This window comes from Aptenodytes patagonicus, chromosome 3 (assembly GCF_965638725.1).
Source record: "Aptenodytes patagonicus chromosome 3, bAptPat1.pri.cur, whole genome shotgun sequence".
Lineage (NCBI taxonomy): Eukaryota > Metazoa > Chordata > Aves > Sphenisciformes > Spheniscidae > Aptenodytes > Aptenodytes patagonicus.
The window spans coordinates 99,236,442-99,297,389 of record NC_134951.1 but is presented as its reverse complement, the minus strand read 5'-3'; the positions used below and the strand labels follow the sequence as shown (position 1 = coordinate 99,297,389).

General features: G+C 43.8%; 2 protein-coding genes across 4 annotated transcripts; one reads left to right on the top strand and one right to left on the bottom strand.

The window, feature by feature from the left end:
• Window positions 1-4,690: 4,690 nt before the first annotated feature.
• Window positions 4,691-21,853, bottom strand: SLC4A1AP (solute carrier family 4 member 1 adaptor protein). The gene is made up of 14 exons (XM_076334390.1): window positions 21,329-21,853; window positions 20,258-20,441; window positions 19,420-19,542; window positions 18,483-18,543; window positions 17,445-17,584; window positions 17,148-17,308; window positions 16,323-16,392; window positions 12,420-12,609; window positions 11,479-11,590; window positions 10,648-10,888; window positions 9,775-9,849; window positions 8,635-8,705; window positions 6,326-6,398; window positions 4,691-5,131 (listed from the first exon to the last, which is right to left on the bottom strand). The coding sequence occupies exons 1-14, from the start codon at window positions 21,851-21,853 to the stop codon at window positions 5,082-5,084; spliced, it is 2,076 nt and encodes a 691-aa protein (XP_076190505.1). The 3' UTR covers window positions 4,691-5,081.
• Window positions 21,854-21,882: 29 nt separating this feature from the next.
• On the top strand, window positions 21,883-41,400 carry SUPT7L (SPT7 like, STAGA complex subunit gamma). Of its 3 annotated transcripts, none has more exons than XM_076334389.1 (5): window positions 21,883-21,968; window positions 22,485-23,150; window positions 30,154-30,478; window positions 32,393-32,630; window positions 36,164-41,400. In XM_076334389.1, exons 2-5 carry the CDS (start codon window positions 22,738-22,740, stop codon window positions 36,424-36,426), a joined length of 1,239 nt encoding a protein of 412 aa, XP_076190504.1. In that variant the 5' UTR covers window positions 21,883-21,968; window positions 22,485-22,737; the 3' UTR covers window positions 36,427-41,400. The 3 variants fall into 3 exon arrangements, with proteins under 3 accessions (XP_076190504.1, XP_076190502.1, XP_076190503.1); XM_076334387.1 differs by lacking the exon at window positions 21,883-21,968 and adding an exon at window positions 22,113-22,148; XM_076334388.1 differs by lacking the exon at window positions 21,883-21,968 and having other exon boundaries at window positions 22,335-23,150.
• The last annotated feature ends 19,548 nt before the right edge of the window (window positions 41,401-60,948 follow it).

The following is a 60,948-nucleotide window of genomic DNA, read 5'->3' as shown; positions in this document are numbered from 1 at the left end:
CTGTGGTTTTGAAAGAAGTGGAGAGAAAATGCAACAGTGCTGGGTCAAAATCACCAAGCCCCAGGGGCATCTGTAAAAAAAATGACCTTGCAAACCAGAAGAGCTGGCTGATGTGGAGGTGTCACGCAGAGAATGGCAGGTGGTGGGATGACCTCCATTTGCCCACGGCAGTGGGGGAACGTTACAGCTACGCCTGAGACACAGCCTTTGCTGTATGTTTTCTTATCTATTGGTCAATGCAGCAAAGAAGAGGCAGAAAACCCAGCACACAGTCAAGATTGTCCTGTTAGACCACTTATGGTGGAAGCAGCTGCCCTCCCAAGGCCCCGGGGTGTGTATTTGAAAGTCTGTCTTGCTCCCACCCTCAAATGTAAGGGGGGCGGTGGAGGGGACGTCAGCCCAACCCGTGGCTTCCACAGAGCATGCACAGCAGTGGGAATGGCCATTCCAGAGGTTCAGGGCTAGGCAGTACTGTGGAAAAGTACAGGTTTGTTAATTTGAATGAGGTATTGCTGCATGAAGCTCACAAAGTGCTTGTTTGGGATGTAGAGCAAGCTTCTGATGACTTATGCCAGATGTTCGATCCTGGTGATTTTGCTCAGCTCTGTCTCGAAGCTGTCTGCATGCACAGCTTCTACTAGAGTCTTCCTCTGTTAATTTAAGCACGACGAATTCAGAAAAAAATTTCAGACTGGGTGAGTATACTCGTACGAAGTCAGAGAGAGCTGAGATGTGATCAGACTTTCTGCCCGGCTACTCTTACTCTAAAAGCTGTTGGGAGTGAGGTACGCAGGACCCTGCAGCCTATCTCCGTTCTAATGTTACAGACAAAAAGTGGTGCTGTATGATTGAGCTAAAACGCACCAGTGATGGTTTTCTCTGTTTTGCTGGAGGTTTCACAGCGCTTACAGCAGCGAGGGGTCTGACTGATGCAGAGCTGTTGAGCAGAGCAAGAGAGCTCCATGAAAAACCAGAGTGGTCTGTGCACAGGAAGGTCGTGCTGAGCGGGATCCCCTTGTTCAAGGACCTGCTGCGTGTTAATATACTCATCGTTCTCCTATCAGAGTGGAAAAAAAATGCTGGGGGATTCTTAAGCCAAGCAACAGTCCTACATATGCCAAGACCCCTTTCTTCCTCTGACACAGTGAACATCATTATGGCGTTAGGAAGGTCAGGAAAGGTATTTGGGGTGAGAAACCTTTGTAAGCTTTGCTGTAGACGCTATAATCACACCCATAGCTGTAAATATTATTGCTGGCTCTGCTTGTTGCGTGACTGTGCACTTAACACCCCCACGAGAAGAAGGTGCCCCAGCTGCAGAATGCTGCGCGGGTCTGGGGAACTCAGATTGTTTGGCTCTGATTTTATGTGAAAAAGTGCAAGATCTATGTGGAAGAGCATCTCAAACGTAGAGGCTGGAAGCGCGGTCTGTGCCATGAACAGACCTGTAACGTAAGCCAGCAGCAGCACTCCATGCCTGTGATCAAAACCCCAGATGCGGGGCAGGGCTCTCTTCTCGACGAGACGGGACGCATGGAGGAAACTGGGAGCACGGCCCAAATTACATTTTTGCTGTGGAGTTAGCGCCAGATGCCCCGTGGGATGAAAAAGGAGTGGAAAGGAAAACTGAAGGAGAATGGGAGCTTAAGGGGACACGTGGACTTTACCTGCTTAATGACACAGATTCAGGGCTACGCTTCTCTAATGCCAAAGGCTGCGATGGCTGCTCAGTTGTCAGCCAGCTTCTGAAAGAAAAAATGGGTGTGTAATCAATCAATCACCCAGGGTGCTAAACTGATATGCAACTAGAGTTTTTGTTTTCATAGACTCTTTAAATTTTTCAACCATGAAACTAAGCAGTCTTTCCTAAGTGCTGGGTATCAAGGGCTGCAAAAGTTATTTCCTCCATTTTTTCAACGCTGCTGAAAATCAAAGTTATGTAGGCCCTCTTCCACAACGGGATTATGACAGGGTGCACAGTATGGTGCTTAAGGAAAAAAAATAAATTCTTGACATGAATTCATGACCATCAGGAAATCTTTGACTTGCAATAAGAACTGAGTTACCATTGCCAGCAAGATGTAAGAATTTTGAGGGAGGCCTGCAGATCATAGAGAAATAAGATTATGGTGATGGCCCGTCACATGGTGGGTGAGAAAGAGTGATGAAAAGGTGAAGGTTTATCACTGTGTAGATCCCTTTCTGTACAATATGGTGCCCTCTACTTGCATGTCCACCTACTGGTTTATGGCTATCATTGGAGGAAAAAGAGATATTTGACCAATGACATATATACCTGGCCAAAAAGGAAAAGATTAAAACCTGTCATGTGTTACATGGCTGTGAGTATCAAGTGGGAACCCGCTTCTGGGATGGCTAAGTGATCATTGATGGGATGACAACAACTTTCAATTATAATGGGTGCTTTTTCCACGGTTGTATTGAATGCTACCCTGAAAATGACTGGAACCATCCGGTGGGGACCACCTTTGGGTATTCGTATTACACAATTCAACAAAAGATGGACTGCCTAAAGAGAGCAGGTTTTACCATCAGATCTGTACGGGAGCACAAGTGAGCCGCTATGAAAAGAAACAGATGGGGAGCTCGTGGGCTTAGCCAGGACCAAACTGCCCAGTCCCTGATCCCCAGAGATGTGCTTTTTGGCAGCAGGACAAATACCATTTGTCTGTACTACAAAGCAGCCCCCGATGAAAAGATACACCACTATGATTTTGCTAGCCTCTATCCTTTCATCAGCAGAACTAAAAAATACCCTCTTGGGAACCCAGAAGCCCTTTTTTTTGAGAATTTCAACACACCGACCACCTACTTTGGGATGGTCAAAGTAAAAGTGTACTCACCTCGTGGGCTCTTTTTCCCTGTGCTTCTCATGAGCGTAAATGGCAAACTATTGTTTCCCTCATGCTGCACTTTGAAACCTGCCAGGCGATCAACAGAAGTCCCTTGCGGACACCTGGTGCACCCTGGAACTGAACAAGGCTCTGGAGAAGGGCTACAGAGTCTGTGAAACCCATGAGGTCTGGCATTTTGAATGGAGGGGCAACAGCCTTTCCTTGGATTACGTAAAGATACGCCTCTGCCAGAAGCAGGAAGCTTCAGGCTGCCCAGCCTGGTGCACAGATGCTGACAAAAAAAAGCTAAATACGTTGAAGATTACAGGCAGAAAGAAGATGCTGTTCTGCAGCTTGAGCATATTAAGTAAAACCCTACAAAATGCCAAGCTGCCAAACTCTTCTACCTCCTCTGCGGGGTAAAATTGGAGTGAGCTCCATTGCTCCAACACTACCATTGTGAGAACCAGGAGTGGTACGGTTATCCCTTCTCCCCAGCTTCTGACGTGCCCTCCTGCGATTTATCCATGAGGATGCGGCCGCTGTCCGGTGGAAGCACGCCAAAGGATGTGTGACCCTGTAGTGCAGCTTTCCTCGCCACTGTATGCTTGTGCCTTGAGCTTTACAATCCCTCAGATGCCCTGCATGACCCTTGCCTTTACCACAACACAAGCTCTGGGACACGTGTGAGTCATCCAGGGGACCGGATCCCCCCAGGCGGTGACTGTTTAGGTGAGCTGATGAGTGATGACCATGTTACCGAGTTGGGGGTCTTCAAGTCCCAAATCCTACCATTACTTGCAGTTTGGAGGAAAGCACCGCTTAAAAGTTAAAGGCTTGACTCCAAGTGCAACAAACAGAAAAGATCCGTTTTTCTCCGAGAGCCCAGAGGGGCCGGGCAGGGACAGGCAGGCCTGGCAGTGCCCCCAGGGCCCCGGCAGCCCCTTGGCGGCCTCCTCGGAGGGCTCCATAGCCCTGGGGTAGGCTCCAGCTTGCTCACACCCCCCTGCCTTCTGTAACTCCCCCCACACCCCAAACAGGGCTTGATCTGCAGCCTCGGAAAGTGGGGGGCATGAGCCTGCCCTTTGCTTTTGTTTGATTACTTCCATTCGCGTTTAAACTTCCACTATTCATTTCTTTACCTCTTATTACAGAGTGTTTATCCAATTTATACCCGCACTTTTATGGACGTGTGTTTAAATTATAAACTTTTTAACATATATAGCACATACACACTAAATAGGCACATATATAAATACATATAGGAAGTGGATCCACAAATAAATAACACAAATATTTACAGAAATTTGTATTCTCCTTCAGATATATATATTCGTATACTTGAGCACTTCCTGGTCCAAAGGAAAGGGGCAGCCAATCAGAGGGTGCGCCGAGATCACCTGAGTGGGACAGTCTCAGAAATAAAATGGCGAGCAGCCAATCACAGAGCGGTACGAAAAGAGGCGGGGCCTGGCGGTGTGCTCTGCGGGGGCTGCCCCCTTGCCCTAGGGGGAGGGGGCTCCCTGCGCTGCTGCACCGCGGGGCGCAGGACGTGGTCCTCCCCATAAACGCTTGCAGCACAAACTGTCACCTCTTTATAAAAAGATGCCTGTTCGCTCTTTGAAACTTACTTTATTCGTAGCACGCTCACCCCTTCCAGTCCACTCCATGACAAGTATTCCACCCGCTGCATGAGGGGGGAGTGAAAACAGTTTTCTTTTCAAAATAGAGTTGTTTTTTCTTTTTTTCCATAGGAAAGAAAAAAAAACCCCTCAAGATTTAGGTTGTGTTTACGATGACAGTATTTTCAAACCACAGCCACAGAAGCAAACCAGTAGTGTTTCTCATTTTAATTGCATAAAACCAACATGAAAAAAATTTTATCAAGCCTGTAAGTATACAGAGGTGTATTTTTTTTTTTTAATACTATCTGTATATTTTTATTTACAAAAGGAAAAATGAGCCTACAGTTTTAAGCCAAATAAAAAGGACAAGGCTAAAAGTGGAAGAAGAGAAAGAAGAGTATGTGGGCTTTTACTTTTAAAAAAGTATCTGGAAGACAGAGCACACACAGGGAGAGCTAACAGCCAGAGTCGCTGCTGATGCCCTTGAATTTGGAACAGCGTCTGAAAAAGCAACTCCTTTATCCCTCACTTAACGTGTGGTGAAAGAGTCCAAAATAGAGCAGTCCTTCAAACCTCAGATGTACTCTGGGGCGCTTGAAGCTTAGTAGCCATATTTTTCATTGAGATGAGTCTTGCCATCACCGCTTTGACCTAATGGACAAAGAGGAAGACTGGCATTATTTTTTTTCCCCCATCATCCAAGGTAAATTTGTATCCAAGTATGAAATAGTCTCTAGGCAACACCAGTCACACAGGCATAAAGAGGATGTCAGACTGGATATTACAATTCAAATAGTCTTTTGATTTATACTTATAAATCCTCTTAACCTTACTAACAGTGTCAAGATTACATCATATATTCCTGGTTCTGATGTCCTCATTATGCCAGCTTAGACAGAAGATAAGTCTGATTATTAGCAGGCAGAGACAGAAAAAGGAGCTCCCTCTTATGGACACAGCTCGCTTGGCTATCCCACATCAGACCTCTGAGTTACTGAATCGGGCATTTTGTTCCAGTGGATCCATGTGCCAGAGAAGTGCAGTCTTTTCACTGAACGATGATTCACCAGATTATAGTTTTCTTCAGTGAAGTTTATTCTCATTTTTCTTATTCCCTTTGGAGCCTATCTATATTATAAGCCTGCAACAGCCTTATAAAAGTTATAGTAATGAATCTACCAAATGAAAGCTAAGCTTTGAACTTACTATGAAAACCTCAGTGCATGAAAATGAATTTTCCATTTTAGAGAAACTGAAAATTCATTACACTGTTTAAGAATAACCTCACTTAGCTAAAACCACTCTGGAACTAAAGTAAAAAATTTGTTCGACTTTAACATATATTGGATGCATGCATCAATTATTCAGTGCCTTCACCAAAGCGTTACCAAGACTTCTCTCTAAAACACATGACCCAAAGTTTGTATTCCAATGGTTTTTGCAAAAATCTGCAAAGAAGATTTTCAGATTTCACAGACTTCTATGAAAACTGAGAATACTAAGATTGCTGGAGCATTTATCCCTAGTGAAGGCTTGAGCTTGTCTTTCAACTCGATCGTCGTATCACTATGTGTGAATGGAGTTAGCGCTCTCAGGTGTTACAAAACCGAAAAACAAACTTGAGGTGTATCTGCCCATTGCGATGAAGCTACTACCGATATGGTCTGTATTTCCCTGCCAGACTTGCATGGCCATATGCCAAATATGGGGCATAAACATGCCAGAAAACATCAGGTTCTGGGTAAAGTATTCCTGAATTACTTTTTTCTCAAGAGGACACCCTGACTACTTATTAGGTAGATTTTTGAGTTGTAAGACTAAAAACGGTAAGGAAATGGTTGATACCTGCAGGAGGAATCCATATGCAGTAGTCTGGGTCATCATCTGGGTACTGTGAGGAAAAAAAAGGTTGTTGGACCTGCAAAAGGAGAAAAGATTTTTAAGGTGCTGCACCCCTCCAGCAATGTGTCACAGCCACTAAATCTCTCATTAATTCAGAGACAAATACTGAAAGGTGAGGGTTATTTCTACAAGAGTCAGGGATGAAAACAGTAATACAGAGGAAAGAAGAAATATCGAACCCTCAAATAGATCCCGTTTATTCCCAGTAGAGTCACAGAATAATAGAAATGCTGGTTAGATGGGACCTCTGGAGGTCATCCAGTCCTACCTCCCCCTCAAAACAGAACCATTGCCAACTGTCCACTTCTCAACAGTTTAATCTGGTCATCCTAATGCTTGGTAGTATCATTCAACACAGAATTTCTTTACGCAGGGAAAAGCTTTAGAGTAGGATTTTCAAGAAGTGCTTTACTGATTTCAACGCGCAATCCCACTGAAAACTTCAGGTTTAAGGTGACTTTCAAACTAGAGTATATAAAAGTTCAGCTGTTATAGAAGGATAACTTAGTTTTTCAAAAGAAAAGAAAACCCAATTTTTTCAGGTCTCGCTGGCATCACTGAAATGTTTAAAGCAAACCAAAACAGGTCACTTGCAATTCAAATGTTGACACAGCAATGTCTTTTTGTCCCTAGACTTTTAAGTTTTGCCACATCAGCATCATTTTCTCAACAACTTTTGTTTTCAACAACTGCAGGTAGCTATCAAAAAAAAATTCATAGAACTGTAGAGCGCAAGACTTAAGAGCTCAAAATGTAGCCAAGTTACTCAGCACTGATTTGCATTACTCTGTAGTATCATGACACAGTCTTAAGTTATGCAGTTGAAGCAATTTTTCATTCCCTCAGAAACTTTCCTTCCCCAAATTAACCTCTAAAACAGTTCTTTTGGAAGACTAATGTTTTCCAAAACATTAGACTGCAGAGTTGAACAGTTTTTAAATATGGCTTGTGAACAGTCACTTTAAAATTGTTTTTGCAGTTTTACAGGATTCAAAGTTATTCCTCAAATATTAAAAGAGAAAACAAAAAAACCCAGCGGACTTCTGGTTGATATTTTCCACGCAAGATCCGAGCCCAAAGGCAGAGACAGCATGTGGAAGAAGTGATTTGTGATGGGAGAGAGAATACAGCTAAGCCATATGGCATTTGGAGAATGCTCGGCGTTAGAGTGAACTCCGCGCTGATGAGAGCTGCTGACTTGACTGCCTCAGCATGAGAAGCTGCCTTGTTCTCCCATATTCATAGAAATGGTATAACTTGGGCTTTAACAGTATAAATTTACTCTTGCTTTCTTTATTGACATGCTTTATAGGCCAGCCACAAAGGACAATTCTAAAGGCTGTGCCTACCCAATCCTTGGGTCCTTTGCCAGGACTAACAAGGCAGCAGTTGGCACACACAGGCTGCTGGGAGTCAAGTTTCTTTAAGTAAGTGGTGCAGGGCTAAAATTATATGGCCACCACAAAGAAATTGTCATAACGGTCAGAACTCATGGCCCACCAAGTACTGTAATCTTCTTTGATGGCAGTCAGCAGAAAGGTGGGATGCGCTCTAAAGGGAAGAACCTCACAATAATCATTAGGCTAAGAGCACGCTGTCAGAGAAGTTCCTTCCCAGCTCCAGGAAGGCAACAATGCACGCGTCCCAAAATGTGCAAGGCTCATATACTTTACATTTTAATACAAATCTTATGCACGGGAGGAACATTATCTGGTACATCCGCTCAAATTTAGTAATAATTTGGTTGCAAAAGACAATAATCTCTTAGACTCATCTCTGTCCACATCTTACAGAGAAGGATGAGGTTTGATAATGGCAATACAGACTAGCTACAGCTTTAGCACAGCATGTTCTGTGTCAGCCAATACGTGCTTCCCAAGCTGTTCTCCAAGGAAAGTTTTGCAATGCCATTCCAAAGCCCAGAGAGCACCTATGTTCTACAACACTTGTGATACAGGAGAAGCAGCAATTAGCAGAGGCTAACTGCCAAGTAAAAAGGTGAAAAAAATAAATTTGTGATTGAATTGAGAGCCTCTATCATGCTGAAATGCTGTGCTTTACCTCTTCGTTGGAGACTCCAAAATCTGTGTCCAATGGCAGTGTGTAGTTCCACATTTGGGTCTTAGTCAGCAGAAAAGCACTACTATCACCAAGTCATACTCAATCACATTGTTACTATTTCACTAAAAAAGAGCCTACAAAATGATTTCCTGAAACTCTTAAGCTGCAGGAGTCATGGTATCGTAACTGACCTTGCTTGAGCTATTGATTTTCTTAACTTTCTCAGATGTCTCTTCAGGTTCCTTATATACTGCCTCAGATGCTGGGAAGAAAGATTTGTTTTATGACACATCACAAATGACCAATTCTATCAGAAATAAGCTTATAGGAAGTTCACATAAAAATAGATACATCCAAAAGGAAATCCAAGACAGCTCACTGCAACAAAATTCATACTTAAGACTGCTGAACATCTTTTTGTTTTTCATAGATTTATTAACTTATGTTTAATACACTGTCTGTCACCTACCTGAATGCAGTTTAATAAGGTCCTATATTTGGGATTCTGTAACACACTTTAGTTAATGGCAGATGTTTATTTTCTAAAAGATATTCTCTATCTGTAATCACTGCAGTGATTGATTTAGAAGGGAACAGTAGGGAATGCGCAGGACCAACATGCTTTGTTTTTTTAAAAAAAAACAAGACCTTTACAGTAACATAGGTGAGAGGAATACAGAAGAGATAGAAGTATGCCTTGTTTTTCTGCCACTTAATCTGTGAAATATTGAGATTCTTGTGGCTGAAGTCTATGGATGAGATGATGAGGACGGGATGACATTCTTAACAGTCTGAGTTATGAAAAAATAGAAAATTCATACAGCTCTCCTCCGTGTTCAGTACACTGAAGAGTCTTCATTCTGAGGATCTGATTTTTTTTTTTTTTGGTGTACATGTAGAGGGGTCATCTGGGTCATTAACAGATTATTAGCTAACATTATGTAGTATTTGTCACTTTATAAAAGAAAGTTCTGTCCTTCTGTAGTGTTAAGAGCTACTGCAAGAGAATAAGGGGGGGGAAAAGCATTATGTTTATGCTCCTAAATTAAAATAATTTTTCTTCTCTTCTCATGCTATGTTTTTAAAACAAAGTATCTCAAAGCAGTTAATGACTATGAAAAGCAAGGAGCACTGAAACATAGTTGAAGTGACCTGTCTTCACCATACACTTACCACTTCCCAAGCAAAACACAATCCTTCATTTCAGTTCTAGATTCTTTAGGCTCTAGATTAAGCTTAGTTTCCTTCTACTGACAGAAGACGATAAGTCCTTTAGACAGTTTCTAAACCCACATGCTACTGTACAATAGAGTCTAAATTGTACTGCTCACCCTGAGATTTCTCTTGTGAGGGTCCCATCTGAGATTTATTCCTTAGTATCTTCGGCTCAGGCAGAAAATGAACGCCTGTAAAAGAAAAAAGAAAGAGCTAGGTGAGCACTCTGCAGTAACGCTGATGAGGAGGGCGCTAGCATCCCTGAGACAAAGTACAAAAGGGAACTCTTAGCTACATTTGTCTCAGGAAGAACTCTTCTCCCAAAAGTCCTCCAAATTATTTCATCCACCAAGTCCATTGCAATACAATATTAAAGAAAAACTTGTGACCAGTTAAAATAGACTTTTCAAAAGCAACCTGTCCAGCGTTAAGAAAAAAAGTTAGAATTAGGTTTCTGTCAAACACATCATTTACTGAGAAACATCATTACTGAGTTTTCAAATGCATCAAGCTGATACAGAAAAGGAGTGATTGGAGATAAACCACACAGATACAAGGAGGATACCTCTCCATTACCACTTTAAAAATTATTCTTCCTCCTTACAAACGGATCTGAAGCTTTACACAGACATTTGTTTTCTTATTAAGTCACTCTCCCTGAGTGACTCCCAAACACATTGTAGTTGTTTTCATATGGACACTCAATCTAATGAAAGCAGGGCTTATCAAAATGGAACCTTTCTGGAGTCCAGGAAATTTCTTCTATTTCACCAAAAACATGAAAAACTGACTGCCAAGCAGAGTTTCAATTGGAACCACGTGAAACTCAGCTGTTGGCACACAGACTCTGGACTCATGGCAAAAATCTATGGAAAAGAAATCTGCTGGAGAATCTGTGGCTCAAGTCTTAAGAGATTCACGTATCTCTGAAAAATTCAGCAGTAACAGACTCGGCTTCATTATTGGAAGAATCAAAACCAATGGTTTACCATCTTGAAGGGATTCTAGATTCTTGTTATTGCAAGGAGAACCATTGGGAGCATTAGTTTCTTTTCCCGTTTCTTCCTCTGTTGTCATTTTCATTTCCAGGTTTGATGCTCTGCTGTTTATTGCATCTACTTCTTGCTCCTCCTCCATTTCTTCTTCTTCTTCCTCTTCCTCCTCCTCCGGTCCATCATCTTTCATTCTTAACAAGCTTTCAGGGATATCTGGACGCTTAACAGGCATCTTCTGCAGGAGAAAGAATTGCGCATCAGTGCTAAGATAAATGGAGGTAGATGTCACAGATATTCATTACAGGAGAAAGCACACATATTCCTGTCATAGAGACAGCTAGTAAGGAAACACTCTCAGGATGAGTAATAGTTAGGTTTTAAGGAAAAGTTGTTGTTAGAGATGGAAGATGAAAAAATATGTCCAGTCCATAGACAAGGAGTGCAGTCTTTTCTTAAGAGACACTGGAAACTGAATCAATCTTGGATGTGATCTTAGCTGTAAGATCAAGAAAAACAAAAGAAAGGACCAGCTGCTGAGATATAGCAGTGGTTCAGCCTGATGTCCCCAGACTGCCTCTACTTGATCCACTGCCTTTTGACCGCAGGAGACTGGCTGTACAAGGGCGCAGAACGGCAACTGCTGGCAGCAAACAACATCCAACAGCCACTGCTTGCTGCTCTGTGCACCTTCCACTGCCGCAGGCTTGTGCCTCCATGTTGTTTCCATGCATGTGAGAAGACATGGTTGCCACCTACAGTCTCCATAGCCTGAGAAGGTGTCTGAGAAATAGCCTCTGACGCACAGCACTTACGAGTCCAACTTACCCCTAGGCTTCCAGTTTTCAGCTTGAATTTGCTCCCCCCTTTCATTGCACCAAAGAGAGGCAGGGTAATCTTTTTAGGCTTGCTCTCTGCTTCCAGACTGTAACTCCCACTCCTAATGAAAATTAGATACAAAGGAAAACAGTGTAACAAGTCTTATATTTACAAATGCAAAAAAATCTGCAAGTTAGAAGTGTATATATAAAAATCCTTTTATTTCTCTCTCACTTGCAGCATCCAAGGGGGAAGCTGCAGATGACTCCTCCATCCTACATACATGTTGTAGGATTCAGACACTTGCCATAACAGGAAGCAAAAAATAAATAAATAAGGAAAAAAAAATCTGTATCGCACAGACTCCCTCAAATTCAATTGCACACACATACTTACATATGTATATAATATATATGTATATAAAAAAACCACACTCAGAGGCCAAACCTCAATTTAAGTGAATTAATTAAGTAATTAAATCTCTAATCAAGCTGCCACTAGCAAATTATGAATGCAGCACGCGCCCTCTTGAATTCCAGTAGTGCTGCTAGGCAGTAGTTGAACAGCCACTACACTTTACTTCCAGGTACATTTCACAGAGTGAAAGTGGTTTTCGTGTTGTACATTAATACCTGTAAAATCCTTCAGTTCCTTTTGGATGCAGGTTGGGGAAAAAAAAAATTAAATAAGCTGACACGCTTCCAATCCCTTCCCCCTCTCATCTTCCCAGCGTGGGCTTATCTTACTCCAGTGTTGTGGTGCATCTGCCTCAACCATAGATGCTGCAACAGCCAAAAGGCACAGCGGCTCTTTAAAGAGACGAGCCAGGCAGCTTGGAAGGCCATCCTGCTTTTGTGTTTGGAAAGCTGTCTATTTACTGGGCTTCCACAACTGCCCATGGATAACAACAACGGTAAAAGTAATTGTTTTACACTCTAGCCAAGACTTACTGGGGCTTCAGCTCAGGCAGTTCTGCAGGCTTGACAAGCTTTATTAACCCTTTCAGTCTCTGTTGCTCTTTCTTCAGCTCAAACGACCGCAAGTGAAGCTTCTTTCGTGCCACACTGTCTAAGGTGCATCCTGATTTTATTTCAGTCATGAATTCATCCAAGGAATCTTGAGCTGCTGGCTGGGACTGGACTAGGCAAGATAAAGGGAAGATACGTCTTGTTACGGGTGGGGAGATGAGAGCTGTACTCATCAAGTCCTACCTTTAGAGAGTAAGGTATATAGGAACAACTATCCTCTCTGCAAGTTTCTGTTGAATGGTGAAATAATGGAGGTCGTTAGCCCTGGAAAGATGAAAGCATTTCTCCTAACAAAAGCCTGACAGTAAACTTTAATCCACTTACATAACAAAGCCTCTCTTAAAATTGAATGTTTCTTTATGAGTAAGTGTCTCTATTCTAGGTTGTTCATCTCACTTCAAGATCTGCTGTCCCTAAAAAAGCGGCTTACGGGGTTTTTTTTTTAGTCACAGACTAAAATAAACACAGCTACAAAGAATCCCACACCACTGCATGGGGAATCCCATTTTGGCTTTCCTGGAACGTTTATGTAATAACATTTGCAAAGCTCGAAATGAATCAAGACATGATGCTGCCTCCTACCCCTGGATGACTGAGTGCATACAAGAATACTTTCATGTTAGGCCAGTCACACAAAATCTACCTTTGTTTTGACTGGATTTTCTAACAAGAAAACACTGCTCTGTACTTGAAAAAGAGTAACAACAGTCTTTCTACTCCACCTGATTTCAAATATTAATAATTCTAAGCATATTTGACTAACTAAAATAAAACTCAGGAGGAAAAACTAAAGCTGTAATGGCTAAGAAAAATAAATACAGAATTCTAACACATGGATTTCAAATAAACAAACCCCTCCCCCCCCCTCCCCCCCCGAAAACTCCTTTCTTGGGCTTGAACAATGCTTCAGAAGTTTTTATATGGTGTTCAAAGAATAACTTGGAGGCAAACAAAGAAAAATGTTGTTGCTAGAATTTAACAAGCCTTTTGACAGGCAGTCTTCTGCCTTTTAATATTATATGAAAAGTGGCAAATCCAGTATTTTTTTGCTGCTTTATAAGCATTTAGGTATATATGCACAAGCATAATTATGTGACCAATGAGTTATTTTCAGTTCAGCTTGAGCTAATTAAGTAGCACTTGAAATTTTAAATGTGTATAAAGGAAATAGTGTAAATTATTGTTAAGAGTGCATATTCAAGCAGTTTTACATGACTGAAATATTTAGAGAAAAGTCTAATAAGACTCATGCTTACAAATGGACTCAATTGAAAAGGATATTTCTGATCTAGAACAAAACACAGTTCACAATTTGCAAGTATATGAAAGCCACAACAGTAACTGTTCAAAGATATACAGAATTAAGAGGCTTCAAAAGATAAGAAACAGTCATAGCATCCAACTCCACACAAATATAAATGATGACAAAACATGTCATAGAAGAAATTCAGATAGAAATACTCTTCTTTTTCCTCATAACAATTTATATGAACCAAGACAAAAACCATCAATGAAAAGGTATTGTTAACAAACAGTCTGAAACTCCTAGCAGGCAGGAGCTGAGCAGAATGATCATTTAATTTAAACACCAAATTTCAAAGATACAGTTTAGCGTCTAGTCAGGTAATTCAGAACAATTAAAGGTATAGTTCCACAGCTTGCTTCTTTAGCTGCAGAACAGTGTCAGAGCTTCAGTCAGCGAGTGATCTTCAGTGGGTCAGATAACCCTTTCTTGCAAATAGGATTCTCTGCTTGATTCCACCAACAGTGCCTAAGATCAGGTAGTTCAGCTCACAGGGTTACTGTTAGCATTTGGTATCTGTTGCGGCAGTTTTCTACACTATTGAAATGAAATTTGACATTGATTCACCTCCTAGCAATCATGGCTATTATACTTTATATTCCAGTGAAAAAAGCTATAGGGCTATTTACTGCACCATCAACTTATCAATGATTTTCTTCTGAACAGGCAACCAAAGATGAGACTGAAGAGCTCTATGTATTTGATTTTCATTCAGCTGCATCAGTGAATGAGATACCAAGTCAGTCCATCAGTAATTAGTTCTGAAGAACTCGAGAGAACAATTTGTGAACTTCTACTGTGATGTTTCAGACAACCACTTAATTTCTCCAAGTGCTTGGTAAGAGGTGGTATCGCAATTTAGCCCGTCATTCACTCATTGGTCTCTCTACACTCTTGCCCTTAAGCTACAAATAATCATTTAGAGCAAGCAAAAGTGTGGTTTCAGAACTCTATGTAATGCAGCAGCTTTGCCAGACAGCTCATGACAGTTGTAAGAATCACCCATGATCAATATGCGTGCTCCTGGCTTACACTTGTACTCAACATCTGTGATTAACCTGAAGCATCCAAAGAAATAAGAGAAAACACAAGTATCTAGAACAGACACACACATAGTAACTGATGATGTAATATTTGCTATGTTTTATCCTGGCCTAGTTCTAGGAAATTCCCATCCAATACTGAATTACTCTGTATTGCAATAAGTGCTGAGACTGCAATTTTTCCAAGGCTCTAAATGAGCTGCGTAACCAGTTACAATTTACCAAACCATGATAATATATATCAGAATTATATGGTGTTAGTATAAGTCTATAAATGAACTGATTCCTCCTTCTCCCAGCCTCTACTACAATATGATCTAACAGTCTTGTTGAGAAACAGTATCAGCAGAAACAAAGGCATCGTAACATATGAAAGCTTGGAATCACATGTCTCAGACAATATAAAGCATTAGCTTCTCTTGCTAGTATATTGTTAACTACTCATCAGAACAGTCATGCTGAAAACAATTCCTTTAAACACACTGAACCGACCCATCAGTTAGAATGCTCAGTGGAACAGTACTGTTTTCTGAACAGTGATCTGGTATAATCAATCACCAACAAAAATGTTGATACAAATCAGTTTTGGTGTGGAGCTGAATTACTAGAAAGAAACTTACCTGTATAATGCACAAAAGACAGCCCCGCTGTCAGACTGCTGCTAGGCTTCTTGGAGAGAAACTCTTCTGACAAACTGACATTGCAACCTTTATTAATGCCAACTCTATTAAAAAGGTATTTGTATGAAGAACCAGCCTAAACACATTTCCTTCATGCCTTCCTTTTATTCCACAAGACATCATCGGTAACAGAAAGCAAAATGCAGCTACTTGTATAGTATGTTTTTAAATCTAACTCGCTACCAGATACAATCACCACTTTGGAAAGGCGCTGCCTTCGTACACAAAGGCATAATCCTAGAACCTGAGCGGCACCCTCATAAGCTAGCAAGTTCACTGAACATACGGGCTAAGCGTCAACTGCTTTGACTCCACATTTCTTTTTTGCCACCTTTCCTTTTTAAAGTGCATTTACAAAGAGAGAAGTGAAATAAAAGGTACTGTCTTTTCTGTCAGTTGTTTGCTCTTTGCTTATAAATGATTTTGGAGGGAGTGGAAAAGGTGTTCCTCAAATTGGGTTGGTGTCACTAATATGGGCAGATAAACAGTAATAATGCTCACCCTCTTAAGCTCCAGGAGCTTGTACACTCACCTCCTTACCTTAACTTAGATGTTGCTTGCTTTGGAAAAAGCTGCATTCATTACCAAGTGACTATACACACAGAGTACATAAACTATTGGATGAAAAGCGTAAGTATCCTCTCCAGCTAACTCAGTGACCTGCAAATCTTCCTACCCCTTTGTGAAAAGCGGACGCTAAAAAAAAAAAGCACTTAAGACAGAAATCCATAAGATACATTTTCATCTCTTTGTTGTTCTTTATGGAAAGCACTACGATCAAATAAGCTTCATGCCTTACCTTTCCCTGAAGCCTTCAGCTTCTCTGTTATCTCAGAAAGCTCATTTTCAGCTTCATTTAGTTTTGTGACCTATGAAAGAACAACATGCTTAGAAGATCTTTTTATCTTCTTAAAATCCTCTTTCAAGAGGTACTCAAATATCCTACCAAATTACCTCCATTTTTCTACTTCTGATCTTTGACCAGGAGTTTCTGGGCTGAAAAAATTACAGTCTAGGTCGTTCCTAAACAACTTATCAGTCCTTTCACATACTGTACAAATAATATTCTTTCTGAAACGCAAAAATATGTATAATGCTTCTGCAGCAATGTTATACCACCACTGTGATCCTCCAACCCTCCCTATCCCTGCTCCCCCACACCCTATTGTCTGTGCAGGACTTCTAGTTGTCACATGTCTGTCAGTCCAGGCTGCTTATTCTTTGAAGCAGAATGAGATCCCTCTTTGGGATGTGCCCTGTCCACTTGAAAGCTTGCAAGTATTTTCTGATGCTTTAAAACTATTTAAAAGTATCCTGTTCTGGTATTTCGTTCACCCACTGCTGTGATCCACCAAGTAGAAGGCAATACTACACAGGCAAAAGCAAGGTAGTATGCTTCCACTAGAATAAAGTAAGCATTAATTTCAGGTATTTATAGATACTGTCCACAAATCAAAAAAACCACTATTTTATTCTAACTTGGCCAATTGAGAGCTAAAGGTCTGAAATGATATCAGAGTTCAAGCTAACAGAGAAAGATCAGGAAATATTTTTTGATTTTCCTTCTTAGTAATAATACATGCGTGAGAGAATAAGCCTGGCATGTCATAATAATTCTTCTTACCAGGGAGTCATAAGTCTCTGGTTTTTCTTCTATTTTACCAGCTTTTTTCATTCTGCTCAGTCGTTTCTTTTCCACGGCACCAGTTCGATCAAGGAAGGTGTCATCATCACTGTCATAAAAATCCTCATCTTCCCAGTTCTTTGATTTCCTTTTACGGGATACTGGGAAAGGTAAGGGAGAAGGCAAGAAACAAAATGATGTGCATGCCACTGAGCAATAAAACAAATTCAAGATAGCAATCTCAAATCCCTAATTTAGGGCTTTTAGAACAATCACAGCACTTGACTAGTTATTCACCTGCTTCTTGCCTCAGTACTCCCCGAGCGTCGAGTAGCCTGCAAGCTTCCAGCGCGCACTGTATCATTGCTTCCTTCTTCTTTCCTGAATGGAGAACCTCTGCCACCAGCTGCTTCCCTGATGCATCATCCACAGGCAACCTGTTTAGTTTGAAGATCAGAGAACAGCTCAGATACAAACAGCTTTTCACGGATGCTACTCAGGTATTTTATTTATCATTTTGGCATTGTTCTTTCCATTTCACTCTAGCCTTTTTTTTGTGGGTTAAATATTTTCACTTTTCATTTCATACAGTACCAATCAAAACACAAGCATGGATTTCCTAAAGCATGCAAGTAAATTTTTATTTCATTAGTCCAAACAATATATTCATATTCCTATATCCATTCCACTGGGAATATAAGAAGTTAAAAGGTTAAATGTCAATCCCTGAATCATTTTAAGCACCAGTATCTTGCATCCCTCCAACACCAGTAACAAGTATTTTCCATGCTGAAGCAAAGGTTTCTTAAGCAGTACAATCACTGCAATGTTTTACCTATCCATTTGAAACCTATTCTGTCGATTTAATTTCCACCTCACCTTCTCCTGTCTTATAAAAGAATGACGTTGGTGACCTCTTGCAGGAACCCATCAAAAACTGCCTTATAACATAAAAGAACTGAAATTGGGTACACAGTAGAACGAATGATTTTTTTTTTTCTCTCTCCCATTAGGAATTGAAAGATACCGTTTCCTAGTTTCTTTGCTCGTATTTCAATTTCACATATTTCTCAAAACAAGGGGAACCAAAAGAACCTAGACTCTTGCTTTCCTGATTTTCATCTCTAAGGAAAACCAAATGCTGCCAGACCAGAAAGGAGCGCAGACACTGAACAAGGCACTGATCGTTGAACTTCTGTCTCAGTGTCAGGGCTTATGTCTAATTCCAGCTGGCCTCCTTGCCAAGCGTGACAAGACAAGTAACTCCTTCAGCTTCTGTTTGGGAATTCAGTGAAGTCAGCTTCTGTGTACAAAAGTGAATGGAGATATACATACTTGATCCTGCATAGCCAGCTATTGTGCCCACGATCATCATACTCGTATTCTAACTCTTCTCCTAGAGAGGAAAAGAAAGTTGATATAGCAACCAAAATTGAAATAAGCATGAATAATCCTTACAGCAGAGAAGAATGTCATGGTTAAACAAAAAAGATAAAACGCCCTTGTTACGTATCAAGGGACTGAATTTGACCTTTTTTTTAAGCCATGGAATCTTCAGTTGGTATTATGCTCATTTGGTTGTTTTTCACAATCAAGGCTTTTTCAGATCAAAAAAAAAAAAACAAATCTCTAAGTGGCCTGTTCAAGAATATGTAGTTCAAAGAAAAAACAATCTTGCCTCTATGCATTAAAGTAAATGACATTGAAGTAACGACAGTTTGCAATCTGGATTCAGATATTGTTTACCTTGGAGATAAATTTTTCACTTTAGCAAATAAGTGAGTCATGCGTAAGTTTTGCTAGCAAACATCGAAAGTTTAGACCAATTCATTATTGCCTTTTGTCTTTTTATACTTTCCAATTCTATCTCACAGTCATAGCCATCTCCAAACAGAACAGTCTGGAATTTGACGGGTTTGGATTTTTCAGCATAGCTTCAAAGCATGGGTGTGGTTTGAGTGTCACTCCAGAGGAATACAAGGTGCTCTCTGCAACTCCCAGTTGAGGAATTAGTAACTAAGTCTCGGATATACAATGGTGAGCTAAGTTTTAACAAAAACCCAAACACACACAATAAAAAAACCAAAAAAACCCAAACCACACCACCACCCACCCCCACCAAAACTTGACCAAATGAAAAACCTTACCCACAACGTACCAGAAAAGTTTAGCTCCCACACTTTAATTCCCAAAGAAAAACACGAGTACAAATGTCGCACTTTGCTAAATAGAAAAAATTACATTTAATTAATAAAGAAAAAAAAACCCCAACCTTCTCTGTCAAAAAAGCCCTGTAAGGCCTTCCTAGGATCTTTCATATAGAAGGCATCTTGTACATCCTGAAAATCAATTGCAATAGGGTTTTCTTCAACCTCATCCTCCTCAGCATCATCCCCTAGAAGACAACATACAAAGTGCAAAAAAAAAAAAAAAGGTGAAATGTTAGAACACCAGTATATTTCAGCTTCCGTTAGTTTGAAAGTAGCAGCTACATCATCCTAAAATTATTTCCCTTAACTTGAATATTATTTCTGCATCCAATCAAAAAAAAAAACCCAACCCCTGCTTCTTTTTTGCTATTAGTTATTCCATCGTAAGATAACAGTTTTGCAGGTGAACGTCACTGCAGTTTCAGCGCTTTCAAGGGTTTATGTGCTTATGTTTCCGTTCAAAAAACCAATTCAGTTGTACTGAAAAGCTCATTAATTACAATTTATCCAGCTTTAAGATGTGGACTTCCTGTTTAAATTTAAAGACAGCTATACTGCATAGAAGTCTCAAGCAATTAAATTTCACCTCTCAGGCAAAAGTGTGGACATCATCACAGGAACAAAACACATAGCATTAACATAAACTCTCAGTTTCATGACCTTTTATAGGCAAATTACCTCCTCCCTTTTAAAAGGAGCTCTAGCATACTTCTCACCAGATAGAAGCTTGCCTTGTCACAGGACTCTTCTTTTTAAAAGGAAAAGGATTAATTTGTACTCAAGAACTTACACTGGATTGGGACATTTAGCATCCAGCTGGAATTTCAAACCTAGTATTCACTGAAAACTGGCTTAAAGACCTTCCAAGGTGTATCAGCCAATTTATACATCATCACTTACCCATTCCCCACGAGCAGCTCATATAGCTGTTCTGACTCCTCTCACTTCTCTCCTCTTTTTCATCTTCCTCATCAGAGTCCTCTCCCAACATCGTCTTTTCTAATTTTGCTTGCTGCTGCTTACGCAGTGCCTTCAGTTGAGTCACAGTTAGTTCCGACTCGGACTCCTGGTCCTCTTTGGGTCCCTACATCACAAACAGTAACTTAGCAGAAGTGTTTTTTAAAAGAAAAAAAAAAAAAAAAAGAGAAGTATTTTCAACACACATGCAGATTATGTACAATAACATAAACAAATCACTATAGCGCTCTTCAAAAAGTGGAATTATTAGATCGTTTGTTATGGTTGGCATCCCCAAATACATTAGTTTTAATGCCCTTTCCAAAGGGGGGGAAAAAAGAAATGAGCGTTATTGTGTGCTTGTCGTCAGATCAATCTCAAATATAATTGTATTTTAAAAGGCAGAAGGCAAAAATTTCCATCAGTGCCACATGGGAGAATTTGAGGAACGAGCAGCTTCTGAAGTGCGTGCAGAGCACACCAAGTGCTCTCTAAGTTCCTACTAATAAAAGCTCCCCTTGTTCACAAAGAAACATTAGCGTTTTACTTTCTTAATGCATCATACTGTCAGAGAGACTTCCCCGATTGCCCTGGTTAAACCACAACGCTGGTACACCACACTGTTGGAGAGAAGCGCCTTTTGCACTCATTGCACTTCGGCAGAAGCTGCCACGCCTGAGCCCCCCGCAGAGCTGCCCTGTGCCCAGCGCACCAGGGCGATGCAGCAGCGGGGGGACCCCACGGCCCTGCTCTGTCCTTCAGCCCCAAACCTCACCGCAGAGCCGGCAGCGGGTACCTACAGCCGACTACTTTTCCCCAGTAAAACAACCACGGCAGTGCTGGGCTGCTTCCAAACGGCCTCACGCCTCAGAAGCGGCCTTCACCCCGAGACGCCAGGGAGCTGTAGATGGAGCCGGGTAAGCTCCCGAGCCTGATCCGGGGAAGCCTCTACCACACAAGTCACCCGACACGTGCCCCAGGGAGCGCGGCGGGGCCGCCCGGGCCCCGACCCACCTGCAGGAGGAAGAGGCGGGAGCTGCCGCCGAAGCGGAGCCCGTGGCCCACCCGCACCCGGCAGTAGGTGCGGGGCGGCACCCGCGCCTTGTTGAGGAAGGTGCCGTGAGTGCTGCCCAGGTCGTACACGTAGAAGCCGGCGGCATCGGCGCCGTCGGGGGAGCAGCCAGCGCCGCGGTACTGCAGCACGGCGTGGTGCCGCGACACCGAGGGGTGCTCCAGGGCCAGGGCGCAGCCGGGCAGCCGCCCCACCAGGAACCAGCTGCCGCCCTCCAGCCGCACCGAGCCCAGCGCCACGCCACCCTTCAGCACCTCCAGCCCGTAGCCGGCGCCGGCCGGCGGGCGGCTGCCCCACGGCGGCTCCTCGTAGCGCGGCGCCGCCGGCGCGGCGCCAGGGCAGGGGGGCGGCGGGCTGGGCCCCGGCTCGCCGCCCTCCGCGGCGCGGGGCGCGGCGGGCAGCGGGCGGCTCGGGCGCTTGAAGGCGGCGGGCTCGGCGGCCGCCTCCGTCTCCATGACCTCCGCCATCTTCCCGGGTCCGTTCCTAAATAGAATCCTCCGGCGACGAGCACCGTTGCACTGCAGTACCGGTGGTAGGGCGCAGCCCCAGGGGGACGCGCCACTGCCTCAGCCGCGGCCCAGGGTAGCGTAAGGGGTGAGACAGGGAGGGAGGCAGTGGCAGGGGAGGCGGGAGCGGCGGCGGCGGCCGCTTCCCTCCTCCGGCCGAGAAGGAGGTCTGGTGGTGGGGGAGCCGCTTCTGGTGGCGGACCGGGGCCGACTTCCGTCTCGGCGGCCGGGAGCGGAGCGGCGGGGGTGCAGCGGGGTACGGCGGGGGGGGGGGGGCTCCGCGCCGGGCGGGCTTGGCGCCGCCGTGGCGAGCCGCGGGCCGGGGTGCGGGGCAGCCGCGGGCCCGGCGCTGGTCCCGGGGAGGGAGGGAGGGAGGGAGGGAGGGAGGGAGGGCGGGCGGTGGGGCCTTGCGGGGGAGGCGGGCGAGCCGGGGAGTGCGGCCCCCGGAGTTTCTCCACGCAAATCAGGGCGCACCGTGGGTCCCGCTCAGCGAGGTGCCGGCGTGGCTCAGGTGGAGCCACACCAGCCCCTGTTACACACAGAAATAACTGCCGCTTCACGGGTGCGTTTCTTTCTTCTTCCCCCCGCTCAGGAGAAGGAGCAATGTAATCTGTTAAATACCAGCGTTGCGTCCTGATGCCGTCGTGGAAACCGCGCTGCTCGGTGAGGCACTGAGGGACAGCTTTCTTGACAGTCATAATTTGCTTTATTCAGAGCATCATCCCAGCCCCAGTTTCTGTTGCTGCCCAAAGCCTAGCGCTTTTCCCCGCGACAAGGCTCCTTTGTACTGCAGTATTTGGTAGCCTTCTTCTGGGCTCTGAGGGCAATACGTGACCTGTGTAAAAATGCTGCGATATTGGGGTGAGATTCCGGTTTCATCTAATCAGGCCAACCGCAGCTCCTTTGACCTGCTTCAGCGTGAGTTTCGTACTGTGGAAGTCCAAGATCCTCCATTGCATCAGCCATCCGCAAACAAACCCCGGCCGACCACCATGCTGGACATCCCCTCGGAGCCCTGCAGCCTCACAATTCACACCATTCAGCTCATCCAGCACAACAGGCGGCTGCGCAGCCTGATCACCATGGCTCAGGCTCAAAACCAGCAGCAAGCGGAGGGCATAAAAACTGAAGACAATGAACCTCTGCCGTCTTGTCCGGCCTCTCCACCTCTCCCTGATGACCTGTTCCCTCTGGATAGCAAAACCCCCAAAATGCCATTTCAGCTGAGGCACAGTGACCCAGAGAGTGATTTCTACAGGTGTGTTGGTATTTCTTTGGGTTAGTTCTTGGCTGAAGGAAAGCTGAGTGTTTTTAAATATATATGTAGTTGTGTCGATTCCCTTAGGCTGAAGGGTCAAACAGTTGTATGTAAAGTATAAAACAGGCTTTGAAAAGGAAAGATTTAGATTTCTCCGGTGTGGATAACATGTACGTTGTTTAAAATAAATGTGCTTTTGTTTCCTGTCTATAAAATGTGGATATATAGTGCTGATTTCTGTCTCGTTAGTGCTACGCTAAATGTTTGTGAATGGTTTTGCTATCTTCAGTGGTATTTTGACAAGCTTAGTTATAGGATGTGAAGTCTCTTCTATTTAGACCACTTACTCCCAACTATACTTGCCTTATTGTAGATGAAAATCCCGAAGACGCATGACTAGGTTTTGGATGTTTAGTTGTAGGTTCTGAAAGGATGACTTGATACCATATTTGTAAGATTTCAGTGGCCAAGGACCTGTGACGTAGTACCTATCACATTTCACCCTGTTTGTTGGTGTAATTCTGGTCAGAGGTGGCGATGAGTATGGGTGAAGGGAATTCTTGTCTCTGGCTCCACCAGCCAAGGGCCGGAGAAAATGTAAAGGAAGGTTGCATTGCTTCTACCTCTGCAGCCAATCTTTGATTAAATAGTATTGCCACCACCTCCCTGTCTACCCCTCTGACAAACACTAAATTCACAAGGAGGTGTTGCATTTCTTGCAGGATCTCATGATACTTTGTAGGTTATGTGCATTTAAATTCAGGGATTAATCCTTACTACTCTAACTTTCTGTTCTTAGATTAAAGACTGTACACCAATGAACATGATGTGGGAGAGGATAATACGTTTTAGTTTTTAAAATGGGGAAAATGTGCATCAATAAAATACAGTGTATCAGTTAAATGCCACTGAGATCTTCAATGGCCTGAGGTTGTATAAAATACATTTTATTCAAAGATGTTTCTTTTGGTAACATAGTCTCTCTGAACAGTAGAGCGATTCTTTAGTGCTGTTTGTGGAGGAACGCCATCATCCTTCTCGGAAGAAATGAAGTAATTAGCCTAGAGTGGTGAAGGGAAATCCAGTCCTGTGAGGATAAAGTCTGAGCCCTGTGACTCCTGCTCTTTCTGGCCCTGTGGTTTGTAGAACTGAGTAGTGTTCTGTGCTGTCCTCCCTGGTGGCTTCAAGCTTTAAGTTCAGTTTTCTGTGGCTCTGTCCGTGTTTTGGGGGCTGCTTTGTCTTTTTGTTGTCCCCTGTGAGTTTCTGGGGTCTGAGTAAAGAAATGTTATTTAGCAGTCGACCACATGGGGGAGTTTAAGGACTAGGTTGTAAAAACTGGATAGACAACTTTGAAATGAAATGTTTTGTGGCTGACAGAGAGCGGATTTATAATGAGCTGCCGTGTAGGCTAGAATTTAATTGTGTGCTTGCTAAACCAAACACATTTAAGCTTTTCCAGGAGGAAAGGTTTGAGTCTGTTGTTGCATGCTTGTTCTTAACTGTTTTAAGACACTTACATGAATTAAGAATAGCAGCTGCTGTTATAGTAGTAAAAATAAAGTTATATGATTTGCCAACGCTTGTTCTTAGTGTGTAAAAACAATCTAAGGAAGACCATTCTTCCCTTTGATAAAACATGGTAGTGCTTAATTTTATGCTGCCTTCTGAAGTGCAGAGTTACAGTATTCAACTAAATCCATATTTTAATTCCATTTTCTTTGGCAGTAACATGGGTCTGAGAAGCAGTGTATAGATATATTTAGACATCAGAAGAAAGGAAGATACGAGCAGCCAGCCTGAATCAGACCACAAGTTTCTTTATTACAATCATGTACTCTTCTGTTTCCTTGTTATTCATTTTCATCCTTTGACCCCACACCCTTGTCTTTTATTTTGTTATTCCCTGGATTCGTTTTGGTTTTCCTCCCCTCTGCCCTGCCCCATACCTGTAACCCCTACCTCCTCGTCCCTTTTGAGATGAAGAAGAGGCAGAACCTGATTTGCTGCTATTTTTCAGTTGTTTTGGACTTTTCAACCACCCAAAATCTGTACCATCAGCAGTTTTAATCACGATGCTATTCCTCTCCTCCATTTTTCCAGACTGTTTATAAATATGTTGAAACAAACCTTGATTCTGGCACAGATCCTCGAGGGAAGACCTGGGCTCCACAGTGGAGATCTCTTACGTACTTGCTTGTTGATGGATTTGGAGGACTCTAGTAGGTTCATGAAGCAGGTTTTCCATTTACAAAAGCTGTCTGGACTCTTTCTGAGTGTATCATGTTTACCCATGTGTCCTCTAATTCTGTTCTTATAATTTCTTTGAACTTCCGTGATGCACCAGAATATATCAGGCTTCCCAGCCTGCAGTCCTTCACATCTTTTCTGAAGCTATTAGAAGAAAATGTTTTCACATTTTTTGGCTTCTGGTCCTCACGGGCCAAGGCAGTTTAAGCAAGAGGTGACTCACCACGGCCATTCAGCTATTTCATCCTTGAATTCCTTTAGTGTTCCTGGATGAATTACCATATGGTCCTGGTGATTTGCAACTGTTGATGTTACAGTTCTTGGAATACACAATAAGGGATTAACGTTTGGTTTTGGCTGGTATAGAAACAGAAGGTAAGCTTAAAGCATAATCGATGAAGAACGAGTAAGGAACTGTAGACTTGAAACTACCATTTGAACAAGAGGCTCTTACCATAATACGGCTGCTAGCTTTTCCTTCTTTGTTCAGCTTCCTCCGATGCGCATGGATCCATCTTCAAAAGAAACCTAACCTACTCATTATGTGCCTCTTCAGATGCTGCTTCTTGTGTGTGCATGGTTGGTTTCTTAACAGATTTCTCTGCCATTCTTTCATTTGCATTCCTGACCACATCGGATGTGTGCTTTGCATTGAAAGATAATCTGTGAATGAAATTGGGAGCTTGCAACGGGAAGACAGTTCATGGCAGAAAGGCTTGTAGTTAAGAAATGTCTGTACAGAAATGGGGAAGCATGTGTCGGTGGGATAGCAGGTTTAATGTTGGGAAGGATTTGGAGCAGTGGAAATTAGAGCAGGCAGAACATACTTCCCCTGCTGGACTAAGCACTTCGGCTTAGCCCCTAAACATGTCTGGTCTTCTGGGTTGGGCCACTGGGACCCAATTTATTTTCCAAATGTTATGTATTACCTCTTGCCATTATCTATTGAGCAGTTTCTTTTTATACCCGTGCAGCCTTCTGTACACATAGCAGAGAGATTTAAAAAGAGGCTTACTCAGGATGAGGTGGAAAGAGGCCCTTTTCCAAAAGGAAGCAACTTTCTGGTTTGCGTTGGTGTGCTGTGTACTTTGGTGCACTCTCTGACTAGTATAATCCTGTTTTTTCCAATGTTCTCCTTTATTTTACTGTTTTGGGGAAAATGGCTGTGATGCGACCTTGTTGCACCTCATTTGGTAGAAATTCAACTCCACAATGTAATGTTTCATAAAATTGATGTGTTCATAGGAAAAACAATCCCGCCCTCCATCTGCTACTAGCTTATGCTCACCTAGGAGGGAGCAGAGCACTTCAATCTGTTACTGCAGTTGAGTGAACCTCGGCTGTCGATCCTTGTATTGACTTAGCCCAAACACTTTCCTCTGGAGATAGCTGTGTGGGAAATGAACCACGAGATCCCCTTCCCTCTAAGAAAAACAGCCTTACAGGAGAGGAGCTTGGGTGAATGGATTCTGGTGCCTTTGGGGAATGTCTTGTTGACACAGAAAATGGTCCTTTTGTGAGTTCTGAAACCTTATGAATCCTGAAAATAAGCCTGTTTGGTATAAACGGACACTTTTTTCTGTTGTGAAGTTCTGCATGTTGCAGGTTTGCTGGCAGCAGTGGGAGAAGGCTGGGCTTTGGGTCTGATGAATTCGTGGCTTGGCAGGTAGATTTCTGTCTGGAACATCATCTAGTGTTGGTGACCCATATATAAAAATATAGATCATATTGGAAATACAAAATTGAAGAGCGACAAGTTGGCCAGTATTTGTGATAAATTTCATACTATATATTCTGTAGAGATGATCACCTCCAAGTCACAGGCCTAATTGCCAGTTTTGTTAACCTCTGGTGACAGAACTTTAGGGATTAAAGCACTCTTGTTTACTTGCAGCTATATGACCCTGGTAATATGTTCAATAGGTTTGGCTTTGGATGGTTGCTGGATGGGGACCCTTTCAGGAAAGCAGTAAGTGCTGCAGAGGGTAGTATTCTGCATAATGATAGTATCTGGAAGGGTGCTTTTGTAGGTGCTAGGTATACGGATGAGATCTAAGATCAAGGCTCTTTAGCTATGATCATCAGGGGAAAGAAATTGTTTGCTGGTCCTTTTTGGGAAGGCTTGACATTAGATAGCTGCTCTCAACTTAAATATATCTATATGGCTGTTTTTGTTTATGTGCGTTCTTATCAGACAGTACCTGAAAGTTAAAGGAGATGAAGAAAAAAAGATATTTTCTTATTTGTTGGTTTTCATCAACATCTACAAGAATATTTCAATTTTTGCTGTCTAATCAGGCTTTTAATCATCTTCCTCTATTGTTTATTGTGGGAAACAAGAAAACAAGAGAAGAAAACATAAGAAAAACAAAGCAAAATTGATTGACCTTACCAAGAACAAAAGGTGGGGATTTGGATTTGAGTACAGTACCTGAAATTTCTTTTCTTTCTTTCTTTAATTGATTAGGTTTCAAGTTGATTATATCCCTTTCAGCATAGTGACCTAGCTGCATTTTAATGCTGGCAATTAGTTTCTTTTCCTCTAGGAGTTTAAAAGAGATATAACATTCTCTGCTGCTTCTGAGCAGTGATAGGCATCCCTAAATGGTTGTTGTGCTCCACTTTACAAGTGGCTGAGTATCCCGCTTGGGCTTGCCAAATTCTGTGTCTAGTTTAAGTTTGTCCATAGTTTTTGAGTGGCAGAGCATCAATAATGGCTCTTTATTTGTCTCTGTATTAGGAGTAATCTGGTGTTCAGTGTTTTTGGTAGCGTAAGATGCTCTAAACTGATGGCTGCTGGACAGCTAGGTATGTCCTTTATATGTGTTAAAAAAGAAGAGATTCTTTTTTATAGGCATAAATTTTGATGGTTGTTTTCTGGTTGGTTTTGTTCGATGGTTGGTTTTTTCTGTTGTAACCTCCTGGTCCCAGTGTTGTATAAGACATGTGGCTGTTTGTGAACTTCAGAAATCTGTTGCTGGGAGGTGGAGGGGGGAGTGAGGGAGATGTAAAAACAGTACGTGTGACACCTGGTTTATAGGGGAACTGATGATCTTTTAATTCATCTTGTCAGAGCGCCTGCTGTCTTCTTTACAAAGTAGTTACATAATTGAGTAGGAATTGGGATGTGAGTAATTTTCCAGCAATTAATAACGGGTACATCCATGACCTGAGATCCCCATGCTGTTCTTAATATCCACTTAGAAATATCATCATCTGCAGCTTTTTATATAGCGTGATCCCCCCCTTTATCTGAGTAATCAGAAAGTGCTGAGCTGGTGCTCTTGAAAATGAATGATTTTGGTCCTGATAGCTCTAAGTTTAACCTTCCATTTTCACTCCTCTGAAACGTTATCTTTTTTTTACTGCTGTGTTTCAGTGGTTTTCTATGGGTCGGTTCTGAGGATCAGGGGGAGCTGAGTGAGGCTCTGTGACCCAGCGTCTCAGTGAGACGGAAGGGTACCTAATGCACTCGTGGGAGAGACGGAGTAGTGAGAATTTTATCAAGGCATCAGTGCTGTCTGTGTACTGTTTAGTCAGGTCTTGTTACTGGAAAGAGTGCGTGGTGATATGCAAGTAATGCAGGGTGAGAGCGAGGTGAATCTCAGGGTGGGCTGCGGAAGATGTTGGGAGAAATTGATCAGAAACAGATGAAGAGTGAAATTGTTAGTTTAATTCTGCCATTGGTGCTGAATGAAGTGTAAAAAAGTATATAAATACCATACTTAGCAGAAAGGAAATTTGATTTTTTGACATCAGCATTTGAAGACCGTGTTACTGATACGGGCAAATACATCACATGCATTTAATTGTGAGTTGAGAAGTCTGGTAGAAATATGTTTACCTTTCAGAGGCCTTGCCTTATCGCATCTTCTCTTTTTCCTATGTGGAATTTCTATTTGTTAACTCATCTTGATGAAAAATTCGGTTGCCTTGACTGTAAATGAATGATGTTTGAAGTGCTCATGTCAGTTGTTCTCCATCTCCTCCACCCTGCGTGGTCTCTCCTTCCCGCTTAGCAACACCGAGAAGAGAGGTCTCAAACCCAAGGCCAGGGAATGCTGCTCTACAGCAGAACCTCTCCAGGCCTCCTCCCAGGGCCTGGTGTTCACTTCGTAGGTTGCATACGGGGATACTTCTTTCAGTGTCGTGCTCAGTGACTACTGGAAACGAGGGCAGGGAAATGGTCTTTTTGGCTACAGTGTACCTTTGTGAAATGCATGTGTATCCTGTTTCTTGCTTTTTATGTGTGTCTTCTGCATTATGAATTCAGATCTTGTCTATCCCAGAAGCCTTTGTATCTGACTATTAGGCCTGTGACATCAGAGATAATAAGGAAGAGAAATGTAATTAACTGAGAGGGGAAATGATTTGCATTCATGTTATTTAAAATGCCTTTTTTTGTTTGTGTCAAGGACCCATTTAATTCACATCTCCAGGAGAAAAGCTCTTGGGTGGGAAGGGAGTTGCTTAAGGGTTCAGAAGATTTGCATCCCACATTCATGAATCACCCAAGGAATCTTGCGGCATTAGAAGGGAAAATGAGAATTGGCAGTGCTGATTTGGAGGGAGGGGAAGAAGGGAAAGCAGGTAAACCCTTACTAGGTAGTGTTCACATGTAATGGAGAAGCTGTGGAGAACCCCAGACAATCTGCTTTCCCTTTGTACATCACCTTATTATTTACAGTATCTCTTCAACTGATGCGTTCCTTTCAGTTTTTGGAGGTGTGCTATTTCTGTCTCTTCTGGTTTTTAGAGGAAAAGGGGAGCCAGTGACTGAGCTGAGTTGGTCCTCCTGCCGGCAGCTTCTCTACCAGTCAATGGCCACCATCCTGGCTCACACAGGCTTTGAGTGTGCCAATGAGAGTGTCCTGGAGACCCTGACGGACATTGCCCACGAGTACTGCTTGAAGTTCACCAAACTGCTGCGGCTTGCTGTGGATCGAGAAGCTCGACTTGGGCACACCCCTTTTCCTGATGTCATGGAGCAGGTCTTCCACGAAGTGGGCATTGGCAGTGTGCTCTCGCTGCAGAAGTTCTGGCAGCACCGCATTAAGGATTATCACAGCTACATGCTTCAGGTGAGAAGAGCAGTAGGGACCTGACAGCACCAAGAAATGTAACCCCAGTACAATCGCTTATTCTTATAGCAAGTCCTGGGTCTTACTGAGGTAAAATCTGATTAGAAAACCTCTTGGGTGTGAGGGGAGTCATCAAAGAAAAGAGAAGTAGGATTTTTTTGACTGGAAGACAGAGCCCCTTATTTGTGTCCCTGCTGAGGCTAAGAATGCTCTCCTGATGGTTTGTCTGGGTTTAAGAGGAGGCCCCCAACTCTTGAATGGCCCAGACAAAAATATCGAGTAGAGGTAAGATCAGTACTGACTGATTAACTAAATTTTTTGCTTTAATGGGATATTTGGCTGCTTACCATTTCAGAAAACAAGTAAGCAGACAAACAAAAATTACTAGGCTGTACAGTGGCTTCTGTTTGCTTAAGCGAGGGGTGACTTGCTTAAGCTTTAGGAGTAGGGTAGTATTGTGCTGATCTCAATTGTCACACAGGTGCTACCTTCCACTCTAGAGGGGACTGTGCTTCTGTGGAGAAAGAAGAGGAATTGTTAAATTCCTTGGAATAAGAGGTATCATATAAACGTAGGTTGTAAGAATAAGGGTATGGTTTCTCTTGGTCCAGGTATTCTGTGAAATTAAACATATGCATTTTATTTGAATGATATAAGACTGCCTTTTGTGGACTTAGAGAAATGCAAGGATTTGAAGTGGGAATTTTACTCCTACTCATCAAAAAACAAGACTTGAATCAAGTAAGTAGCACATGACCAAAGGCAAAACCTGCCATCCCTTCCTCCTTGTCATGTTATCTGAGTGCCAGTTGACTCATCTTGGAGCAGCTACCTTGTGCTCCTTTTGCCAGGGTTGGCACCTTATGACTTACAGAGGCAGTATAAATCAGAGACACCTGTAAGTGCACGTAGTATGCAAATTGTGACGGACTCTGAGGTTTGTGCATAAAAATAACACCATCAAGATCTGTCTTCATTAAAAACATTTTTGTTCAAAAAACCAGTTCTGTTCATTTTTGTTCAAATGTTTTTGTTCAGATGTTGTCTCCTTTTGGAATTTGGGTTTTCTGCATCACTCTGCTGATGCGATTCACTCTCATCCTGCAGCTAGTCATTGTCTTATTTGTTCTGTATCTTTATGCAGGGCTGAGGTCCACAATAGCCTCTGTATTTGGAAGTATATCTAGAAGGGGGAAATAGGCTTTGCTATTCTTTTTCCTTCTTGCTTCGTCTGTTAAAAAGCCTTGGGCTTTTCCTGAGCACGGTTCACTGACTGTTGGGATTCAGTGGTATAAAGAAGCATTTGTTAGAAGCAGATGGAATCTGAAATTTTTAATTTAATTTCTTACAGTTGTTAAGTTTCTAGAAGTACAGCGTAGTTCTAAATCCCATTCCTGTATTTGTTTCATTTCTCTGACTGGAGAAAACTTCTGTGTTTTTTGTTGTGAATCTGACAGAAGGTACCCAGGCTTTGCCCAGTGGTGACTACAGAGCTGATGAATATCTGAGCTGCTTGTTTTTTAATGCTGGAGTAAATTTGTTACTGGTGGATGGGGGACAGTCTTATAGGCAAAACCAAAGAGTAAGACTGAGACACTTTGCTTTTGTTTCACACTCTGTTTAAATTTCTGGGCCTCACCATCTCTCTCTGTGAAATAAAGGTGCTCATATTTATCAAGCAGATATGTTAATGGATTAAACCTCTTATTAAAGTCCATTGTTACAGGACAGAGGCGTTCTTAAAGGGGAGAAAAAATCTTTCCTGTGTATCTGGTAACCTGTTTACTTGTTCATTCAGGTCAGATGTTAATAATATTCTGGGAACAGAGCGCACTACAATGTAATTGCCATCAGAGTCTCTGAAGTCACTCTGACCTTTCTGGCCTCTTTTTCACCCCCACTGGTCTTTGACAGGTTAGCAAGCAGCTCTCTGAAGAATATGAGAAGATTGTCAACCCTGAAAAGGCAGCAGAAGACACAAAGCCTGTGAAGATTAAGGAGGAACCTGTTAGTGATATTACTTTCCCCATAAGTGAGGAGCTGGAAGGAGATCTGGCTTCTGGTGACCAATCTTTGCCTGTTGGAGTCCTTGGAGCTCAAAGCGAGCGCTTCTCTGCCAACTTGGAAGTAGAAGCTTCCCCGCAGACTTCAGGTAGGGGTTTCTTGCTACTCCTGGAAACAGTCCATCAGCAGTTCCATGTGATCTTGTTTCCATTTTTAATAGCAGATCCCAATGTGAGGAAGGAGAACGAGAAGAAATTTTTAGGATTTAGTAAAAAGGTTTGGATGGGAGGGAAACCCTTGCTTGCTTTTCTAAATACAAAACCAAAGACTCGAAGGTATCAATTACAGGGATTTGTTAAATATTTACTCCATTCGTGGACCCTGTAGAACACAAAATGCTTTATATGGTGTTTCTTTTTAGGGGATGGTTAAAGTTCTTGGTTTTGTTATTGGTGTGAGCTAGATTGTTTTTCTACAGTGATGGCCCAAGGGCTTTATTGTTGTTTTCTGAACTAAGGTATTTACTGCAGACGCGAGTACCGCGTTTTTTTTTCCAGTCTAATGTAACAAAGACAAAAATAACTTTTGGGTTTATATATATGTATATATTTTAGTTTAAAAGGGACTAGAGTTTTATCCTTATTTCTAGTAGGGAGAGTACTGGATTTTTTTTTTTTTCTTTTTTTTTTCTGGGTAGTTTTGGATTCTTGTCCAGAGGTTCATGTTACTGAAAAGTTGAAGGCCATGTTCCTTGTGACTGGAGTAAATTCAAGACCCTATATAGTTAGGTACTGAATGAGTTATGGAAATACTAATGATACTTGGTACAGTCCTCCATATTCAGAAGTCACCCTGGTAGTGACAATCATTTTTTATGAAAGCTTATCAGTGACTTACGTGAAATGGGCTCATGGGAGTCTCTCCTATTCTAGCATCTCTACCCCAAAGCCTGCTGTAGTTAGCTGAGGCTGTGGAAAGTAAAATGGTGAATGAAGTAGTGGGGTTATGGAGACTGCACTCTTCCTCAAAGTGTCATCCTTTGATGTTGGCATTGAAGCACACTGGTGGCCAGCATGGGAGAATCTGCTACTGCTGTGCCTTTTCTGTATCTTTATACAAGTTTTATTCTGTGCACCGCTTAGTAGTGCTAAATTCTCTGGAAAATAAAGGCGACATTCTTCTCCCAAAGAAAGCCAGTTTTGATTTTTGTATAGAACCTTCTGAACTCTGGAAATCCCTGCAATAATAACTTTCACTTAAAAATCTGGTTAAAAACAATGAAGCCTGTCCTCCTATTAACCCTAAACTAAGTAGCATATATTAGTGAGGTTAGAGTATACCTCTGAGTCCATTAGTTGTTTTTTTTTTAAACAGCACATTCTGCTGAGTTTTAAAAAAACCACAAATCCATCTGATGTTTTTCTGGAAGCTCATATTGTTTTCCATAGTACCTCTGAAATGTGAAGTGCTCGCATTTTTGTGGGAGAGGGAACAGCAGACTCCTCTGGCCCATGTGGGGTTGCGAGTGATTCATCTGGAAGCTTTGCATTAGCATCTACCACTTGAGACCCAGAGGTTAGCACACTAGCTGTATATTAAATGCCTCTTGCCTCTCTGATACTGAATTGATGTTTTCTAATTAAGAATACAAGTGCTCTGTTCCTCCCTGAAAATCCCTCTTCACTTCACAAGGGCCTTTGGAAATCTCATCACTGTGAGAAGTCCCAGTCTAGAGCTGGGCAGGCTGGAGAGCATAATATTGTAAGAAGCGAGAAAAAGCTGCTGCAATTAGGACACCACCATCTCGAAAATACAAGTGTGAGGCCCGTAGAGAAGGCAGCAAGGCTTCAGTGTCTGAGGGCAAAACTGTCATTACAGCCTTCCGTGTTCTGCTTGTGTTTCTGCTTATGCCTGACGTTGCGGTTGTGGGTTAGCTGCTTAATTTCATTGCAGTTGGGGAAATGGAGGCAAAATTGGGGACCTTGTTCCTCCACCCAGCAGGATAACATGAGGATTAGCTCATTTGTAAAGTACTTTGAAGTTGAAGTGCTTTGAAGATGAAACGTCTTGTGTCGATGCTTAAGTACTTTTAGTCATTAGTGACACTCTCAATGACAGGTGATAGAGCTGAAAGGAATAAGGCTGAGCAATGAAGCACAATTCATGAAAGAAAGACACAGTTAAGTTTAGTGAGCATCTTTGATTATTGCATAGACTGGAGCTGCAACTCTGTGGAACTGATAGCGTTTTAATGATATGTCCATTGTTGTTGAGAGGAATACATTTACTTATAATTAACATAAAAAGGACTTTTCATTAAGGCAATTGGACACCAGCAAGCACTTTCATTCTGGCTTGCTGTCTAACTGCCGAGCTAACGTAGGCTGTGTTACCACAAAGGTCTCCTAAACCCTGGTTTGGGCTAAGCTGCTCTGGAAAAGATTCCTGACTCCTTCATAAGAGAGAATTCTCAGTACAAACATGTGGTGGAAGATTTGTTCTCTGTCTAATTGCTAGTAGTAAGGGACTATTGTTAGTAGTATATTGATAATAGGGAATAGTAATAGGTTTGGCTCAGTGTAAGAGGTTTGGTTGTGCTTTCAAACTGTAGCCAAGCTCCTTGAGACACAAGGTTTGGAAAACTTACTAAAACTGGTTTCCTAGGGTTTGGTTTTTTTTTAATTTTCCATGTGAATTTAACCCCACACAAGAGGGACCAGATTTAAAAGTGAGAAGATTTCAGGCTTTGTTCGGTTCTGGGCTGTTTATGCCCATCTCAGCAAGGAGCCAAATTAGTGTATTTTTAACAGGATTTTTGTCTCTCTTAAAACTGTAAATAAGCAGAAATAATGTGATCTATAATTACTGCTCTTGGGGAGAAAAACATTTGCTGTTATCAAGAAATATGGTTTCCTAATCTTGTACAGAAAATCCTCAATCTGCTCAGATTGCACACTAGTCCAAAAGTTTAAAAAAAAAAGGGGGGGGGGGGGGCGGTGTGGGGGGAGCTATTTCCCAGCAGGGTGACTGCAAGGTTGAGCCAAGAGGGTTTCTTTCTGTTCTGCTGAAGGATGGGATGAGACCTGTGGGTGTTGAGTACAAGGAGGCAGGCAGTCGGGTGGCTGGCTGCAGCTCTGATATCCCTGCATTTCAGTGCTGGAAGTGGTATTTGAGACTGTTCATCTACCTACTCCTCTGCCCTCTCGCTTCACTGCCCTTGCAGAAGTCCAGTATGTCTGACAGCTTAAAGGAGGTTGCTGACATTGCAAGGACCTCATCATCATGAACAACTTCTGGACTGCCTCTAAGTCCTGCTTATGCAGCGTCTAGTCCATGTACTGTTGGTGTACTCATTGCTGCTGAGACACTCCTTCTGGAGAGCGATGTAGGCTCTTTAAGTTGTTTCTCACAGAGAAAACCACATGGAGGATTGCTGTGAAAGGATAGCATCGTATTTTTTAGAGCGGCAATTACTGGGCTATTAAAAAAAAAGCACCAACAGATTTTTTTATTTATTGTTTCACAATGCTTGGTGTGTTTTGTTTGTTTTCCCCCCAACCTAGTTCACCTGTAGCTTTGCTTTTGCTCCTTCTTTACCAGTGCTGATGTCCCTTGCATCTGCATGCTGTTTGTAATTTGTCTTTTTACTCAGTTACTACTGTGTGCTTTTTCTTTCTCTAGGGGCTGAGGTGAATGCTTCCCCACTCTGGAACTTAGCACAGGTAAAAATGGAGCCACAGGAAAATGAGGAGGCTAATGTACATGGCCATGCGGTCCTAGGCAGCGATGTCTTTGAGGAACCGATGTCAGGCATGAGCGAAGCTGGGATGCCACAGAGCCCCAATGGCTCTGAGAGCAGCTACGGTTCTCATTCTGCTGACAGTCTGATGGGATCCTCGCCTGTCTTCAACCAGCGCTGCAAGAAAAAGATGAAGAAGATGTGAAAAAAGACAGTCTTTTTATTTAGTTTTGATGGTATGTAATAGACTTGGAACAAACTAAGGGAGTACTGTGATGGCTATGATTCATAAACAGGGCTGGCCCCGGTGTATGAGGGACCTTGCATAAAATCATTATGAGAGTTTTGGTATGTAGTGCACTTCAGCTCCTCTTTTTGCTGGCTTCTGTACTTCATCCTGACTCATGAAATTGAAGATCACCCTATGTATTTGATGGTGGCGTGGCTTGCTTTGGCAGATAAATGAGGAAGTTACCAATGGAAAGTAGTTGTGAGGAGATTTGCTAAGTCATAGAATCATTGAATAATTTGGGTTGAAGGGACCTCATGATGTTTCTAGTCCAGCCCCCTGCTTGAAGCACAGCCAACTAGAGCAGGTTGCTCAGGGCCTTGTCCATTTGAGTTTTGAGTATCTCCAAGGATGGTGATGCCAGACCTCTCTGGGCAACATTTTCCCATATTTGACTACCCTCATAATAAGAAAAAATATATTCTTGCATCTAGTCGGAATTTCCCATGTTCCAACTTGTGTTCATTGCCTCTCGTTCTGTCACTGTTCATCTCCGAGAAGAGTCTGACTGCCTTCTCTAACCCGTGCATTAAGTGATTGTATACAGTGAGATCTCTATTTAGCCTTTTCTCTTCTTAAGTGTGAAGAAACCAGGCTCCCTGAGCCTCTCCTTGTACATCCTGTGCTCCAGCCCCCTAACCAGCTTTGTGGCCTTCCACTGAAATTGCTGCAGTGCCCTTCTTGTAAGGGGGAGCACAAAAGTGGATGCAATCCTCCAGATATGGTCTCATGAGTGCTAGATAGAGAGAAATAATAATTTCCCTTGACGTGCTGGCTACACGCTTGCTGACTGTTGCGGGCAACAAGACAGTCTTAAGTCAGGGTATTTCACTGGTTGGGGAGCTGTCGCTGATGATTATGATGACCTAGCAAAGGTGCTGTAGAGTGGCCTCACAGTGCCATCAGCCAGCTCCTTCAGTGCCTTCAGATGCATCCTGTCTGGTTCCATGGACTTACGTATGTCCAATTGGCTTAAGTTCTTGCTAACTCGATCTTCCTCTGCAGTAGGTAATGCTTTATTCCCACACACTCTGCTAGAGGACCCAGGGACCTGGCAGGCCTGAAGGCAGACCTTATCAGTGAAAGCGGGCAAAAAAAGGTGTTGAGTACGTCAGCCTCAAAGTGAAAGAGTGTCCTTTGTCACCAGATTGCCTGCATTGTTGAACAGTAAACCCATGTTTTCTTTAACCTTTCTTTTGCTTCCAGTGTACTTAAAGAAGCCCTTCTTCACATTTCTTACCGGTTTCGACTCCAGCTGAGCTTTGGCTTTCCTAACTGTCCCTGCATGCTTGGGCTGTGTCTCTATATCCCTGCTGCCCAGCCCATACTTTTTCCTTTGTGTTTGAGCTCAGTCAGGAGTTCCTTCATCACCTGTGCTGGCCTTCTGCCATGCCTGCTTTACTTTCTGCTCATCAGAAAGGACTGTTGTTCTACTTTGAGAAAGCTGTCTTTGAAGATAAGGCAGCACACCTGGGCCCCTTTGGGAGGCCAGGGCAGTCCCTCATGAGATCCTGCCAAGACATTCCTTGAATAAACCAAAATATGTTGTCCTGAAGGTCCAGGACTCTGTCTTGTACGTGTTTTTCAGGATTTTAAATGCCACAGTTCCATGTCTGCTGCAGCCAAGGCCTTCACATTCTCCACCAGTTCTTCCTTGGTCTTGGAAACAAGTCCAGCAGAGCTTCTTCCCTAGTTGATTTCTTAATCATCTAGTCAGGGAAGTTGGTGTGGTTCTCTGGAGAGAATGAAGCAGCTTTTACTATTGGTGTGAGCCAGTACTGGCAATGTAAACTTTTCCTTCGCTCTCATTGGATTGAGTGCAGCAACTTCAGGCTGGCTGAGGTTTTGTATTCAAAGTTGTTATCTTGACAACTTAGACTGAAACAGAATCTATTTTGCTGCTTGCTTTTATGGCTCAGCTGACTGATGGCATTTTTTTTGTTCTGCACAATTCTCAGTTGATCAACTCAGTCTTTAACTTGATTCAGTAGGTATCTCTCTCGAAAAAGCTAGAATGAACATGAATCAAGAACGAACAGCCACTTAAACTGGCTTTATACCTGTAACCCATTGGGATGTTTGAGGGAGATTTACGAAACCTCCCATTTGTCCTTGCAATTGCAAGTTTATCTTTTGAAAGAATGAGCTCCAGGCATAGTATTTTTGTTTCTGTATAACATGCCTAGCCTTAATTCTTTTTTCCTTACTGTATTTCTCTTCCACTTTATAGAAGTGGAAGACAAACATAAAATTCCTCAATGTCTAATAAGAATGTGTGACCACAGGCTTTTATGGACATTGGAGTTAAAATTGTCCATCACATTTTTAAAGGTTTCTCCTGGGGGGTAAATTCTAGCTATTTGAAGCCTGGTCAGTAGTAGAAGAGCGTACCAGTGTATCAGGAAATCTTTATTTTGATTCCCTCTGAGCCACCATTAGGCAAGCTGCAATGTCCCTGTTTTCTCAGCTGTAAAAAAAGAACAGTAGTATTTGCCTCTTAGAAGTGTGTTTGAGATTTAGTTACTATTCAAAAAAGGCACTGTGATCATTCAGAGAGTTTTGTGAGAGTCGTGAGCTTTTCTTCCATTTCAGTAGGACTGTTGCTGGCTGGAGAATGCTTAGATGGACACTGCAATGTTACAGACCTATATGATACTGGTTTTAAGCAAAATTGCTTATCATGAAGAAGTACAGCACAAGTGTGCTGTTCAACTGCCCAGGTACAAGGAAGGCATTTGGGGCGGTATCTTCTCATTCGGCTTTGTATGTCTGCATCTAAATTTGTTCCTCTCGGCCCCATTTGCAGCTGAAGAGAAATAGTCATTCTTAGGTCACCGTTCATCTGGCCTTGAAGTAAAAGCAGGTCAGATGAATGGCATTTTTAGAAATGTCTATTTTTCCTTTGTGTGCCCATAAAGTGAGTTCAACTGGACTACCTCAGCTGAAGACATCCACATCGTCGTTTTCTGAGTTAAGTGATCTGACTTTAGCCCTTCCTGTATGGGAACCAGAGGAGACTTCCTCCTGCTGGGCCGATGCTTTTTCTTTTCTACACATTTAGTAGAGCTTGCCATTCAAATGGTAGTACGGGGCTAAAAGCAGACTGCCCATCTTACCTAAACCAGCAGATCCAGTGTTCTCCACAACACACAGAATGTACTAGGCTGGGGCCTCGAGGCTCAGCCTGATTTGGCCCTTGTGTCTTTGATACTGTGTGAGAACACCTGTCATTGGGCCTTTCTCCATAGATGCTTTGCCAAACTGTTCTAGTAAAGTATTCTTGAGGCCGGGACACCTGTACAAAGTCCCTCGCAATATTTTCCGGAGCTAGAGGACAGAGTGACTGCTGCCAGCATCGCTTGCTCATTTGCAAGATTTCAAGTGGGCTAAAAATGAAAATCTAGTGTTCTCCAGGGCTTTGGTTAAACCTCCTAAGCGTCAATTTTAAGTGCTTTCTTTATATTGCTCACGTACAGATGTTCTGTCTTACTTTTAATTGTGTTTTTTTTTATTTCACATCCCTTTTCCACACCATTTCACCCTGTAACACACACTATGCAACAAGCCAAGCCTGAGTGTTTAAAATATATTTAAATACAGTGGAAATTCACCCTCCTTTGATTCAGCTGTGTCATTGCAGTGTGAGAGAGAAGTGTTATTGATTCTCTTTGGGATGCATGTTTATGCAGAGATGAGAAATGCATCGTCATCGCTTGTACATTTAAAAATGATGGCAGAGTAAAATCTGTACCTCCTGTTCCCCCATTATGCTAAGTGTTGCTTCTGACATTTGTGTGGACATTTCCTTTTATGCATGTGGAAGCTTTACCTTCTGAGTGAGCCCTTCCCCTCTGAACCTTTACAGTCCTTAGATTTACAGTGGTGTTCATCATGTATGAAATAGTGAAATTTCAAATCTAGCTCACTAAGTCAGCTACCGACAATATGCTCTTTTGATGAATCAAATAAGATTTTGCTAGGTGTTAGTGCAGCCTTGGGCAACTAGCGAGGACTTCACTGACCATGTAATCCCCAAATTTTAAGCCACAGTGAGATTATGCAGTGGGTTGGAATGAAGCTGTGCTCTCGCAGTTGTTGTTTTTTGCTGATCGCTGCTAAAGCGCTCTGCCGACCCACCTGCTTCAGTAGTCTGCTGTTTTGTTGGTTCTTTCATCTTTCGCCCTTCTCTTTCAAAAGGTGGGTGGATGGCAGATTGGAATATTGAGTATTGACCACATCCATATCCAGTAGCATTGATGTCTGTAGTGATTTATTTTGCCATGATTGAAATTGGTGGGAACTTCGGTATCAATTTGGAGAGCAAGGTCTGTGAATTACTTGGCTTTTGAAGTGTTTTGCATGGGAATCATACAGGATTGTAGTTGAGAGAGTGCTGTGTATCATATTCCTTTTTCCTTCTAGCAGTACCTTTTTATTCCTTTTGAAGAGTTTTGCCTGCTATCCAACAAAGTTCACTGTATAAATGGCAGTGTAACAACTTCAGTATACAGCCGTATGTCAGACTGTGCTACCTAGTGATTTAATTCCAAGACCATCCATGCTAATTTGAGTATGCATAATGCTGTGCAGAAAAAGAGATGTTTCCTGCATAGAAATTTACAATTTAAAAAGAAAACAGGGAAATAAGATTAGGTAGGGTAGGTGAGGCCAATCTGATTATGTGCTCAATTCTGAGACTAATGCACGTTATGTGTGAAGGATGTTATACTTAAAATGGTTTTGTACATGCATGTGAATGAAATATGTAACTTTGCTTGTGTTTATATGGAACAAAATTGCTTGGCAATATTTCAGGGTTCTTTTTTTCCTTGCTCTCCTGGAGAGAGTTTCTTTGTAATTTCTGAGAAAATAAAATTAAAAAATTATTCAGAAATAAAAATCCTACAGGTGTTGTGTGGATTTTTTTTGTTTTGAAGAATGGTGCTGTGAATGCACAGGCCAGTCTTGGGGTTCTGTCTACCGTTACGTGGGATCTGGAGTAGACCTTTTGCAGGCCTGAATAAGGTACCGAGGTGATATCAGTGTTAATGTCACAACTAGGGAGACAAGAGATGTTATTCGAGGATGTGGCCAGAGAAAATGGAAGTCGTCTTTTTCACGTGTGCCAGTGGTAGTGAGCCCCAGAAGTGATATTAGACCGACAGTGTTAGTGTTGGTATTCATCTAGCATAAGCAAGTGCTACTTCTGAAGCAACTACTTATATTTACTTCTACTACTTATATTACCAGACTACCTAGGAGCCCTGCTCCAAGCCTTGTGCTTTGCTCTTTTATGTGCTGGTCTACTTGCTCTATTTACTCCTTTTTTCTCAGGGAGTGCGTTAGACTGCAGTGAATGAAGCACAGCGTATTTTGCTCTCTGCTCTGCCTGTCACAGTAGAGCTGAGGGAGGATGTTTGATGCTTGATAGCCCTACTAAGCAATTGCAAATCGTGCACCATGAATTAGGATCTAGGCCTGTGTTGCTTGCCAGGAGAGAGGGTATAATAACCATAGTGCTTCCCATCACCCCTGTACCTGAGAGCAGTCTGCCCACAGGACTGCTGTCCTCTGAAGCCTATACTACTGAATTAATTTCCCAGTCCGCGGGCGAGTCTGGGGCTGTGCTTTCCACTTCCCTGGCAGGGCTTGGAGGACAGCAATCACCCATTCGGATTGCACCCCACCAGATTAAAGCCCGAGCCCACTTGCATCCCAGTTCTAGCTCCCTCTGCTCCAACAACTGAAGTGCCTGTGCTGTGTCAGCCTTGAATGCGCAGGCTGCCGGGAGCCTTGATGACAGATGATCTCAGTGGGGGGACCCTGCCTCCCAGCACTGGCTCGTGGGCTCGCTGTGCCCGTGACTCTTGCCCCCTGCCCTGCTGTGGATGTGGTTGGGGCCGGTGGTCTGCAGGGCTGGGGGTGGCTGTGGCCGCGTGGTAGTGCTGGCCACATGCCACTGACAGGGGGCTGCCGGCTGGGGGGATGCTGCAGCCCAGGGAGGGCTGCTTGCAGCTGCACCAACAGCCTCTCCCCTCCCCAAAAAAGCCCAAAACCATGTCATTTTTGCTGTGTCTTTTATATTGGAGATTAGAATCGCCTCTTTGTTGCTATGGAAACGTTTGTGTGAAAGAAGATGACCTCATTATGAGTTATGATGAAAACTCCTTTGGGGTGGGCTCGGCGCCCAGCAGTGGGGAGAGTGGGGCTGGGAGATCCGTGGTGGGGGGGTCGTGGGGCAGTCACCCCTTTTGCGCTGATGCTCAGCGGTTTGCAGAGCTCGTGGGTCTTTCCCTCCAGGCCTGGTGGGCCAGAAGCAGCCCCTGCTCCTGGACCAGCCCTTCCCCTTGGGAATCGGCTTGGAAGTCATGGCTGCATCACTTCTGTGCCTGGGCTGCGCATGCCCTTGCGCCGGGGTGTGTGTGGGGTGTCATTGCAATAGGCAGTGGGGCCCCGACAGTGAGCTGGATGAAAGGCTTGGGTGTCATGAGGGGTCTTCTTTGCTTCTGGTGTCTGTCAGGGCCCTGGCATCCAATCTGTGTGCTTTTCCCTCAAATCTGGGCTGCTGCCTCTGAGCCCAGACTGTCCCTATAGCTGTGCCTCACTCAGCTTCGTGCCCCATCCAAGCGTCCTGCTGCCTCTGCTCACCCTGTGCCAACCCTGGCTTTTCACCTAGGTTTGCCTCCATCCCTCCCTTGACCCACATCACTCATTCTCCTCTCGAGCTCCTGCCGGCGTTTCCATGCCCTCGCTGCCCAGCTTCTCGTGGCACACTGTTGCTGCCCATCTCGGATTGCAAAGCAAACTTAGGAAGCAACTTTTTTCTCCAAGTGAAAAAAAATCCGATAAGATTATTTACCTTCATTTTAGTCAAAGTTTTCTTTTTTTTTGTTGGAGGAAAGGAAGTTGGAACTTGGATATGCTTTGAAGGAAGGATGCTCTCTAAAAAGGGCAAGTTTGGTTGTGATGTGACTTTGGGGAGGTGACCCTCTATCCTTTTGTTAAGAGCGTTATACAGTCCTCTAGGCTAAGCTGTCCCCTTGCCCATGGAGTCCATCTGACTGGGAGGCACGGGAGAGGTGGGTTACTGGATTGTAGGGAAAACATGGATTTTCAGGTCATATGCTGAGATAATCTGGACTGTTGTTAGTGCAGAGCGAGTGCTAATGACTTTATGTTCCTCTGAGAAGCTGTGGAGGTTGGTGAGAAATGAACCTCTTGTCTCTGGTGTAAATGCTGATGGCTCTTCTCAGCTGCTCCATCTTGTTGCTGCTGCACAAACTAGTGGCCCAGCATGGAAGGGTGCCAGCTCCGGCATAAAACTCCTCCATCCCTGATGCCTCCAGGCTGAAGGAGGGGGAGAGGCAGGACTCGCACAGTAGGAGATCAGGCGGGGAGTCGCTGCGGCAGCCTGGGCCGGGCATGGAGCATGCTCTGGGGTCTGTGTTGCCCTGCTCTGCCAGAGCTGGCATTTGTTAAAGGGTAACCCTATGAAAGATTTTGTGAATTACAGAAGCTTACCCTTTCTGGGTATCAATTTCAGAGAATTTGGGGAAAGGCTGGAAACATGATAGTGTTTGCCATTACTAATGTAAACAAACAAACACGAAAAGCAGGCCTTTTTTTTTTTTTTCTTTTCATTACATTTTCCGAGCACGGAGCAGCCACAATGTTGGTTTTGGTGTTCCTGATCTTGCTGGAGGAAATTTAGTGTGCTCGGTAAACGTGACGTGGCTGCTGCTGCTGCAGGTCCTTTGAAGATAGCGACGCTGAACGTTTACTAAAAACAGTTCATCTACAATGCCCAGCAGTGAATGGACTTAAATGAATATAACCAGACCAGTTTAACACTTTCCATCTTCCCCCATTGTCATTCTCTTGACTCTTGTAATACCATAATTTTGCTATTATTTGAGTCGATACAAACTCTTCTATTGTACAGCAGTCCTGGATTTCTCTAGTAAAGAAAAGAAGCAAGGAAGCCAATTGCTGGTAGCTCTTAATGCCTAAAGAAAATGACATGAAACAATTCTAATCTAAAAAGCTTTAGTATCTAAACCCATCTTCTGAGACTTCCTCATACTCCCTAAAGAAACAAAGGTGCACATCCACTTCCCAGCTTCTTTGATGGTCACATTGAAAGCAAAGTGGTTGAATTTATATTGTGGTATCTGAATTAAATTTGTCTGATATGGCTGAGGTGTCACAGCCCTATTAACCACAGATGCCCTATAATACAGTGTATTTTTAAACCGGCAGGTAGGATAAAATACAATTGTTTATCTACTGAATGGATTTTTCTGTGGAAAAGAGTGAGCAAACCAGTTACATCTCAGTATATCAAAATCTTCCACCACAACTTCAAAGAAACCAGAGAAATTAAATGAATAAAAAGACACTCTCCTTCATGTGTTCAGATCCTCTAGCCTAAAGCTCAGAGACCTTCCTGCACTCATTTCCAGTCTTTAAAAAATGAGCTTTGCACAACAGATCAGTGGGAGCTCTACAGCCCTCAGCACTGACTTCTTTTCCTCCTCCCTCCGTGCCTTGCAATTCTGTTTGCATGCTCAGTTTTGATAAGCTGTGTTCTTCCTGAGTTGGGTGCAAAATGTACTTCCATAATGAATTAATGTACTTCCCCTTATAGGGCATCTAATAAGATACCTTGTAAGATACCTATCTTATAATTAGAATCACCCCTTGAAAAGGTATTAACTAATGGCTTGGTCCTACCGCATACTCCTGAAGCAAGTGGGGATTAAAGATGCCTGGCTTGCCAATGTGACGCCCATCCACAAGAAGGGCCGGAAGGAGGATCCGGGGAACCACAGGCCTGTCAGCCTGACCTCGGTGCCGGGGAAGATTATGGAGCGGTTCATCTTGAGGGCGCTCACAAGGCATGAGCGGGACAACCAGGGGATCAGGCCCAGCCAGCATGGATTCATGAAAGGCAAGTCCTGCTTGACCAACCTGATCTCCTTCTATGACCAGGTGACCAGCCTAGTGGATGAGGGAAAGGCTGTGGATGTGGTCTGCCTGGACTTCAGCAAGGCCTTTGACACTGTCTCCCACAGCATTCTCCTAGAGAAGCTGGCGGCTCACGGCTTAGACAGGTGTACTCTGCGCTGGGTAAAAAACTGGCTGGACAGCCGGGCCCAGAGAGTTGTGGTGAATGGAGTTACATCCAGTTGGCAGCCGGTCACGAGCGGTGTTCCCCAGGGCTCAGTACTGGGGCCAGTCTTGTTTAATATCTTTATTGATGATCTGGATGAGGGGATTGAGTGCACCCTCAGTAAGTTTGCAGACGACACCAAGCTGGGCGGGAGTGTTGATCTGCTGGAGGGTAGGAAGGCTCTGCAGAGGGACCTGGACAGGCTGGATCGATGGGCCCAGGCCAACTGTATGAGATTCAACAAGGCCAAGTGCCGGGTCCTGCACTTTGGCCACAACAACCCCATGCAGCGCTACAGGCTTGGGGAAGAGTGGCTGGAAAGCTGCCCAGCAGAGAAGGACCTGGGGGTGCTGGTTGACAGCCGGCTGAACATGAGCCGGCAGTGTGCCCAGGCGGCCAAGAAGGCCAATGGCATCCTGGCCTGTATCAGAAATAGTGTGGCCAGCAGGAGTAGGGAAGTGATCGTGCCCCTGTACTCGGCACTGGTGAGGCCGCACCTCGAATACTGTGTTCAGTTTTGGGCCCCTCACTACAAGAAGGACGTTGAGGTGCTGGAGCGTGTCCAGAGAAGGGCAACGAAGCTGGTGAGGGGTCTGGAGAACAAGTCTTATGAGGAGCGGCTGAGGGAACTGGGACTGTTTAGCCTGGAGAAAAGGAGGCTGAGGGGAGACCTCATCGCTCTCTACAACTACCTGAAAGGAGGTTGTAGCGAGGTGGGTGTCGGTCTCTTCTCCCAAGTAACAAGCGATAGGACGAGAGGAAATGGCCTCAAGTTGCGGCAGGGGAGGTTTAGATTGGATGTAAGGAAAAATTTCTTTACTGAAAGAGTGGTGAAACATTGGAACAGGCTGCCCAGGGAAGTGGTGGAGTCCCCATCCCTGGAGGTATTTAAAAGACGTGTAGATGAGGCGCTTAGGGACATGGTTTAGTGGGCATGGTGGTGTTGTGTTGACGGTTGGACTCGATGATCTTAGAGGTCTTTTCCAACCTCAATGATTCTATGATTCTATGCTCTTGCAGTTGCGTGCCAGAAAGGAGATTGCTTGTTGGCCTGGCACAGACCCTTATGCACAGACTCTGTTTACTCTATTTCATAAATCCTTCATGAGTCTGGCATCTTCCAGAGTCCTAAGCAGTTTCAGAACCTACAGATGCAGACTCTGGTGCTGTTTGTGGGAGTTTCTAGGGTGCTTTAATGAGGCACAGAGGTAATTTTGCAGAGTCATGCTGCAAGTAGATTTGTATCTGTGAGCGTCAGTGTGAGACTGTGAAGGAACTGAAGTTTCTTATTGGAAAGGCAGATGGAAGAGACAGTGACAGTCTGCGCAGAAAATCCGTGAGCAGCCTCACCCAGAGGGAAAGTGTGAGCTTTTGGAGCACTTATTGAAAATTTGTACAGGGGTGAAAGATCTAAAAGTGAAAGGAAAGGCAGAGAAAAGAGAAAGGTGAGACAAATTCTTCTAGGAACTGCAAGAGTTAAAAATTACAAGTCTTGATTCCTCCCTCTCCCCCTGACCTGAATCCTGCTGCGCCCGTGAGATTTCAGTGATTCAAAGTGACCTAGGAAAGGCTGAAGAGATGGAGAGGGCAACCTATGTAGGTATGTATTTGGGAAATACTGATGTAGTTAGTATTTGCGTATGTGTTTACCTATGCAGAGATGTACAGAACAGTTATATCTGTGGCTATGCAGTTACCATCATATCGTTTACAGTTCCCAAAAGACTGTGAGTGGTGCCCATGCTACTTCTGTCAGCATCTTGGCTTTGTGGGATGTGTGACCAGAAGAGTTTTGGGTGCTTGAGATAACCATGTGATGCTCCTAGTCTTTCATCTAGCAATTCAGATAAGCACATCTGTAATTTCAAGTATATGAGCAACAGGGTGTGGATGTGCTTTGAATTATGTGTATATCTCAATGCTTTGCTGGATAAGGGCAGTACAGCAGACTAATGAGCAAAATATAGAAAAAAAAGCTCATCAGGCTAAATTTAGGTCAGGATCTGCAGTTCATCTCTCTGGACACCTGATGCCTCTAGCTAACTGGCATGACTGGGCTGCTCCAGGAATGATTTTTTATTCCACTGATCTGACAGCACCGTCATTTTCTTATACACAAGTGTCCATATCACTAAATCACCTCTGCCATCGTTAGTGCTAATTGGCTGCCTTGCTGTACCCTCAGAGGAGCATGAGAAGTCTGAATGGAAGCTGAAGGCCCATGTCCCCACAGAATGGCACTGGGACAACCTCTGAATATATAACAACTTCTGCTTTCATATTATGCTCCCTGGTCTCGCTACAGAGAGGCTTTCAAAAGCCAGGGCTGTTACTCTCACCATTTTCTGTCAGGACTGAGTTTGCCCACACAAAAGTTAATACAAAGCATACTAGCCACTAGTATTCATTTGCTTTCAATCATATTTTTCTGCTAGTGGATGCCCGTGTGTGCAGTCTGGTGCTCTGGGCAGGCTCCAGCCTGTGGTAAACGAGAGACAAAACCGGGACGTGAGCGGAGTGGGAATGCAGATGGGTGTTGACATGAGACCAGTCGCTTTTACAAAATACCACCCTTCATTTAAGCTGTGTCATGCTTTCTGATATATCGTATCTTATGATGGATAAGACAAAGCTAGTAAGTTTTTGGCAGACTGAACAAAGCTCATACAAGAGTAGGTCTTTTTACAAAAATTTCTCTTTCAGGACCCTTCTGAGAAATGCCTAATTGTCCTGGAAATTCTCTGTTTTACATGTAGATGTTCAGTGTGTAATCCTGAAACAGATCTTCATTTTTGAGAAATAATTCTTTGAGGACTAAGTAAAAATACATCCTTTGTCTTGCAAAGAAATTTTTCTATCATTTTCCAAAAGGAGCGATGAGCTTCTCACCTTAATAAGGCCAAGAGAGAGGGAGAAGGGGAGAGGCAGAGCTGACATCTGTAGTCCATGCATCTGAATTGGGTTCCATTAGTTATTTTATATAACCCAAAAACCTTGAAATCTGCTTCTGAGAAAGGAGAAATGGAGCGGGCTGTGGAGAATGGAAGTGTAACTATTTCGTTCCAAGGAAAATGAGGGAGTAAAAAGAGAGTCCTGCCAGCGGAAAAACAGCGCTCTTTGTCCTCTGTCACTTCCGATGCCGCCCCACCAACTACAGTGGAGTCCCTAAGGGAAGCAGAAGTAACCAGAATGCACAGAAATAATTTCACATGTTTTAAAAGCCTGTTCTCAGTTGAAGCTATTTACATTCTCTCTTTATCTTGTCAGTTCTAGGCCCTGAGGGCCTTCCTATCCTTTTCCTTTCATTGTGTGGGTGAATTGTGGCATCCTTTCCGCTCTCCTCCCTCTTCTTTAAGGTCTCCACTCGGTTTCCTGGTGAGATGCACATAGATCTGCTATCTGGCAAAATGCAGCATCACTATTCTATACTCCGCTCTAAATCTTATGCGTCAGTCTCCTTCCAGCTTTGCAGGTTTTGTTTGCATAAATGAGTGGGCTGCTACCAAAAGAATCTGGATTGGCAGCTCTGAAGACTTTAATCCTCTTTTCATCCACAGAGCAAAAATAACGCAGCAGCAATGTGACTGGGATGACTACTATGCTGGCTAACACCAGGGACTGAACTGGGGAACTTCCAGAGCTTAAAAGTGTGACCCCCTTTATAAACTGAGCTGAAGGTAGGAGGTCTGTAAGAGACCTGTAAGCTCTAGGGAATGGACATACAGAGGGAGAGCTAGATCACAGACTGGCTGCTCAGTTACACGAGTTTCCTCTGAAAATGAACTCTTTCCAGGTGTCTGGAAAGCATTGCAATTTACAGCATTGCAAATCCTGTGCAAGTCACTACCTAAGTGATGACAGTCATCTTACTGGCCATACCAGAAACTGTGATTCAGCTTAAACTAGAGGGAAAATAATCCTTAGGTCAAGATAGTCTTAGATTCTCTGCAGATGCTACTGGCAAATTCACTGGGCTTGTTCTACAGTAATGATTCTGTCATGGTTGCGAGGTTAATTGTGCCCCTGGCTGTCCCAAATCTCAAGCCTCTGGCCACCTCCAGGCCTTGGATGAACTGGGTAGTCCTCCTCCCGGGCCCTGGCTGGAATCCCCTGTGCAGCAACGGAGCTGTCCTACAACAGGCCTAGCTCATAGCTCCATAGAAATATAGAGCTGGAAGAGGTGTAGAAAGGTCCTGTAGTCCATTGCCTTGTCTCATCCAGGATCACTGGTACGCAAATCATTCCTGACTGACATTTGTCCAAATCTCTCCTTGAAGCTCTTGAGTGATGGGAGACTCCGCAGCTTCCCAGGCAATCTATGTGACCGAGCTGCTTTCCTTACTTTTTTAAAAGTATTCTTTAATGAGCAGCCTGTATGCTTCTTGCTGCAGGTTAAGGTACCATAGGGTCTGTTGCTGATTTTCTGTAAAACTCCTATCTGACCCACACCTTTCCATCCTGTTTTTGTGCTGCTGGTTATTCAACAGTGTAAAATTTCACACATACCCCTTCTCTAACCTGTTCCTTCCCCAGACCACTTCTACAGGCTGTTAAGGTCATTCTGAATCCTGACCCTGTCCTCCATTGTACATGCAGTCCCTTGCAGCTTAGTGCTAGCAAATTTAATAAGCATAATCTATCTTCCATCATCCAATCTGTAGTGAAAAAAACGGATAGAAGCAACTCGAGGACAAGACATGCAGAACAGTTTTGGAAAAACAACGATGGTAAATAACTGAAGGCAGGTTGTATGATTCTCAAAGCTAATACTTTTTGTTTTTCTGGTAAGTGCCAGGATGTCTTTATCTGCGAAATCCCTGTTTGAATTAAAGATATTTATTATTAATAATATTTTCACTTGCTGTCATATCACTTGGATCTCAATCACTAGGTTACATTTCACTATTCTTAAATTATTGCACAGGACAGCATGGCTCACTCATAGCCTGGATCAGCCCTTGGGTCACTTCCACCCGGGTGCCTTACCTCTCCCTGAAGTGTGCTGCATCTCTCTGCAGGAGGCATTGCATTGGCTCCAGGTTGGCTGCGCCAGCCAGGTGTCGCGCTGCCTTCACCAGCCAGAACTGGGACAGCACGTGGCAGCTGCTCTCCGAGAGACAGAGACAGTGGCACAGGGTCTTCCCAGGAAGGTGGGAAACGTGCCACGGTGGAAAACTTGGCAGAGTTCAGCCCCAAGATACCAAATGTGGTCTGGATGGGAGATTCCACTTTGAGGAGCTCTGGCACATCACAGCCATAGATGATACCTGCTCATTCAGAGAATAAATAAAGCAGGGTTTAAGAATTGGTAAATTCACAAGGAATTTTTTTTTTGGGTGCTGAAGTAATTCACTCAGGCCTTAAGAAAGGCATCTGAAATAACTACCTGTAGAAAACTACAGGTAGGTATGCAGCTTCCTCCTTTGTCCATTTCTTCCTACTCCCAACTTGAGGCAGGAAAAAATATGCAGCTGGGAACCCCCAGGGGAGCTGCCACAAAGCAGGGATCAGGCCTTCTGGTTTCTCCTTTGCCTGGGTCATTAATTCACTCCATGACTATAAGCAAATACCTTATGAGTCCTGAGCCACAGTAGTAAAATAGTGGTAAAGATCCACCCAGCCCTCAATAAAGTACTGGCTGCTTTTAGAATCTCCTGAGGAGTTCAGGACCGTCCTGCAAGCTTGACAGCTCCATGAAACACAGACCTTGTCCCCAGCCTGTGGCCAAGGGTTTTGGCATTCCTAAAAGTAACACTGGCCACCGGGCCCTTCTTTAGCTGGTAGGAAGAAAAAGATGCCAGTGACGCGCATCTTAGCCCAGATATGTGTGAATTGTCATGCTTATCATTACCATTGTTCATTTGCTGCAAAGCAGGTGTTAGTTCAGAAAAAAACATAAAAGCTGCATTCTGGATTGTTTGTTCCTCGTTAAAATGATCTGGGCCCCTGTGGGCATGTGTTGTCTTAATATTCTGGTGCTGAGAAGTGCCGCATTTTCATAATGAAAGCTGTTGCAGGAAAGCAATTCCGATCTCAGATAAAAGGAGAAGATTACACTTGCCACTCGAGTTATGGTATTAGAACAACTGATTTTATTTGTTTTCATTTCATTTTCCCTGTCAGCTGCTGCTGAACCTCTGTGCAACGTTCTTCAGAGATGTTAATTGTATTTTGTCTGTCTGGATCCCCCTAAGAAATGACAAACGTTTTCACTCACAAATTAGTTGTCTCTTTTCATTTAAACACCAACAAGGAAAGCTAATTTAAGAATGGTGGAGCCGTTGTTCCGGCAAGGGCCCTGATGTGTGACAGAAGCTGACAGATAGATTTAGGGACATAGAGCAACAAACTCTGTGTTGGGAATGTAGATCTATAAGATACTAATTTAATTTTTCCCTCAGCTGGTTCACAAGTGAATAAAAGGGTCACATCTATGTAGTAGGACACAGCAATAAAGTAACTTCATTCAGTTTTCAAGGGTCCAGTCACATAATTTATGTATGTCCAGCGCTGAAGCGGACACAGCAACCTTTGGACAAAGTTCCTGGGGACACCTGTAGGTGCTTTGCCTGAAGAAAGACTTGAAGGCTTTTTCGAAGTCTTGAATGAATGAAAAGGAGGAAAGAACTGGTAAATAACATGCAAAGAGATGGGAAGAATGTTGAGTACATGGATCTGTGCAAAATGGGACGTAGGGAATATATTGGTGGTACTCCAACCAGTTCAGCTGCTGAATGGAAAGGGAAGATGATCAGAACAGACCCTGCTCTTCTGGCAGAGGCACCTAGGGAAATTCACGCAACATGACCAAAGTCATGCTAGAGTTGCACCTGAGTATAGTCATTTAGCTCTGGGAACTCAAGCCCGAATGTGAGTCTGACAGCAACACAAAAAGGTATTTTGGGAACAGCTCCCTTCCCCATGCTGGTTACTAGGACTTCACAATGGCCAAACAGGTGCTCAGCAGGTGTTAGCAATTCTCGCAATCTCCCCAGAGAAGAAAACACACCAGCACAGCATACATCCCTCTTTAGGCATCTCTCTCTTCCTACCTTCTGATTCTGCGTGGCCAGATTGCCTGTGGAAAAGAGCGTGCAAACATCAGGGAGGCAGTGGAATATCTTCCCCTTCTTTGCAGGTCAGTGTCCAACACATGTTTCAGAGCTGGAGTTCTCCTCCCATGTGTTCAGGGTCTGTTGCTCATGGTTGTCATTTTTTCCAAGCTAGTTCGGGTGTGTTCCGAGCAGAGGCAGTTTTGCAGCATTTAGGCAGCAGATGCTTTCTGATAGGCTTTGTGCTCTGTTGTGGAAAGTGCAACGATCCTTGAACAGAGTCAGTCACTGTATTCATCAGTAAATGCCTGAAGGTGACTCCAAAATGCATGTCTTAGCCACATTTTTCTTGCCCTGGTGCTCAAGAGAGAAGAAGTCATCCCATAGTTCTGCAGCAGGACTGCCGGCTGCTGTGGATCCTGCCGGACCGTGGCCTCAGCTTATCCATTGTGGAACGGGCTTTCTTATCTGTAGGTTGGCCAAAGCAAGTTTCCAACTTCAAACTTTGTCTTTCCCTGTGGCTCCAACAACTTGTCAAATGGGAAGTTTAAAGGAATTCAGAGCAACCTTGGTCCCACTTTTTGACTTTTGCCAAGTGTAGCATAGACCCTTGTGGAGAATGATGGCCTGCTAACATGGAAATTAGCCACCAGGCACCTTGTGTCAGCTATCAGCCAGAAGGCTGAGGGGACAGGGACTGCCACGCCATGAAGTCTTTCTGTAGCAGCTGCGTGTTCAGCCTATGACATGAGAGAGTCGCTAAGAGCTCCCTTATTTATTTTCTAATGCCATTGGGCGATAGGCAAAGCTGCAGGAAAGCTAATTCCCAGGGGAGATGGCTCTGGCTGCCTGCATCCCTCAGGGCGTACCTCCTCAGGCACTGAAAGCACACAGCATCTCCCAGCACAGCCTATGGACTGTAAGCTGGGGTTTGGCAATTTTACCTGCGCTAAGTAGCATCTTCCTCCATAAATGGTCCTACTGCAGTCAGCGGAGTAAGTTCCTACCTGAGCGAGGAAGTCAGGCAACAGCTGGTCCTCAAGAGCTGTGAGTTAAAAGACTAGCAAGCAAGCTGATTTCCATAAAAATGGAAATGAGTCAGAGAGGGGAGAACCATATTTGAGTGCAAATGCAAGCAATTAGCTCAAAGCCATTACTGTAATGGCTAGAAAGATTTTTTTTTTTTTATGATCATTACTGAAATGCATTAGCAGTATCTTTTTTAAAAATGTAAATATACGCAGTACAATCCCATCTATCTGCCAGAGCATGAAGTAACTGCATTTCAGTGGTACGTGCAGAGGAGTCTGTGGAGGCTCTTAACCACAAACACAGAAGAGTACAGAGGAATATGAACGAAGGCATTACCAGGGAGCACTTGAGAAAGGCAGCTGTGATTAGGTACCGACACAAATATTTGCTCGAACCGAAAGCTGGACTTTCAGAACAATTTCTAGGAATACCTGCCTGGCACTGCCTGCCTTCCTGGCCCTGACCTGTGCTGATGCCCCTCTTCCCCAGAGTACTGCTTTTCTCTCGTTCCCCAGCAGGCCCGTCGCAGGATGCCTAGCTCAGGTACAGGACTCACAGGTCCTATCGTTGGGTACGGCAGCACTGGGGACTTTCAGCGTCCTGGTGGTGTGGGGAATGGGTGTCGAGTGCAATGCAAGTCATCTATCAGTCTCAGGGTACTCCTGGACAGCCTTAGATTTTTGTTCAAAGAGAATTTTAAGTCCTATCTCTCCGCTTCATCTTATCTCATTGCATTTGCAACTACATGGTTAAAATAGATGGTCAATGAATTCAAGCTCTTTTCTATGAAAAATGTGATGAAAGTGAAAAGGTTTGGTTTTGTTCAAGCTGGGAGTAAGCGGAGGACTTCTCCCTGATTATGAGTGGAAGTGGGTTGATTCTTAGGTTGTTTTTCTCTAGTTCTTCTTTTTGCCCTTGAAACAAGAAAGCAAAGATAACAAAACAGGAAAACCCCCAATTACATACTATAACAGTTGTTTTGGCCGGATTCAAAGAGTGCAGCTCAAGATTTTGGAACCCTGTTATCCACCTACAAGGTGGGCAGTGCAACCCAGTCCCCTGCAAACCACTTTCACACCTCCATTGTATTTCTTTGAGGGGAACTGTAGCATCAGACTGAGATAACAGCATGAAGCATTACCTGTATGAAACCAACCCTAGACACACACAGGAGGTTCTCAAGTATAATTCAGAGATGATCAGTCCCCTGAGGGAGACACACTGCCCTGATGTAAAGATCAACTAGCCATGTAACTCAATCCAGTAAGCATTATTACAGCCATTCGTGTTTTTCCAGTGCTGACAGAGCCTAGGACATCCAGGAGAAATGTTCTTTTGGTGAGCTGGGGAAAGTATCCATGCTTTCTAGGCCCTGAGCATCACTTCTTCAGTTATAAATTTGGGACTTGTGCCTTCCTTGACAAATATTTGCATTTGTAGGGTTTTGCTTGTGTGGCTACAGTGGTCGGTGGTGTTGGGGTATTGAGCTGTGCTCTCACAGCTCTGCAGCCCCGCTGCGGTTCTGGAAGAACTGCCCTATTCCTGACATAATTTGGTAGAAAAATACCCAGAAAAGCATAGCATTGCCAACAGGTGCATCTTCCCTGGCAGTGCCTTGTCTGTGTAGAAACACTGAATGGCTCTTCTGGCAAAGTCACTGGGTACAAGTATAGTTTTATTCACACCAGTAGCTCTGCTAGTGTCCAAGCTGTTAGCGTGATGTGAAGGCAATGCTGTGTGACAGTCAGCTTGTTTGAAAATACAGGTTTTTGCTTCATTAGACAGGTAAGGTGGAGACTTAGAGGCCAACTTCTGCCTTTGAGTACGCGTTCATGGTTTTCACTGAAGGCAATAGAAAGAAATAAGCAGATGTGGGGTGGGACAGGCTATTTAATCCTCTCTGCAGTAGTTTCCCCTACAGGCAGGTGGTGAACTCACTGTGTTTGGTGCTCGTGGAAGTACCCCTGTGTCTGCGTGTAATTTATACCTTCCTTCGGGGGCCTCAGTGGGTCTGAACCTGGCCCACAGGTGATATGGAAGACATTGTCTGCTGGAGAAAGACATATCATATTTTATACTTCTTGTTTTGGATTCAAGGAGGTGACAAATGTAAGGCTGTTTTTTATTACAGTGTGGCTGCTGTATTTCTCACAACTGCTTATCGAGAGTTGTCTGACAGAGACAGAAAGTCCTGGGTTGTGCATTTCTTTTATTTATATGCAAGGCCACACTCGGTAATCTTTTCAGAGAGATGACTGACGCCCTTGGCCCTGCCAGCTCAGCCTGGTGCTCATTTCTCTTCACAAGGTGCTTCCATCCCCCAAAATGGTGTGGGGTGGGGGTGCTTTCAGCTGGGGCACTCCCCACATTTGACAGGCCCTTGATTCAATGGTGCTTTGAATCATGTGATAAATTTTAGGCATGCAGGCAGCCCCACCAGTTTGTGGTTCAGTTCATGGATGTGGCGGTTTCCACCGAACTCACATCGTGGACCAGCAGAAGACCTTCGGGCAGCCGTGGTGCATGGCCCCATGCAAAGCTAGTCCATGCCAATGCTGCTGCTGTTCAAGCACCACTCGGACCTGCTGGCTGTAAGCACAGAGGGCATCCTGTGGCCTGTCATGAGCCCGACAGCTGCCTCCCCCCAAAGCGGGCTTGAAGTCACGGCACCATGATGCTTTGGTGATGGAAAGCTGGGGATGCAGTCCTGGAAGGGTCTGACAGCAGGAAGGGAAGGAGCGTGCCCCTCCTTGCCTGCGGGAGCTTTTCCGGGATGTTCCCACTCGATTCAGTCTCATCTCTGGACTCAGGAAATGGGGGCTGATTTCTGGGATGGGTCCCAGAGAGCCAGTGGCTGGGGCACTGGCTGGGTGGCTGGACGTCCTCAGTCGTCCTCTTTCTGAATTACGTTTGTGAGAGGCGTCTTCCACTCCTGGCAGGTTTTCTGTGTAGGAGTGAGAGAGGTAGCAGGAGGGGGCTGTTGCCTCCCTGTGCTTCCCCAGCAGAAAGCATCCGAATGGACATGAAACACTCTCCTGAGCCTCTGGCTGGTGATCGGCTGCCCTGCGCTGTTTAAATGGGATAAGGAGTCAGTGCCAGATGAAGTAAGTGCATCTGCTCATTGCACGCACCACAGCCCCTCAGAAAAAAAATGGTGACACTCGCTTTGAGAGGACAGCCCTGTGTGGTGGGTCTGGAAGGATTTCATGAGTCAGTATGTGGACCACTGCTGGAGCAGGGAACACTGGGGTGAAACAAGCAGAGAAGGATGCAGTTCATTTCAGTTCAGGATGGACATCAGTTACTGACACAGTCCATTAGTGGAGCTGCTTGTTATACCAACTAAATCGTGTTTTTAGGAAGAAAAGGGGAAAAATAATCAATATGCCCAGTTCATTTTAAAATGATAAATAACCACAGGTCTCTCTCCTGCCTCATTTATAGTATCGTTCTTGGCTGGGAGAGCAAAAGGTGCTGTGCTGGGCTGTTTGGCCAGCAGAAACAGGCACTACAGCTCTCTCTGAACTCTTTTCCTGCCTCCAGGCACTGGAAAGAGGTCCCGCTTCTCAAAGGTGATGCACGGAGCAGCTGCAAGACTGTTCTTTGACCTGAGCTTTCACATCCATCACTACTCCTTGCTGCAAGCTGCTTTTTCTGCTCCAGCCATTTTAGCATAGTGGATCCCAGCACTCACTGCCCCAGTCCACGGCCATGGAAATTATTTCCTCTATTCATTATGTCTAAAAGAAGGCTCTGAACCAGAAACTCCAATGCTTGGTGCAAGGACTGTGAAGGCAATAAGTAAAAACCTCTTCTTGTGAGCACAGTCCTTGCCTCAAAGCTTGGGTCATTTTTTCGCTTCGCAGTGGGCAGGGACTACCTGTGTCCTGAGATACCGTGGTCAGATGGAGAGGGTGGGCAGGAACCACACCAAGCCCAGACCCCCAGATCAGAGACTGCCCAGCACACACATGAACGATGCACGTTGTCTGGAAGACATCAAAAAGCATTTCTTCTGTATATCCTCACGTAGCACAAGCCATGGTATAAGAAACATGATCACGTGTATAAAACATGGGGTATTTCTTTTTGTTGTGTTTGAAGAGTGTAATTTTACCACCATCGGCTTTCACTGGGTTTTCTCATAAGTCTTCTGTAGTTCTTGAAAATTCATGAGATTGGCTGGGAAATCATAAGATTAATAAGAGAACACTAAAGGTGTTTTTATTTTTTTTTAAGACCTGTTAGGTTTCTAAGTCTGTTTTATCTCATTGCAAACAGAAGGAGAAGAAATGTCCATAAAAATAAAAGAAAGCTGAAGATCTAGGTGGTAGGCCTTTAAGACATGCTGTAAATATTGCAGAAATTATGATGAGCTCACAGCAGTTTGTGAGAAAAATCTGTCTACTTAAAATACAGCCTCTCAGAGATTGGGACCATAATTTAGTCTTGTGTGTGGAGAAATATGCTGTAAGTGCTTAACAAATTATAAAAATAATAATAAAAATTAATAATAGATGAAACCTGAAAAAAGATGAATCACTGCATTAGAGGACCCAGTAAAAATCTTTCTTGTCAAGGATCCCATGCTGACAACCACATCTACTACAGCAGCATATGCTGGAAAAATGCTCTGAGATAGGGCTTGGTTACACAGATTTACAAACTGGGTGATGGGAATCTGGGCCGCAGCATGACAGCCTCATGAATCAGTGATAAATCTCGCTCTGCACAGCTTGCTGAGCCATGAAGCAAGTGCCATCTTTGCAGGGGGTAGAGCATGGCTTGGCTATATGGTGATGGTGTGTCTGGTCCTGGGATGGATGGAGCAAGGTGTGTGGGAAGGAGTTTGGAGAGACTGCTGTTACAAAGAGGGGCCTGTGACGTCCAGGGTTGTCAAACATGGAAAAGACCAACTCCCGATCACCAGATCTGTGCAGGTAATTGGACAGAGACACGGGTTCCCTGTGGACTTGCCAACAGCTGTAGGTGAGGCTCTGCATGCCTGCCTCCTCCAGCCGGCTCCGGCTGCTGCCCAGAGTCGACTGCTTGTCTCCCAGGGTGTACAAGCAGACATCAACCTGTGTGTGCACGTTGGGGTGCATTTGTCCTCAGAGTTGAGTATATCATCCACATGAGAGCCCACAGCGGGTTGCATGCGTAATGCAGATCATTCCTTTACCTGGGGCTTGAGCTCTCCGTGCACTGATCCCGGAGAGAGTAGCATATAGTGCAGAGGCTGAGCAGAGAGGGCATGCCTCGGCTTTGCCAGCAAAGCAGAAATCCCAGCTAAATGGCTAGAAAGTCTGCCCAGGGCACATCCGAAGGCAGAAAAAGCCAAAGGTGTGTGGAAACACTGGATCTATGGTAGTATCTCCCTTCCCCCTTTTAGCATCCTTTTAGAAACACATTTCTGCTGGGTTGTTTACTCTGAACTGAACAGATCTGTACATTGGAGATAGATTTTTAGTTATAGAAAGGGTCTTTTTGCTATCTTGAAAATGTAAAGGAGCCATAAAATAATAATAAATTGCACTTTTTACTATGTGAAGTCCTCTTTACATTGCCAAAGTGATGAAAATTGGCCTGAGTGTAAAATGACCCTTAAACCTAAATTGCAAATTGTTGCTCTTCTCTTAACCTCTGTCATCTTCTCTCAGAGTATGAGATCTTGAGATCTTGCTCCATCCTTCTTCAGTGTTTGGAAACTGCTCAGCACGTGTGGTAGGCTGCTGTAAACGTGTGATAAATAAGTACAGCACGACGGGTTACAGCTTGGGCTTCAAACTGGTTTGAAGAGACAGTGGACATGATGCCCAGCTCAGGGCTCCTTATCTTTCAAGCAGACAGAACTTTTAATGAGAAATTATCAATACAAAAGGTACTGCAGAAGACTTCTAAGCTGGCCACTGATGCAGGGAGATTTCCTCACTTCCCCTCTCTTGTTTCTTGATAAAACTCTCTTTTCCCCCCATTAGAAAATTCTCCGTTATTACATGCTTTCCTCATTGCCTCAGTGCAGTCCTCATGCTATGTTTCAGCACTATAGAAAGAAAAATCTTTAAGTATTTCCACTGTTTTTCCACCACAGCTAGACAGAAAGCTCTTTTGCCTCAGTTTTTGATGGTGTTTGCATACAACAAGGCATTTAAGGCCCAATTTAATCCTTTTTTTGTAGAAGTGGAAACCTTTCCTATACCTTTGTTTCCACTTCAGCTTTTCCTTCTTTTTTACCCGGGAGAATTTCTTTGCCATCCTTCCCCTTAGGCCAACCTTTCCATTAGGATCCACTCCAGGCTCCACTCTTGCTCTGTTTTTCCACTCACAGCCTCAGAGACTTTTAGCACAAGGTGGTGAAACCAGTAAAAGAAGGAATATCAAATATCTATCACTATTATTAATGGTTACTGCAATTTCTCAGGATGATGAAATACAGCTGTTGGCAGAGCAAGAGCATCCAGGAGACGCTGTCTGTGGCCAAGGTGACTTTGGCCAAGCTTTGCAGAGACACAGGGCAAAATGGCAGTTATTGCTCCCAGGTGCAGAAAAATCTCAGTTTATACTATGTGGTACAACACAGAGAGGGGTGGTACGATGAAGCAGATGTGGTCAGTGTGGTTTCAGCATGGCAGGAAGGAGAGAATCCCCTGTGGAAGGACATTTTTCCTTCTGAGCTGAAACCTGGAGCAGAAGAAGCCCATAACTGATTGGAAGAAAAAATCAGCTGCATATAAAAGTCATCTGGATTTAAAATTGAACCACACTCAATGAGAGCATCTGTCTCTACCTACCATTGCTGTGCTCACCCTGGTCCCAGTTACTCAGGGCTTTTAATGCAACCTCTTTATCAGCTCTTAACTGTACTTAAAGGAAGAGAGAGAAGGGGAAAAAATTCTAGGTCGTTTCCATAGCTATATCTCCTTTCCCATAATCTGAATGACAATCTGACACCAAAGTTTCTATTATCAGCTGTTCCTGAGAGGGGATGAGGGAAGAAAAATTTCTTGAGGTTTCCAATTACAAATGTAATGATCTCCATAGAACAGAAAGCAATATCTGTCTGTAATGCAGACAGGTTGAAGCAGAAGATGTAGAAGAGGAATAATAGAAACGAGAGCGTGACACACACATACAGCGATGCTTTTGACATCTATCCCCCAACGATCCTCTGTCATTATTTGC

What these genes read in the sequence shown, in the direction of transcription:
- SLC4A1AP (XM_076334390.1), bottom strand. Translation starts at nt 21,853, where the DNA reads ATGGCGGAGGTCATGGAGACGGAGGCGGCCGCCGAGCCCGCCGCCTTC. An exon ending in AGTACTGAGGCAAGAAGCAG is followed by an intron (nt 17,309 to 17,444) that starts GTGAATAACTAG and finishes TACCTTTCCCAG; the next exon opens with TATCCCGTAAAAGGAAATCA. An exon ending in TGAAAACTGGAAGCCTAGGG is followed by an intron (nt 10,889 to 11,478) that starts GTAAGTTGGACT and finishes TTTCTCCTGCAG; the next exon opens with AAGATGCCTGTTAAGCGTCC.
- SUPT7L (XM_076334389.1), top strand. Translation starts at nt 22,738, where the DNA reads ATGCTGCGATATTGGGGTGAGATTCCGGTTTCATCTAATCAGGCCAAC. An exon ending in ATCACAGCTACATGCTTCAG is followed by an intron (nt 30,479 to 32,392) that starts GTGAGAAGAGCA and finishes GGTCTTTGACAG; the next exon opens with GTTAGCAAGCAGCTCTCTGA. An exon ending in AGCTTCCCCGCAGACTTCAG is followed by an intron (nt 32,631 to 36,163) that starts GTAGGGGTTTCT and finishes TTCTTTCTCTAG; the next exon opens with GGGCTGAGGTGAATGCTTCC.